General features: G+C 41.6%; 1 pseudogene; it reads left to right on the forward strand.

Annotated features, from left to right (window-relative positions):
• The first annotated feature begins 7415 nt into the window (after positions 1–7415).
• LOC100336827 (small ribosomal subunit protein uS2-like) lies at positions 7416–36577 on the forward strand (annotated as a pseudogene).
• The last annotated feature ends 35512 nt before the right edge of the window (positions 36578–72089 follow it).

Below are 72089 nucleotides of genomic sequence, written 5' to 3' on the forward strand. Positions count from 1 at the left end.
TTATTTCTTCAATCCATTTGGAATTTCTTTGGGTCTGTGGTATAAGGTGAGACTCTAATTTGATTTTCTTTTTCCAAATTAACGAATTTTTAGACAATGTTGGTTGAAAATTTTAATTTCTTCTCCATTGATTTGGAAGGTTTGTTTTCTTGCGTTTCTTTTTTTTTTTTTTGAAAAGGACATCCTTGCCAAATTTCTTCTAGGCGAATTTTCTGTTGTTGATCTGTCTGCTAACCCCATGTGGATAATGGAGAGAGAAAGAGAATGTGAAGACTAGGAAAACAGGAAAGAAAGAGCAAATGCTCCTGTGTGGAGAGCTATATGGTTCTTGGAGGCGTACTGTTTCCAAAAATGACTGTGACAGTCCTGTTGTTTTTCTTTCCCAATTTCCCCTACTGTCACACCTGTTAATGTGGGAAGAATTGGCTAATCAAACATGGGAAGTTATTTGCAAGCCCTCTGGAATAATCAACAAACAGCCCAGCCAAATTCCCTTCTTGTCCCACATGGCAGACTTTATAGACAGAGAATATTTCCGAGGGAAATATTCATTATTGTACAAAGTGGCCCTCATTTGTGCATAAACAAGACATTTATTAGAAATGTGTTTTAATCGTACATATATTTGCAGAGTACCTGTTTTAATTTTACCAATAAAATTTTATGTTTCAACAACTGTCAGTTGGCACAGTTTTTTATATAGTCTTAAAATGAAAGATTTAAATATGATACAGATATGAAATCGTATGAATGATTGAAAAGAAACTTTCCTAGTATCTCCCATAATAGTGATCCCTGAGAGAAAATTGCAATGAACATATGCTGCTGTTCAGGGAAAATTTTTTAAAGGCATGATTGTATTTTGGTGAGTTTGTTAAAATCATACATGAATGCATCCTTGAGGTTATCTCAAATTTAGATGTTCCATGGAAGTCAATGGGAGTCTTGCTTGGCAAAGATTACATTTTCAAAGATAATGATGGATATTTCGTACTCACACAAGTCAAGAATACTATGATTTTGCCAATAAAAGATTGTAGAATTTTGTATATTTCAAAATCTTATTGCCGCACCCTCATTCAGACTAGCTTCTAACACAGCTTTCTTTAGTCACTTCACACAAATATCGGTGCTGTTCCTTTTAAAAGACCGGCTGCATTCAGTGCCATGTCCCCATCACTTTGTAGGAGACAAAATTTCCTGAATGGGCTTGAGTTTTCTCTCTTGAGAGTTTTGGACTGAATGAGACCATCTGTGTAGATATGTTTAGCATTGATTTGGATGTTTTTAGAGTCTGTTTAATTGATAATCAAGTCTCAGGCCTGTTGATTAACAACTTTGTTTCTCTTTTAGGAACTGTGTTTCCCATGCTAAAAAGCAAAATTCCCAATGCCAAATCTCAGAACTCTTTGTAAATTGTATACTTAAAGTCACTTGTCCTATTTAGTTTGAGTCTTTGTGGTAAAATCAGATGCTGACTCCCCATGAGAACTGGAAATTTCAGATCTTAGATAAAATACTGGAGTGAATTCATGGTCCTGGACCAAGTGGGCTTCATGGTTATGAACCTGGAGATGAGTCAGTGTATAGGGCTGTTGAAATTTTATAAATATACCTCTCTTCTTTGTTTTGGGGCCCAGCCATGCTACCATGGTTGTTACCTCCATGTGGAATTTTCTTCTTACTCTCCTATTGTTTCAAGTAGGAACAGTGAAAACACTTTGGATTCTGCTGATTCTCAAATTATTTTTCATTTGGCATAAGGTGCTATATGTTTATGAAAACAAAGTCACTGTATTATAATTAATTAAAAATTGCTTGTTATAAGCACTTAATAAAAATGCCACAAAATGCATTATTTGGGTCAAAATTATTTAATGTATATTAATATATATCTTTTGGAGAAGAAAATGGCAACCCACTCCAGTATTCTTGCCTGGAGAATCCCATGGACAAAGGAGCCTGGTGGGCTACAGTCCATGGGGTAGCAAAGAGTTGGACACGACTGGATGACTAACACACACACAATATATATCTCTGCTCCTCAGTAACAATATTCATTTCTTTGTTTTTTCCTTGTGAGTCAGAATTGTCATAATTTCTGTAACCCCAGTACAATACTCAGGACATTTAAGTACTTGTTATTGGAGCAGGAAGGTGAATAAGAGGGCAGTTAAGAGGTAGGGCAAAGCACGATGATGAAGGGTCTCATCTTTGGGTGGAGAAGGGAAAAAGATGTGATCATTTGGGTGGGAAGATATTTTTCACTCTTAGGATATGTCATGGTTGACTTTGTTTTTAAAGCTGTCCGGTACATTTAAAAAGTCTCAAAGGGAGTCATCCATCTGATGACTGGGTTGATGGGAAGAGTTGCCACAAATCCAGACTCTTCAGGGGCCACTGTCATCAAAGACCCATGAGAGCTGGGGTCAAGGGGCACTGTTTTAGGAAACTCAAGGAGGCCGAGCACTACAGAAAGAAGCTTATTTTAGAACTGAGGCCTGACCTCAGTGACAGGAAGCTTTCTGAAATAATTATACAAGTGAATTTTGCAGAAGCGATATAAAGAACAAATTCCTATTAATATGGAACTTCAGCTATCTATATATATATTTTTCCTAAACGTCTTAGGCTTGTCATGTTAAGAAGAAACAGGATATGTCCCTAGTAAAAAAATGACTATGCCACATTTATTTATATATTAAACTAAATGCAAATCTGCTTTTTTTGTTAAAATAAGTACGTATCCTGGACTTGGATCAAGATGGTGGAGTAGGAGGACACAAAGCTCACCTCCCTCCACAAATGCACCAAAAATACCTCTACGTGAAGAACAATTCTCACTGAAACTAACTGAAGACGGGCAGAGGGCCTCCTGCACAACCGCGGCTGTGCAAAGATACACGTGTAATCAGTTAGGAAGGGACAAAGAGCAACTGGGTCAGGACCTGCGCCCCCAGGTGGGGACTGAGAGGAGAAGGGAGATGATACGGGTAGAGACCTTCCCTTGGGAGTGAGTGGTTTGAGGCACATATCAGGCATCCCAGTCTTGGGTCTGACACAGGGAAGACGAGCCCCCCTTGGCCGATAGGACTGACAGGAGGGCTGTGGGAAGCCTGAATTCTGCTGAGAGGATCCCACAAATGCTGGCTCACTCCTGCGGCAGAATGGAGATGGTGGACTGACCAGAAGGGTGGTTCACTGGTTTCCTACAGCCCCTCTGGTGTGTACCCCGGCCTGAACCAAGTGGACATTCTTAACTCTGACTCCTTGTCTCATGTCACAGTTCCACTCGGGAGTGAGGGCTGCCAGGGAAAGAGTGTGGATGTGAGCCACTATGGTGGCTCAAACCCTAAAGGGTGTCTGAGCAGAGAGGGGGCAACCGTTACTGAGGATTTCACAGATGGTGCATCAGAGGTGGATTGCCTCTCTGACTGTGGGCACTTTGCCACATCCAGTGCCCTGACCCTCACCAAATACCCACGCCAGCCCCACTTCCCTCTGGGAACGAGAGTAAGGGTGCTGGGAGGGGAAGAGCCCACACTTAAAGAGAACTGCGCCAGCTTGGACCCAACCCTCAGGGCTTCTATTCTAGCAATTTGACACCTGCCCCTGCCTTCAGTAGAGTGATGCTGGCCACTGAACACAGGAGATTAAAAGATGCTTGCTCCTTGGAAGAAAAACTATGACCAACCTAGATAGCATATTAAAAAGCAGAGACTTTACTTTGCCAACAAAGGTCCACATAGTCAAACCTATGGCTTTTCCAGTGGTCATGTATAGATGTGAAAGAAGTGAAAGCTGAGCACCGAAGAACTGATGCTTTTGAATTGTGGTGCTGGAGAAGACTCTTAAGAGTCCCTTGGACTGCAAGGAGATCCAACCAGTCCATCCTAAAGGAAATCAGTCCTGAATGTTCGTCAGAAGGACTGATGCTGAAGCTGAAACTCCAATCCTTTGGCCACCTGATGTGAAGAACTGACTCATTTGAAAAGACCCTGATCCTGGGAAAGATTGAAAGCAGGAGGAGAAGGAGGTGACAGAGGATGAGATGGTTGGATGGCATCACCGACTTGATGGACATGAGTTTGAGCAAGCTCCAGGAGTTGGTGATGGACAGGGAAGCCTGGCATGCTGCAGTCCATGGGGTCGCAAAGAGTCAGACACAACTGAGTGATTGAACTGGCCTGAACACAGAGGAAGCCCTGACTCACACCTGGCTCCAGCCCCTCTGTCTCCAGTTCCACCTGCTACTAAGGTAGGAGCACACCTGATGGAAGATACGACTTGTGTTCATGTAGATCCAGCCCTCCCACCAAAGCCACTGGGCACATGCAGACTGCATAGGGAGGCTCCCACACAAGGGCATACCTTAACAACCAGAGAGGTCTGTTTTCCCTTAATTTTATAGAGCCAGGGAAAGATAAGCAAAATGAGGAGACAGAAGAATTTGCCCCAGTTGAAAGGGCAAGAGAAAACTTCTGAATAAACAACTAGTGGAACAAAAGCCAACAAGTTACTATCTAAAGAACTCAAAGAATTAATAATAAGGATGCCAACCTAGTTAGGTCAAAGAACAGATGAACACAGTGAGAATATTAGCAAGGAACGAGGAAATATAAAAAAGAGCCAGTCAGAACTGAACAATGCAATAACTAAAATGAAGAATACACTAGAAGTGAACAGCAGATTAGGTGAAGCAGAAGAATGCATACATGATCTGGACGATAGAGTAATGGAAATCACCCAATCAAAACAGCAAAAAGAAAAAAAAGAAAATTTAAGGCTTCTCTAGGGTAATATTGTACATACCAACACTCATAGGGGTTCCAGAGGGAGAGGAGAGAGAGAGGAGGTGGAAAATGTATTTAATGAAATTATGACTGAAAAAATCCTAAACCTGAAGAAGGAGATAGAGATCCAGTTACAGAAAGTACAGAGAACCCCAAACAAGATGAACCCAAACAGACCCACTCCAAGACATATTAATTAACACAGCAAAAGTTAAAGATAGGATTCTAAAGGCAGCAGTAGAAAAACAGAGTCATATACAAGGGAACCCTTATAAAGCTATCAGCTGACTTATTTGCAGAAACCCTGAAGGCCAGAAGAGAGAGGTATGATATATTTTAAGTGCTGAAAAGGAAACACTGTCAACCTAGGATACTCTACCCAGCAAGGTTATCATTTAGAATAGAAGGAAAGAGAAAGAGCTTCTCAGGCAGGCAAAAACTAAAAGAGTTCATCAATGCTAAATAAATCCTAAAAGAAAAGTTAAAGGGTCTTCTGTAAGTGGAAAGGAAAGGAAAAATCATACCAGTAAAGGAAAAATATATAAATATATATAAACTGTTTTATAAATACATAAAAATATGTAAAGCCTGAAGATCAACTACTTAAAGAAGCTAGTATGCAGTTTAAAAGACAAAAAATTTATAAATCAAGTATAACTAAAATAATCTGTAAAAGGGTAAACATGAAGATGTGGAACGTGACATCAAAAACACAAATTATGTGGGAAGGGAGTAAAAATGTAGATCTTTTGGAATTTGGTTGAACTTAAAGGACTCCCTGTTTAAAACATAGATAAATTTACAGGTCAGCAAACAAACAATAGAGATCAATGAAACCAAGAGCTTTTTTCTTGGAAATATTTTTAAAAGTTGATAAGCCTTTAGCTAGGCTCTTAAGAGAAAAAAAAGAGAGACCCAAATAAACAAGAAATAAAAAAGAAGAAATTACAATTGATATCATAGAAAGACAATCATCAGAGAATACTGTTAACCATTTTATGCCAACAGATTGTGCAGCCCCAAAGAAATGGGAAAATGTCTGGGAAAAAGTAACCTTTTAAGACTGAATTAAGAAGAAGTGGGCAACCTGAACAGACTGATCACTAGTAGTGCACTTGTATCAGTAATTAAAAAAAAAAAAATCCTTGCAGACAAAAGTCCAAGACCAGACAGTTTCATAGGGGAATTTTACCAAAGATTTAAAGAAGTATATAGATGTATATAGATTTAAAGTATATAGTCAGATAGCATCTACTATCTGACCCATTATTGAAAAAAATGGCTAAAACCTATTCTTCTCAAACTATTCCAAATAATTGAAGAGGGGGGAAACATTTGTTTTAGGAGACTGCCGTCTCCCTGATACCAAAGCCAGACAAAGACTCTACAAAAACTACAGACCAATATCTCTGATGACTATAGATGCAAAAATTCCTCAACAAAATATTAGCAAATCAAACTCAACAATATATAGAAGGATCATACACCACAATCAAGAAGGATTTTTCTATTCCAATGATGCAAGGATGGTTCAGTATTCTCAAACCAACCCACCTAAGACAGCACATCAATAAATGGAAAGATAAAAATCATGTGATTGTCTCAAAAGACACAGAGAGAGCATTTAACACAATTAAATACTCATCTGTGACAAACCCACAGAGAAGGCAATGGCACCCCACTCCAGTACTCTTGCCTGGAAAATCCCATGGACGGAGGAGCCTGGTAGGCTGTAGTCCATGGGGTCGCTGAGGGTCGGACATGACTGAGCAACTTCACTTTCACTGTTCACTTTCATGCATTGGAGAAGGAAATGACAACCCACTCCAGTGTTCCTGCCTGGAGAATCCCAGGGACGGCGGAGCCTGGTGGACTGCCATCTGTGGGGTCACACAGAGTTGGACACGACTGAAGTGACTTAGCAACATGACAAACCCACAGCTAGTATCATAGGTAGTGGAGAAAAGCTAAAAGCTTTTTTTTTTTAATCTGGAACAAGACATGGATGCCACAACAGAACAGCATTGCATCGTTAACTTAGGGTCTACAGCTCAGACTTTTCCATCTCTACAGGACAGTGGTGTAACTGGCCAGGGCCATCAGAGGAAAAATCAGGACCTTGAGTGCAGTTTGGAGGAGGCTGTTAGCAGCTTACTGCTCAGACAGGGCTCTGGCATGGACCCACTCAAACAGCTAGCCCCTCTGTGTCAAGTCCTTGTGGGGTCCCAGCAGCCAATTTGAATGACTTTCATTTCTTTTTCTTGTCTAGGATTTGACAAAGACTTTTAATATTATCTTAAATGGGCATCCTTGGCACTTGGTTTGTTTGTATGGCCTATGAGTAAGAATGACTTTAGTAGTTTTAAATGCATGAAAAAAAATCTAAAGAAGAATATTGTATGACACGTGAAAGTGACATGAGACTAACATTTCAGGGTCTGTAGGTAAAGTCTCATCTATACACTTTTGGCCATGGCTACTTTCTACCCTGAGACAGCAGAACTGAGAGAAACCCTTTGGCCCAAAAAACCTGTAGCATCTACGATCTGACCCATTATTGAAAAAAATGGCTGATCCCTCACTTTCACCCAAAGATTCCTTGCCCTCTTGTTCTTGTTGAGCATGGCCAATGGGGAGCAGCTGCTGGAGGTCAGGGGCAGAAGAGGGTGGGCTTCGGGGCATTTACTCCCTGCCTGTCCGTCCTTGAATCTCTGTGGGCAGGCTGAACCAGCTTCTGAAGGTCACAGCTCCTGCCAGGTGGTCCTCAAAATGCAAAACCCTTTCCTCCTCCAAGAGCCACCATCTGCGACCCCCTATCATCCAGGCTTCACACCCTCCTGTCTCTTGGCCCAGGGACCATGCCATCCTGCAGTTTCCCACACTCTGCTTCTACCTGTGGAAGAAGCCCCTTTGGTAACTGATGCTTCAGCTGCCCAATTTGTTTTGTAGTATCTGTCTCCTGCTTGGACCCAAATGGATAAAACAAAGAAATCAATAGATGGTGAAAATAAAATTCTAAAAAGAAAACAGTCAGGTGATAACAGATTGGAGGAGAAGTTTGAATGCTAAGAAGAAAAGAGCAAGGACATGATGCAGGAAAATGCCTTTTTGTGAAGAAGATTAAGCTAGTGCAAACGTCCTGTGCACCAGTGTTTGCATTGCAGAAGAACCCCTGCCGGCTGACTGGCAGGGATTAAGGTGAGGTGTTTATATGTGGCCTTGTAGACACGTGGTAAGGGTTTCATTACAGATGCAATGGGAATGTTTAAACAAGGATGCTGTAATCTAATATGTGATTTAAAAAAAACCACTCTGGCCATTGTTTGAAGAGGGAGTAGTTTGGCAGTGGGTATTGCAGTGATGGGCAGGTCCTCAAAGAGAAAGCTGTGGCTGAGTGCTGTTCTGGTATCTTCCAGTAGAACTCTGAGGAAGTCACTGGACCCAGGTCTGGTTTGAAACCATGCTAGAGTTGGCAGGGGAGCCCACGATGATTGGAATTAGGTTTCATGAAACCTCTGGTGTATCAGCTAGATTTGACACCGAGAGCACATTGCATTTCTTTAGGAGATAATGTCTCATTTTATGCACTTTAAACTTTCTACAGTTTTAAAAGCTATAGTCTACCCTCTCTTCAGACAATCAAGGATAAAGCCTAGTTTGGGGGTATATTTTTCTATTGGGCTTCTGGGAGATTTGAACAGGGAAAATCAGGCATGAGCCTAAGCAGCTTGTGATTGCGCTGTGACTGGCTGATTGCTGTTGACTGTGTTCTCTCTACAGCTCTGGGTTGTTCCTTTGAGTTTCTTGGTCCAGGTACCATGGTTAACTTTCATGTTCTATTTGCAGTGTTTCAGCCACATTCTTTTACAGCCTACATTTTATAAAGGCTGATATTCATTTTCCCTGCCTCCACCTCCCCACCTCTAAACACACATACACACACACACACACACACACACACTCTCTCTCTCTCTCTCTCTCTCTCTCTCTCAAAGCAGTTGTAAAGTCAGATCCTTTCTCGCCTCTTATGATCTCATTCCCAGTGTCCTAGGAGATGTTTTTGGCTGCTCAGAAAATCTTGACAGAACTCTTCACCCACCTGCCTTTGTGTATTCTGGATTTTCTTTTCTCCCAGCTTCTGTGTTTCGTTTAGGTTTGCCTGTTTCCCACGATATATGTGGTTAAGTTCTTTTGGTAGGGGCTGTGCAGAGTTTAAGACAGAACCATAAACATATGTATGTGTCATTGATTTATTTAGCAAACATTTGCTGGCAGGCCCCGTGCAAGTGAGTGGAGAGTCTTTGTCTTCAAGGAACACATGGTGCCCTGGCATCTAAGCCAGTCTTTATAATTCAGTACGGCAAGTGAAATGGAAAGGTAACGCTATCACAGGAGTGAAGCACAGTGGTCGACAGCCCAGATGCTGGAGCCGGACAGCCTTGGTTCATATCCCAGGCACACTGCTAATTATCTTTGTATTTCTGGCCAAAATTACTTATACAGTCTGTATCTTATTTTCCTTATCAGGGAAAAGGAAATGGTGCAAGGGTTAAGAGAGTTAATATGTCCAAACAGCCATAAGAGTGCCAGGCATATAGTAAGTGATAACTATTGTATATTGTTATTAATGGGCTTCCCTGGTGGCTCAGATTGTAAAGAAGCTGCCTCCAATGCGAGAGACCTGGGTTCGATCCCTGGGTTGGGAAGATCCCCTGGAAAAGGGAATGGCTACCAGTTCCAGTATTCTTTTCTGGAGAATCCCATGGACAGAGGAGCCTGGAGGGTTACAGTCCATGGGGTTGCAAAGAGTTGGGCATGACTGACTAAGCGCACACATACATTGTTAATAATATTCCTCAGAATCCTCACAGGATTAAATTTTGAAAAGGAGGATAGAACTTACTTTGGGTTGGTGACCACTTGAAAACTGAAGGATTTTTCAAAGCAGTTAACAAGAAGCCAGTTTCTTGTTCATGAGATTATTTTCAGTAACTAAAAATACAGTATTGGACTCTCAAAGATATACTTGCAAAATATTTCTACCTTTGCATTTACACTTTTGAGTCAAACCATCCTTACCTGGCTTGCTATGTTGCATGAAGAAATGAACCTTTTCTGTTTTTTAATAGAGCCAGTTGCATTAATTGTAGGGAACACTTTTCATCATGCAAATTTGGACTCTGATGCCTATCGCTTTTAAAATTAGCTGTCTTCCTCTGAGCTTTCTAAGGAAATGGGTGACTGCAAAAAGTGGATCTGTTGGTTTTAATTCCCATTTTTCAGTGTTGTACCTTCCAAGGGTAATATACAGGTAGGGCCTTCAGACATGCCTGTGAGTATGAAGTCAAGAATTCATAGGCCTAGCTATCAGTGGCCTTCCCACCCACCAGTAATCTCAACCTTCTGGCATTCTTCTGAAATCATTTCACCTGCTAAGCGCTTGTTGGCACATCCTTCTCCTTGGCACCTTGAGGCACTGTTTTCTGAGATGCCCTTGAATCCTCATTAACTGGCACATAGTAACTGCTCAATCATTTTTGAATAAACAGATGAGTAAATGACTTTAGTGTCTGAGTCTGTCATGAAATACGTTTAACTCCTATTCACTTAAGCACTTACTTCTCTCTCTGACATAAATTGTACCAATGTTTTCTTAGGTCAGTCTCCCAAGGCAATAAAAATAAAAGCAAAAATAGACAAATGGGACCTAATCAAACTTATCTTTTGCATAGTAAAGAAAACGATAAACAAAATGAAAGGACAACCTACGGACTGGGAGAAAATGTTGCAAATGATACAACCAACCAGGGCTTAATCTCCAAAATGTACAAGCATTTCATACAACTCAGTAACAGAAAACCGAACAATCTAGTCAAAAAAGGGGCAGAAGTCCTAAATAGACATTTCTCCAAAGAAGACATATAAATGACCAATAAGCATATGAAAAGATGCTCAACATTGCTAATTATTAGAGAAATGCAAATCAAAACTCCAATGAAGTACAGCCTTACACTGGTCAGACTGGTCATCATTAAAAAGTCTACAAATCATAAATGTTGGGGAGGGTGTGGAGAAAAGGGAACCTTCTTACCCTGTTGGTGGGAATATAAATTGGTGCAGCCACTATGGAAAACAGTATTGAGGTTCCTCAAAAAACTACAAATAGAGTCACATATGATCCCGCAATCCCACTCCCAGACAAAACTGTAATTCAAAAAGATACACGTACCCCTATGTGCATAGCAGCACTATTTAGAACTGCCAAGACATGGAAACAACCTAAATGTCAATCAACAGATGAGTGGATAAAGAAGATGTTACAAACATGTATACCATGGAATACTACCCAGCCATGAAAAAGAACGAAAGAGTGCTATGTGAAGCGACATGAATGCAGCTAGAGATGATCGTACTAAGCGAAGTCAGAAAGAGAAAGACAGATACCATATGGTATCACATATGTGTGGAGCCTAAAATAAGACACAAAGTGAACATATCCACCACACAGAAGCAGACTCACAAACATAGAGAACAGACTTGTGATTGCCCAGGGGGAGGCGTATGGGGGAGGGATGGATCGGGAGTTTGGGATTAGCAGAGGCAAACTAGTATGTAGACGATGTATAAACAACAGGTCCTGCTGTATAGCACAGGGAACTATATTCCACACCCTGTGACTAAACCATGATGGGAACGAATATGTGCTTGTATAACTGAGTCACATCGCTGTACAGCAGAAAGAAACACATCTTGGTAAATCACTTCTACTTCAATACAATTAATACAAAAATTAAGAAGAACTGACATCTCTCTCTCCCTCCTTTTCCTGTATTTTATTTGCAGACAAGAAACTATAATGTTTTATCCCCAGGCGTGACTGCTGAAGACACGGGTGCAGGTTGAGGTTTGCACATTTTGTGTAGATCCGTCCAGACAAGAGGACAGCTTGGCTCTGAGATTCAGTCTGTATTCTGCTCACGGAGCCACGGCAGGGTGCTCTGTTTAATCAGAGGCGGGGCTGCCCTTTCTGGCCACTCCCAGTGTCTGCAGGGCTTTTCTCTCCCGTGCATGAACCCCAGCGGCCCCCTCCCCCCGCCAAGAGGTTCCTGTTCCTCACTTTCCTGCTCAGGGGCCACTTGTAGGTGGGATGCTTTATGTAATTTGTGAACGGGCACCACATAGTCTGCTCGTGGCCATAGTAGTAAATTCAGGATTTCATCACCCTGTCTCATGACTACCAACAGCTGAAGCAGTGTAAAAAGAACAAATGAATTCCTTGTTTCATTAAGCCTGTTGTCCCAAATCACGATCCGTCGTAGTACAAATAGCAGCTTCCTCTTGTCACCTGCCCCCAGTGCCGTCTACATTTCAGAGCGGTTAGCTGTTATTTTCAAGTGGCTTCATAATCATATAGATAACTCATGACAGTCCTTTCCTCTCTACCAGAATATTAACTGTAAAGCATCTCCTACTAATTATGAATTTATTAGTTCCTACTGTACGTAGGTGAGCTGGAAGAAATTGAAAAGTAAAGGCCTCACATAATCCTTAATTGCCAACCAAGATCTTCCAGTTCCTGAGCCATGGAATCTGTTTTGAGAACTACTGATTACAAAACATGAAGAGTTTGTCTTTTTTCCCTGTATCTCCGGTTTGGCTCTAGTGACCAGTGTCTGGGCTGGAGAGCAGGAGGATGAACATCGGCCAGGCCCTTGGTCAGCTCCTGCCTCCCCAGGGCCCACCCAGCCTGTGGCCTAGAGCTTCACGCAACTACCCTTACTTCTCTCGTGGCTGGTGGTAGGATTTCAAAGCCACTTTTAAATCCCTTAACACAAGAAGGAAGCTGGTACAATAAAGGATGTGGTGGAGATGAGGACAGGTGGACACTCGCTCCTAAAAGAAGCAGTAGCCAGCCCGCCTGTGGGGTGCTGCTGCTGCTGCTAAGTTGCTCAGTCGTGTCCAACTCTGTGCGACCCCATAGATGGCAGCCCACCAGACTCCTCCGTCCCTGGGATTCTCCAGGCAAGAACACTGGAGTGGGTTGCCGTTTCCTTCTCCAATACCTGTGGGGTGTTTCTGGATATTTCAGTATTTTCAGAGGAAACTGGAACAGCTAGTTTTTGTTGTGAAATTCAATGAATTTTTAAATGTTGTCTTGTGAAGGTGAAAGTGTTAGTCGCTCAGTCGTGTCTGACTCTTTGCAACCCCATGGTCTGTAGCCTACCAGGCTCCTCTGCCCTAGGAATTCCCCAGGCAAGAATGCTGGAGTGGGTAGCCAGGCCCTCCTCCAGGGGATCTTCCTGACCCAGGAATCGAACTCTTGTCTCCTGCATCGCAGGCAAATTCTTTACTGTCTGAGCCACCAGGGAAGCTCCTAAATGTTGCCTTGAATTCCTTTAAAGAAATATAGGACAAATTTGACAATGGGATCCAGCTCCTGCTGAGAGTTCCAAACCTCTGGATTACTGGAGGGTGTGCAGGCAAAGACCCGGATCATTGTATTTTACGATAAGTCCCACCAGGCCCTCCGCATACGCTCTGTTGGGTGAGTGCAGTCATAGTCTTGGGAGACTGGGAGTCATAAGGCTAAGGGTTGTTGGAGGGGACTCTCCCATGAGAAAAGGTGTGATGAGAAAGGACCAGGGATACTTGCTCATAGAACAGAATCCCGGAATCTCTTCCAGGAGCTGGCCCCAGGCTGTGCTGTGTATCACCCCAAACTGCAGAGCAGTGAAGAGGTAACCGGACCCACCCCATAAGGACGAGGGACCCAGTGTAAGAGGCAGGGTTCTCCAGGGAGACAGGGGCAAGGATGTATAGATATATATGTGCATGTGTATGTGTGTGTATACTGAATATTTATGTAACATTTATAAGTACATACATTTGTGCATATAGGAAAGACTACACATACACGTGTATAAATACAGAGATATATGATTTATTTTAAGGAATTGGGTCATGAGTTGTGGGGCTGGTAAATGTGAAATCCGTAGAGCAGGCCTGCAGGTTGTAAATTCAGGCAGGATTTCTGTGTTACAGTTTTGAGGCAGAACTTATGTCTAGAGAGTCCCCATTTCTACTCCTAAGTCCTTCAACTGATTGGATGAGGTCCATCCACATCATGGGGCTTCCCTGGTGGGTCAGACGGTAAAGAATCCACCTACAATGCAAAAGACCCAAGTTCGATCCCTGGGTTGGGAAGATCCTCTGGAGAAGGGAATGGCAACCCACTCCAGTATTCTTGCCTGGAGAATTCCTTGGACAAAGGAAGCTGGTGGGCTACAGTTCATGGGGTCGCAAAAAGTCGGACACAACTGGGTGACTAACACACACATCATCGAGGATAATATCCTCTAAGTTCACCACATCTACTTAATACCTCTCCAGCAGCACCAAAATAGAGTTTGATTCAATGACTGAGTACAGCAGCCCAGACAAGTTGACGTATAAAACTGATCATCACACTCAGGTTTCCTGGTGTTGGGAGACTGGGGAGCATGAGGGTAGGTGGATATTTCCAGAATTATGGTCCGTAAGCATGGAGCACAGGCCACACACGCTTCATACGTGGTGTTTTTTTTTTTTTTTCTTTTTTTTTAATTTTATTTTTAAACTTTACATAATTGTATTAGTTTTGCCAAATATCAAAATGAATCCGCCACAGGTATACAATGCTGTGTGTTGTGCTCAGTCACTCAGTCGTGTCCCACTCTTTTGTGATCCCATGGACTATAGCCCACAACACTCCTCTGTCCATTGAATTTTCCAGGCAAGAATACTGGAGTGGGTTGCCATTTCCAGAGGATCTTCCTGACCCAGGAATCGAACTTGCGTCTCTTGCGTCTCCTGTTTTGGCAGGAGGATTCTTTACCACTGCACCACGTGAAAAGCCTTTGACTGCAGTAGGTCACATCTAATCCCAGCCAAAGGAGGAGCAGTCTTGCAGGGAATAAAGTTAAAGCTTCAAATCTGCTCACATGCAAGGGTCCTGTCCTTCCAACATTCTATATACCTCCTTCTGTGTTCGTAACACTGAATTCTTGTTCTTGGTTGTCACTTACTATATGAGCTCCAGATTCCTCAATACCTGACTTGCTTCAGTTGGCTCTACTACTATTTCTGCGTGCCCTCCAGCCGGCCTCTCTGTCTTTCTGAGCCTCAGTTGCTCCATTTGTAAGTTGAACAAAGGAATCCTAACCTTCTTCTGGAATCCTTCTCAAGGATAAGAGGCTGTGCAATTGTGAACATATATAAAATTGAAATGCTTTCTCCTAGTTTCTGCTCCTCAAAAATGTTCTAATATTAGTATTTATTAGCTAGAAACGTAGCACCAACTTCCTGTACTCGATAAAACAGGTCATTTAAAGTGTGAGAATGTACAATTCCCCATCTCCAAGGAGCATAAAGAGCTATTTTCATTTCAAACAGCTAGCTTTCCAAATGCCTCATATCTGAAATGCAGGGAACGTCATCTAGCCATGTCTGTGGTACTCAGAGCCCCTCACTGGGCGTTGCGGGGACTGGCCTGGGCTGAGGGTCTCACAGCCTGCTTCTCAGCCTGCTCCTTATGGCAGCAGTGAGGCGTGTGTCAGCATTCCATTTTTCCAGGTGAGGGAACCGAAGCACAGAGAGGTTAGGTTTCACTTACTCCAGGTCACATAAGCAGCAGAGTTGAGATTCAAACTCTCTGGGGTACTGCTCTGTTAGCTGGAGTCTGAAGGCAGAGAGGAAGCCTGGAGCCTTAAGGAGAGTATTTGCTGATGGCAGCAGGCAACTTACCAGGGAGATTCAGGTCCCGAGTCTTCCCTGCTGAGAAGATGAAATCCTCTTCTGCCTCTCAGGGAGCCACCTCAGGGCCACTCTGGATGATTGTGTAGGGAGGGTGTGTACTGCCCAAGGCTCTTGATCCTCAGCAAGGGAAGGCTGTTGTCTACAGAGGCCCAGAGAGGAGCCTTGTTTCCCCACTCACAGGTCATCCTGTAGGGCTGGGGCCCTGGCCAGCCTGCATGGAATTCTTCCCATACTTTGTACATGTCCCTCCCTCACATCATTTAACATGCTCATCCCTGGTCCTTTCTGCACATTTGAGTCTTGCTGATTTCATGGGCCGTCTGCTTGGTGCAAATCCTTCCAACCTTCGGGCTCACTCTGCAGCTACACTTTGTTTATTCTTTCATCTACACACATGTATGAATTGTTTACTAGGCACCCAGAACTGTGCTAGGAGTTAGGGATATGGGTAAATTCAGAGGTGAGTGAGAAAGAGGCCTCTCCATAGGAAGTTCAAATTCGTGGAGGGACATGAGTATCAGAAAATGGTCATGGTGATAATAAATTTGTATTGCTTGTTCATTATGGACTGGGCATGATTTAAGTGCTTGACTTTCATTAATTCATTTGAACCTTCCAGTGATCCTGGAAATGTTGATATGACCATGTCCCCATTATTTATTAGATTGAACCATGTGAGGTTGCTGTAATGATTGCTGTAGGTCAGGATAGCCCTAAACCAGCTGTTTAATAAGGTTCAGTCTAAGAGACATGTGGTAACACACCAAACGCGCTCCACAGTCAGTGATGGAGCCAAGGTCTGGACCAGGAGCCCACACGCCTTGCCTAGTGACGAGCTGCCTGGACGTTCCAGCTCAGAGGAGAGGCTCTGTGTGGAGCATGGGGATGGCTCCACTAAGGTACCCCTGTGCTGGAAACAGCGTCTGACATTTTGAATGAACCTACGTTCCAGGCATAAGGGCAGAACCTCTGTATCTGCACACCTGATCCGGGGCTGTGCTCTCAGGACAGACTCCATAAAAAATGTTTGCTTGAGGAGTGCTTTTACTGCCGGTGTGTCTAAGTTTCCTGAGAGAGGAACGTATGGAAAAGAGGAGCACAGGGTGTGACGAAACTCCCTTGAAGAGCAGGAATAGAGACGCAGACACAGAGAACAGGTTTGAGGATATGGGGGTGGTGGAGGGGAGGGTGGGGTGAGTTGGGAGAGTAGCACTCACACATACACACTCCCGCGTGTAAACTGGAAGCTAGGGGGAAGCGGCTGCCAGCACGGGGGCTCAGCTGAGTGCTCTGCGATGACCTGGTGGGGTGGGATGGGGGCAGTGAGAGGGGGCTTCTCCCGGGGGAGGGCATATATGCATACATACAGCTGATTCACATCGTTGTGCGGCCAAAACGGACACAACATTGTCAATCAGTTATGCTCCAGTTAAAAGCTAAGCCAGCCTCTGTGACCACCTGGAGCGAGGGCGTTGGGAGGGAGGTGGAGGGGGGTTTCAGGACGCAAGAATGCCTGTGGCTGGTTCATGGTGACGCATGGCAGAGGCCATCACAATATTGTAACATAGTTATCCTCAGGTTAAAATAAATTACATTTATTACTTTATTAGTTACATTTATAAATAAATAAAATAAACCCCCCAATTAAATAAATTTTTAAAATAAATGAAAAGATAATAAATTGGAAAAAGTCAAATAAACTTAAAAAAAAGAAGAGTACAGGGTGGAAAATAAAAATTCAGGCTTTAGAAAGAATGAGAGAAAAAAATTTGAGAAGTAACCCAAATAGCTAAAAGTTTCTCTGAATCAATAGTAATGAATAATAACTGATGATAAATGTTATAATAATCTAAACTGAAAGGTTTTGATAGGTGAGGATTAGATGTTTAGAGTATAAAAATCAAGGGAATGTGATTTGTGAAGGAATACAATTTTTTAGCATCTTGAAAGATGCCCCTGAATGATGTAAAGGTCTGAAGGCAAAAGTCTCAGAAGGTGCTTAGGGTCTGAAGAGTATATTAGAGCCAAAAAAATTATCTTAAAAAAAAAAAAGAGAGAGATGAATACAGATTAGAGCAAGAGAATCAAGATTTAAATATATTTCCATGGAATAATTTTGGGGCAGTAACCCCTTTATTCACACTTGGTGGCTGTTTTCACCAAACAGAACACTCTTACATGCATATAATGGAGAATCCATTGGTGATATATAGGTACGCTCATTCTAACATAACCTACATCTGCTAATTATGCACTGGTTTGTCTTGGTAACGGGATTTTATACTTCTGCCTTCTAGCCTAGTCCTACTTTTCTTGCCAGCTGTGGAAACACAAAGGAATGACTGAAACTTCCTGTAAAATTTATGAGATGGTCTTATTTTTATGATAAAAGACTTACCCTTCAACACACCCTCTGGTAAATTTTACATTTTCCTCAAATTAGGTTAAATCACAGCAGAAAACTAAAAAGCATGTTGTTATTCTCTTTAAATTCGATTCTAAGCAAGTTCACTGAGGTTTATGAAGTCCCCAGTGATGGTCTATATTATCCAGACTTTGAAATATCCCATGTGTGGTCAAAATGCGGCCAAGTATGTGGTTCTCAAATGCAGGTGGGGTGGGTTGCCCTTCCCCTTACACACTTCTGGTTGTCACAGCCGCAGGAGTGGAGGCAGCTGGTGGAATCTAGTAGGTAGGGCCTGGGATGCTTGTAAACGTCATGTGATGGACAGGAACATTGCCCACAACAATTAGTTAGCCAGCCCAAATGCCACAGTGCCAGGGTGGAGAAGCCCATCTGTCCTGTGCAGTTCACTTCAGTTCAGTCCCTCAGTCATGTCTGACTCTTTGCGACCCCATGTATACACCGCAGCACGCCAGGCCCCCTTGTCCATCACCAACTGCTGGAGTTCACACAAACTCATGTCCATCAAGTCAGTGATGCCATCCAGCCATCTCATCCTCTGTTGTCCCCTTCTCTTCCTGCCCCCAATCCCTCCCAGCATCAGGGTCTTTTCCAATGAGTCATCTCTTTGCATGAGGTGGCCAGAGTATTAGAGTTTCACCTTTAGCATCAGTCTTTCCAATGAACACCCAGGACTGATCTCTTTTAGGATGGACTGGTTGGATCTCCTTGCAGTCCAAGGGACTCTCAAGAGTCTGCTCCAACACCACAGTTCAAAAGCATCAATTCTTCGGTGCTCAGCTTTCTTCATAGTCCAACTCTCACATCCATACATGACCACAGGAAAAACCATAGCCTTGACTAGATGAACCTTTATTGGCAAAGTAATATCTCTGCTTTTTAATATGCTATCTAGGTTAGTCATAACTTTCCTTCCAAGGAGTAAGCGTCTTTTAATTTCATGGCTGCAATCACCATCTGCAGTGATTTTGGAGCCCCCAAAAATAAAGTCTGACACTGTTTCCACTGTTTCCCTATCTATTTCCCATGAAGTGATGGGACCGGATGCCATGATCTTCGTTTTCTGAATGTTGAGCTTTAAGCCAACTTTTTCACTCTCCACTTTCACTTTCATCAAGAGGCTTTTTAGTTCTTCACTTTCTGCCATAAGGGTGGGTCATCTGCATATCTGAGGTTATTGATATTTCTCCCGGCAATCTTGATTCCAGCTTGTGCTTCCTCCAACCCAGTGTTTCTCATGATGTACTCTGCATATAAGTTAAGTAAGCAGGGTGACAATACACAGCCTTGACGGACTCCTTTTCCTATTTGGAACCAGTCTGTTGTTCCCTGTCCAGTTCTAACTGTTGCTTCCTGACCTGCATATAGGTTTCTCAAGAGGCAGGTCAGGTGGTCTGGTATTCCCATCTCTTGAAGAATTTTCCACAGTTTATTGTGATCCACATAGTCAAAGGCTTTGGCATAGTCAATAAAGCAAAAGTAGATGTTTTTGTGGAACTCTCTTGCTTTTCTGATGATCCAGTGGGTGTTGGCACAATGATCTCTGATTCCTCTGCCTTTTCTAAAACCAGCTTGAACATCTGGAAGTTCACAGTTCACGTACTGCTGAAACCTGGCTTGGAGTATTTTGAGCATTACTTTACTAGCATGTGAGATGAGTGCAATTGTGCGGGAGTTTAAGCATTCTTTGGCATTGACTTTCTTTGGAATTATAATGAAAACTGACCTTTTCTAGTCCTGTGGCCACTGCTGAGTTTTCCAAATTTGATGGCATATTAAGTGCAGCACTTTCACAGCATCATCTTTCAGGATTTGAAATAGCTCAACTGGAATTCCATCACCTCCACTAGCTTTGTTCGTAGTGATGCTTCCTAAGGCCCACTTGACTTCACATTCCAGGATGTCTGGCTCCAGGTGAGTGATCACACCATCATGACTATCTGGGTCATGAAGATCTTTTTTGTACAGTTCTTCTGTGTATTCTTGCCACCTCTTCTTAATATCTTCTGCTTCTGTTAGGTCCATACCATTTCTGTCCTTTATCGAGCCCATCTTTGCATGAAATGTTCGCTTGGTATCTGTAATTTTCTTGAAGAGATCTCTAGTCTTTCCTATTCTGTTGTTTTCCTCTATGTCTGTCGTAGACCATTGCAAAAGAAAGTGCTCTGATGGGCGATGTAAATATATGAGGACTTCAGCATTGAATGGAGGGAGGAATATGTAGAAAAAGGTTAACTTACTTACGCAAGCTGAAACTCTCTTGCTTTTTCCACGCGTGCATGTGTACTCAGTGACTCAGTCGTGTCTCCTTGCGACCCCACGAACTGTGGTCGGTGAGGCTCCTCTGTCCGTGCGATTCTCCAGGCAAGAATACTGGAGAGGGTTGCCCTGTCCTCCTCCAGGGGACTTTTCCAACCCAGGGGTCAAACCCGCATCTCCTGCTTGACAGGAAGATTTTTTACCACTGGGCCACCTGGGAAGCTGATAATTGTACATCAGCATGCAAAAAAAAGATCACTTCCTTTTTATAAACTAAAAAATATAACTCACTTGTTTGAAATCATGTTAGACTTTTGGCCCCATTTTTTGATCTCAAGAGTTTCACCTCTATTCTTGGAATGCTATTCTTAGAACTCATGAACAAGAGATGAACCGGGACTAGGAAGTTTTAAAGTATACATATATTTTTGCTGAGTAAATGTCTTACCCTTTAGATCTTCATAAAATTCCTAGGAGCCTTTCTGAACAATCCAGTCTGTTTTCTGGACAAGAGGCCTTTGGGAGCAGTTTCCACCTTTTGTTTAAACCTCTCTCTCCATTTTTTTTCAGACGGCACTCTCTAGCCTCTAAGAACACACTTTCTTACATGTCTGCTCTGGCTTGAGTGCCTTGTTTTCTGTGCGCAGAGAGACATGCCTACTGGAAGCATCTTTTTCTTCTCCCAATAGGTGAGGCTTATAAGCTGCAGGGTTCTTAGTCATGGTGTGTGAGTGTTGAACTTCACCATGACGGCCGTGCTTTGCTTTCTGAATGGTGATCAAGGACTGGACATGCCCTTGTTTGGGCCCCTACCACTAGGTTTCTAGCTGAAGTTCTCCCAAGGCCTGCAGCCGGATGCACGAGTGCAAAGGACACGACCACTGCCCTGCGTCTGGTGCCTGCCTCTGGTGGCCTTGTCCTTCACCGTCTTGTCTGTGCTGAGCATGTTTGGACAAGTGAGGTGGCCCTGGTCAATAGGAGAAGGTGTGGGAACATCGACCAAGCCATCCTTCCTGCTGGCTTTTGGAAACTTGAATCTGGGATGACCATCGCACCCTCTTTCTTTACATTTAATTTTTTATTAGAGCATAACTGATTTACAGTGCTGTGTTAGTCTCAGATATACACCCAAATGAGTCAGTTATATGTATAGATCTATCTATTCTTTTTCAGATTCTTTTGCCCATTAAAACTTCTGCCTGTTAAAAACTGAAGCTCGTTTGATGCATGTCTATGCATAGATGGATGTGGATTTTTTTTTTTACCAGAATAAGCAGCATAGTGTTATTCAGCTTATTTTACTTAAAATATAGTAATCATTAATTCATATCCTTGTGTAGTTTGGGTGACATTTATTTTGAAACAACAGATTCTTTATTAATGTCAATTTTTTAAGCTCTAGCATTGGGTAGGTTCTATTGTAATGAAACCTAATACAGTAGGTTGATTTCATTAATTACTCCAAATCTTCACCTTTGCCTGCAACTACACAATCTTCATGCAACTTTCTACTAGTCACCGTATCTATACCTAGACTCCTTGTGAAAATTCAGCTTTATAGAGTTGTCATTTATATACAGTAAAAGTCACCCATTTAAAAATGAATAGGCCGTTACAGAGTACAGTGTTCCCTGTATGCTGCAGTTCAATTCAGCTCAGTTGCTCAGTTGTGTCTGACTCTGCGACTCCATGGACTGCAGCATGCCAGGCTTCCCTGTCCATCACCAACTCCTGGAGCTTGCAAAAACTCACATCCATTGACTTGGTGATGCCATCCAACAGTCTCATCCTCTGTCGTCTCCTTCTCCTCCTGCTTTCAATCTTTCCCAGCATCAGGGTCTTTTCAAATGAGTCAGTTCTTCTCATCAGGTGGCCAAAGTATTAGAGTTTCAGCTTCAGCATCAGTCCTTCCAATGAATATTCAGGACTGATTTACTTTAGGATGGACTGGTTTGATCTCCTTGCAGTCCAAGGGACTCTCAAGAGTCTTCTCCAACACCACAGTTCAAAAGCATCAATTCTTTGGTGCTCAGCTTTCTTTATAGTCCAGTTTCACATCCATTCATGACTACTGGAAAAACCATAGCCTTGACTGGATGGACCTTTGTTAGCAAAGTAATGTTTCTGCTTTTTAATATGCTGTCTAGGTTGGTCATAACTTTTCTTTCAAGAGGCAAGTTTCTTTTAATTTCATGGCTGCAATTACCATCTGCAGGGAATTTGGAGCCCAAAATAAGTCTGTCACTGTTTCCATTGTTTCCCCATCTATTTCCCATGAAGTGATGGGACCAGATGCCATGATCTTCGTTTTCTGAATGTTGAGCTTTAAGCCAGCTTTTTGACTCTCCTCTTTCACTTTCATCAAGAGGCTCTTTAGTTCTTCTTCACTTTCTGCCATAAGGATGGTGTCATCTACATATCTAAGATTACTGATATTTCTCCCAGCAATCTTGATTCCAGCTTGTGCTTCATCCAGCTCAGCATTTCTCATGATATACTCTGCATATAAGTTAAATATATGGGGCAATATACAGCCTCGACGAATATACAGGATGACAATATACAGCCTTGACGTACTCCTTTCTTGTTGATTATCTCTAGTGGTGTGTATAGTTTAATCCCAACTCACTAATTTGTCCCTCCCTCTGCTTTCCCCTTTGGTAGCCATAAATTTGTTTCTGTGAGTCTATTTCCTTTGTCTAAATAATTCACTTGTATTATTTTGTTAGATTCCACATGTAAATGATACATGATGTTTGTCTTTCTGGCTCACTTACTTTGTGTAGTATAATCATCTCTAGCTGCATCCATGTTGCTGCAAATGGCATTGTTTCATTCTTTTTTATGTTTAGGCAATATTCCATTGTACATATGTACCACGTCTTCTTTACCTGTTTGTCTGGTGGTGTACATTCAGGTTGCTTCCCACTCCCTTTTTGATAGATACCGGTAATGGTCTTTCTTTGCTGGCAACATGATCTAGCTGTTATTCTGTGTTTGTGTGTTTTCCGATGATTCCCTCCTGGTTTACCAAGAATCTCCAAGCGCTCGGTCCTCATTGCAACCTGATTTTTGCCCCTGTATCAGTTGTGTCACTTGGAGGAAGCCTTTTCATTGACACTTGACCAGATTCTAGCGTGCCTCTTGAGCTTGCGACAGATCTCCTACTGGGACAGTTCCTAAACACTTCAAATGTATTATTTCTTTAGCATTTAGGAGGAATATGTGTTTATTCTAGATAAATATTGGACAATACTTAGGTAATATAAAGGTTGGAAATTGCTTATAATTTTACACTACTGCCTGTTAAAAATTTAGGCACATTGTTTTATGCATGTCTGTGCATAGATGGATGTGGTGGTGTTTTTTTTTTTTTTTACCAGAATAAAGAGCATAGTATTATTCAGTTTATTTTACTTAAAGTATAGTAATAATTAATTCATATCCTTATGTAGTTTGGGTGACATTTAATTTGAAGCAACAGATTATTTATTAATGGCAAATTTTTAAGCTCTGGCAGTGGGTAGGTTCTATTATAATCAAACCTAATACAGTAGGTTGATTTCATTAATTACTCCCATTCTTCACCTTTGCTTGCATCTACAAAATCTTCCATGCAACTTTCCACTTGCCACTCTAATGGGAAGCCCTATCTATACCTAGACTCCTTTTGAAAAATCAGCTTTATAGAGTTATCATTTACATACAATGAAATTCACTCGTTTAAAAATGTATAGTCTTATCTGTGTGTTTAATGTACACAGTTGTATAACTCCCACCACAATCAAGATACAGAACTTTCCCATCACTGAAATATACTCCGCCCCTTTGCAGTCAGGTTTCTTTGCATTGGGTGACATTTTTAATGGCTGCTTACTGTTAACACATAGCTGGCACACATACATACGTTCCTTTACAGTTGCTTTTTCCTGTGTTTACACCTGTCTCATCTACCGTTTTGATAGGCCCTTAGATGTATGTGCACACCTCTGGTGGCTTATCTCAGAGGATAAAATCTTAGACATGGAAATGATTAGTAAAAGGCCTTTTGATACGTGTTGCCAACAACCTCCAAAACATGTTTGCCACTTACTTCATTTTCTTATTCTGAATTGCCTGACACTTCTAACCTTCATCTTTCTTTTTCTCCCCCAATCTTCCTTTCAATGAGGTTTCTTTAAACTCTCAGTATTAAGGGTGTTATGTTAGAGAAGTAGCAACTATAACAATTTGAAAAGTATTTTAATTGGGAATGATTGCTGAATTTTATCAGTTGCCTTTGGGGTATCTGTCTGTGTTATCATATCATTTCTATCACTTGGTTTATCCACCTGAGGGATCATGTTCGTGAGTCATCCTTGCCTTCCTTGCCCTTTGGGTTTCCAAGGCTTCTCCTCCTTTGGGAGGGTATAGGCCTCCTATGAGTGAGAAGGGAGGTGCAGCGATGCTCTAGGCGTGGGGACTTACGGAAGAGGGCCCACGCACTGCATCCTTGCTCAGCTGGCTGTTCTCAAAGCTCATTGTCCCCAAGTTCATTGATGGCAGCTGGAGTGTGTTTCCTAATAAGGATCTATGGCCTGAATGCTGTGGATAGAAGGAGGATGACTTCATTCCAAGAGGCATTTCCTATCTTTCTTGGGACTTTCTTACTCACTTTCTCACTGGAGCCTTATACTTGAGAGATGCTGGTGACACATTTTAGCACTTTCTCAAATTCTAGTTACGCTGCGCCACTTTCTCAGGAAGCTAGGTTAATGACCAATTTTGCTATCTTCTTTTAGCTCCAAGGAGATCATTTATGGGACTGGGACTTACCTGTAGTTCATATGGTAAAGAATCTGCCTGCGAGGCAGGAGATCAGGATTCGATCCCTGGATTGGGACGTTCCTCTGGAGACGGGCATGGCAACCCACTCCAGTATTCTTGCCTAGAGAATTCCGTGGACGGAAAAGCCTGGAGGGCTACAGTCTGTGGGGTTGCACAGAGTCAGATACAACTAACATACATGCCTTCAGGTTTATGCTGGAAACGTGGGACCAGAGCCTGGTGTTGGTGTTATTATGATAATGATGATGTATCATTCATTGTTGATTTGATTTTGCTGCTTTTCTTTTTGTTGTTGTTGTTATTCATTTATTTTTTATTGAAGTGTAATTGATTTACTTTATTTTTTAATATAAATTTATTTTAATTGGAGGTTAATTACTTTACAATATTGTATTGGTTTACTTTAAAGTAATGCTCAAAATTCTCCAAGACAGGTTTCAGCAATACGTGAACTGTGAACTTCCAGATGTTCAAGCTGGTTTTAGAAAAGGCAGAGGAACCAGAGATCAAATTGCCAACATCCGCTGGATCATGGAAAAAGCAAGAGAGTTCCAGAAAAACATCTATTTCTGCTTTATTGACTATGCCAAAGCCTTTGACTGTGTGGATCACAATAAACTGTCGAAAATTCTGAAAGTGATGAGAATACCAGACCACCTGACCTGCCCCTTGAGAAACCTATATGCAGGTCAGGAAGCAACAGTTAGAACTGGACATGGAACAATAGACTGGTTCCAAATAGGAAAAGGAGTACATCAAGGCTGTATATTGTCATTCTGCTTATTTAACTTATATGCAGAGTACATCATGAGAAACACTGGGTTGGAGGAAGCACAAGCTGGAATCAAGATTGCTGGGAGAAATATCAATAACCTAGATATGCAGATGACCCACCCTTATGGCAGAAAGTGAGGAGGAACTAAAAAGCCTCTTGATGAAAGTGAAAGAGGAGAGTGAAAAAGTTGGCTTAAAGCTCAACATTCAGAAAACGAAGATCATGGCATCTGGTCCCATCACTTCATGGCAAATAGATGGGGAAACAGTGGAAACAGTGTCAGACTTTATTTTTGGGGGCTCCAAAATCATTGCAGATGGTGATTGCAGCCATGAAATTAAAAGACACTTACTCCTTGGAAGGAAAGTTATGACTAACCTAGATAGCATATTAAAAAGCAGAGATATTACTTTGCCAATAAAGGTCCATCTAGTCAAGGCTATGGTTTTTCCAGTGGTCATGTATGGATGTGAGAGTTGGACTGTGAAGAAAGCTGAGCGCTGAAGAATTGATGCTTTTGAACCGTGGTGTTGGAGAAGACTCTTGAGAGTCCCTTGGACTGCAAGGAGATCCAACCAGTCCATTCTAAAGGAAACCAGTCCTGGGTGTTTGTTGGAAGGACTGATGCTAAAGCTGAAACTCAAATACTTTGGCTACCTCATGCGAAGAGTTGACTCATTGGAAAAGACCCTGATGCTGGGAGGGATTGAAGACAGGAGGAGAAGGGAACGACAGAGGATGAGATGGCTGGATGGCATCACCGACTTGATGCACATGAGTTTGGATGAACTCCAGGAGTTGGTGATGGACAGGGAGACCTGCTGTGTTGCGATTCATGGGGTGGCAAAGAGCTGGACACGACTGATTGACTGAACTGAACCGAATTGATTTACAGTGTTGTATTAATTGATTTTATTCATTTTCATCACTGATTAGGAGAATGATTTTATAAGCCTATATGTATGTGTGGGACAGCCCAGTACACTTGGATAAAGTTATAAAGAAAAAAAAAAATACTGTGTTTCTTGTGCAGTCTCAAACATGTATGGGATAGTGCAAAAGCCTTTAAAACTCTTTCTGTTGTGAGTTTTTAGAATTCACTGATATGGAGATAAAATTGTAATATATTTGAATGGGGGCTTCCCAGGTGGCACAGCGGTTAAAAATCCACCTTCCAATGCAGAAGACACAAGAGATGTGGGTTTGATCCCTGGGGTTGGGGAGATTCTCCTAGAGTAGCAAATGGCAACCCACTGTAGTATTCTTGTCTGAAAAATTCCATGCACAGAAGAGCCTGGGGGGCCACATTCCATGGGGTCACCGAGCTGGACACAACTGAGCGACTGAGCACACACACCATATATCTGAATAGAGCCATTAGTACATGACGATGAATGTGCTATCATGCTAATCCATACTGGCACTATCTGAAACGGTTTAATTTCAGTTCAATTTAAAAATGATGATTTCGATTATTTCAATCACTATCTGAGGCTGGATATAATTTTGTGAAAACTAGATTTAAATATTACATGATTTGCCTTCTTAAAAGTATAAAAAGAATAAAATTGATGACAGGATTTAGAACTTTCTGTAAACTAGTCTGTGTGCAGTTCTGAATTTTAATCTGAGTTCATAGTAGAAATTTGGTGTCCATGGTTGGCATATGCCCAGAGATTTCAGTAGTTCCAGGCATCTTCATAAATCTATGAAAATGTACATGGGAAATCTTGTGAGTGCATGCAGTGAACTTTTAGACACGTGTTCCTTTGTGGTGAAAAAAAATATCATTTGAAACCTATGTTTAAACAGTTAAACACAGGAAGCAAAAACCACTGTGATGTAATGAAAAGCAAATCTGAGTGTTTGGAACATCTTCAGCACATCCCAGGCGGTAGAAGCTATCAAACAAGGCGTGATCTGAGGACAGTCTCTGTGGATGTGGGGGAAATAGCTGAATGTGACAGTGAACACAGGTTTCAACAGTCAGCTTCACTAAAGCCCGTTATTTGCCGTAGTCCTCAGGGAGTTTGATCACACTTCTGATAATGCTTGTGACTCTGTGTTTCAGAACTGCTCTAAAGGTGAGAAACCATTCACAAAGTACTCATTTTAACCCACAAGCTTTAAGTGGTGTCATAATGGATAGATCGCCTCATTCAGAAAAATACTGAGAAGTGTATATTTTGATTGAAGTATAAGCAGCAACTGTTTCAAGTTTCTTAAGGTGGTAATCTCACATAATGTCATCCTCCCCAGTGTGATAGTGTGGGAGCTGAAGTTTGAACACCTCCTTTTCTACCTTCAGTGAATATATTGCTGTAAAGAGGTGTATAAATTACAGTGAAAATTGGTTGAATCGGTTTAGATCTATTAGAGGATCTCACCATGTGAAAGAATCCATTTGGGAAAGACTTTATGGACTGACACGTCATCTCCTAATTTATAATGTTTCTGTGTGGATTTCTCAAACTTGTTTAAAATGTGCATTTGTGGTTAACCACTCTGACATCTCTGCATATAAGTTAAATAAGCAGGGTGACAAATACAGCCTTGATGGATTCCTTTTCCTATTTGGAACCAATCTGTTATTCCATGTCCAGTTCTAAGTGTTGCTTCCTGACCTGCATATAGGTTTCTCAAGAGGCAGGTCAGGTGGTCTGGTATTCCCATCTCTTTCAGAATTTTCCACAGTTTCCACACAGTCAAAGGCTTTGGCATAGTCAATAAAGCAGAAATGCTTATTTAACTTATATGCGGATTACATCATGAGAAACGCTGGGCTGGAGGAAGCACAAGCTGGAATCAAGATTGCCGGGAGAAATATCAATAACCTCAGCTATGCAGATGACACCACCGTTATGGCAGAAAGTGAAGAGGAACTCAAAAGCCTCTTGATGAAAGTGAAAGAGGAGAGTGAAAAAGTTGGCTTAAAGCTCAACATTCAGAAAACGAAGATCATGGCATCTGGTCCCATCACTTCATGGGAAATAGATAGGGAAACAGTGGAAACAGTGGTTGACTTTATTTTTGGTGGCTCCAAAATCATTGCAGATGGTGATTGCAGCCATGAAATTAAAAGACGCTTACTCCTTGGAAGGAAAGTTATCACCAACCTAGATAGCATATTGAAAAGCAGAGACATTACTTTGCCAACAAAGGATTGTCTAGTCAAGGCTATGGTTTTTCCAGTGGTCATGTATGGATGTGAGAGTTGGACTGTGAAGAAAGCTGAGCACCGAAGAATTGATGCTTTTGAACTGTGGTGTTGGAGAAGACTCTTGAGAGTCCCTTGGACTGCAAGGAGATCCAACCAGTCCTGGGATTTCTTTGGAAGGAATGATGCTAAAGCTGAAACTCCAGTACTTTGGCCACCTCATGCAAAGAGTTGACTCATTGGAAAAGACTCTGATGCTGGGAGGGATTGGGGGCAGGAGGAGAAGGGGATGACAGAGGATGAGATGGCTGGATGGCATCACTGACTCGATGGATGTGAGTCTGAGTGAACTCCGGGAGTTGGTGATGGACATGGAGGCCTGGCGTGCTGCGGTTCATGGGATCGCAAAGAGTCGGACATGACTGAGTGACTGAACTGAACTGAACTGAACTCTGACATCGTGACGTGACTTACCCTTGTAAAGTGAAAGCGAAACTGAACATGAAGTTAGCAGTTTAGGAGAGGGAACAGATTCCTCCCTATGTATTTTATTTTTGTCTGATTTTTTATTTTTTCAAGGTTACATGTAACTTTAAAGTCACTCAGTTGTGCAGAACTCATCGTTCAAACAGTAGCCCTCTCCACTCCATTCCCGGACCCCAGAGCAGCTGCGTCCAGCTTTTGGAGCTCTTTCTTCTGTTTTACCTCTATATTTCCAAAAATCAAGTTTGTACTCCCATTTCTTTTTTTAAATGCCACTGAGGTGGAGTTGATTTTCAACATTGTGCTTATATCAAACAGAACCGAAGTGACTTAGCATCCATGCACACACGCATATATATATCAGATCATGCCTTCTTTTCAAAATATCCTTTTCTGTTATGGCTTATCACAGGATGTTGAATATAGTTCCCTATGCTATACAGTAGGACCTTGTTGTTTATCCATCCTATACATAACAGTTTGCATCTGCTAATCCCAAACTCCCAGTCCTGCCCTTCCCCACTCTGCTCCCCACTGGCAACCACAACTCTCCTCTCTGTGTCTGTGTGTCTATTTCTGTGCATTGATGGGTTTGTTTGTGTCATATTCTAGATTCTACATGTAAGTGATATCATATGGTATTTGTCTTTCTCTAACTTACTTCGTTTAATATGATCATGTCTAGGTCTGTGTATGTTGCTGCAAATGGCATTATTTCATTCTTTTTATGGCTGAATAGTATTCCTTTGTGTGTGTGTGTGTGTGTGTGTGTGTGTATACCACATCTTTATCCATTCATCTTTCGGTGTACACTCCCATCTCTTGATGTAGTTTTTAGTTTGGGGTATTATCTACTGAGGGATTCCCTGGTGGGCCAGTGGCTAAGATTCTGAGCTCCCAATGCAGGGGGCCTGGGTTCGATCCCTGGTCAGGGAACTAGATCCCACATGCTGCAGCTAAGACCCAGCGCAACCAAATAAATATATATTTGCGCTTCCCTGGTGGCTTAGACCGTAAAGAATCTGCCTGCAATGCAGGAGACCCAAGTTTGATCTCTGAGGTGGAAAGATCTTCTGGAGAAGGAAATGACAACCCACTCCAGTATTCATGCCTGGAGAATCCGCGGACAGAGGAGCCTAGAGGGCTACCATCCATAGGGTCACAAAGAGCTGGACATGACTGAGTGACTAACACCTTCACTTTCATTATCTATATTGATGTTCTCCTTTGGAAAATAAGGATTTAGCTCTTTCCTTCACCCCAAGTCAGACACTTCTCCTACTACAGGTGTGTCATGATGTTTCTGAGAGCCAGCATTTAGCCCTATAATATTTGATTATGTAAGTGTGATAGGATATTAAATTCTATTTCACCCAAGTTGCTAGGTAGCAAAAGACAGAAAATTCTACGTCAGCTGTAAGACTGAAATGAGTGTCTGCAGACCAGCTGTGCAGGGCAGTGAAGAATAAAATGTTTCCAGGGGATGCTGCAGTGAGAAAGTAAAGATCCAGTTAAATGGGAGGATAAAGCCCAAGTTTGGTGGGGTCTGGACTTCCCTGTGGCTCAGATGGTATAAAATCTGCCCTCAATGTGGGAGATCTGGGTTCAATCCCTGGCTCAGAAAAATCCCCTGGAGAAGTGAATGGCAACCCATTTCAGTATTCTTGCCTGGAAAATCCCATGGACAGAGGAGCCTGGTGGCCTACAGTCCATGGGGTTATAAGGAGTTGGACACCACTGGCCGACTTTCACTTTGATGGGGTTAAGACTGCATAGGTGTGTTCTGTGAATATTTGGGGCTCCAAGAGGTGGGCAGGCCTGGAGCTCTTGTTACTCCTGCCAAGAAGATGCCCTTGGGTGTGTGAGATAGGGTGAAAGCATAAAGGATTTGATGGAGGGAGCCTGGGTGATCTGGTTGTTTTTTGGATTTCAGCCATTTCCTTGTTCTCTACCTACCAACATCTTTCATTCATAACCATTGTCCCCCATCCTGAGTCATTTGGGAGCTCATGATACAATCCTCTTGGAGAAGGTTTCCTCACTGCTGAAACATTTCCTCTGGTCTGCTCATTTCGGTTCTTCTCCCGCTTTCAAAATTTAATTGTTGTTCTTCTCTTCTTTTGTTTTGTTTGCCTTAAATCTTTTTCTCCTGTTATGATTTGTGGGATTTTGAGCCAGAGTGGTGATTAGAAAACCTATGTGTTCTATAGGCAGTATTAGCTAGAATCTCAAAATTTATTCAAACATAAAGGTGTGTGAAGGCAGTCCATTGTGTGAGAAGGCAAATATGTAATTACTTAACTCTTTTGAGAAAACAGAAATATTTGAACATTTGTACTTTTCTCTTTTGTTCTGTCCTTGACCTTGAGCTGGCTGTTTCGTCCTTCCCGAAGGTTGGAGGGAAGCTGAATGATTGTATCCTGAGTGGGCAGCCACGCTCTTCAGTGAAGACAGTGCCATCCTAAACAGTGGTCACCATGAAGTAATATCACATGTTATTCTGGTACAAATTCAGCTATACAAATTCAACAGAAGTAGAACTTACAAAAGATGTCCCTTTGCCCCATGGGGTTCCATGTATGCCCTCCTTCAAAGATTTTTTAAAACACAAAACAAAATGAAACCTAAAAGAATCAATTCTTGGCTTTTGTGCTTTCAAGGAAATAAGTGCAAGACATTTATAGATGAATTAAGAGATTCTTCAAGGGTCATTTTGTCTGGGCTTAATTTTTGTTTTAAAATATCATCTTAGGCCTTATTTGTCTACTGTAATCATCTTAGTTTACTGCTCAGAACCAAAAGTTTGAATGTTTCCTTGTCCTGAGGCTGTATGGTATTATGAAAGAAGTTGAGTCTTGTAATTCATACAACCTTGGGTTCAAGTTCTAGTTATACCCTAGTGGACAGATGATACAGATTTCCTGAATCTTTGATTTACTTGCCTCTGAAGAAAGCTGAGCCCTGAAGAATTGATGCTTTTGAACTGTGGTGTTGGAGAAGACGCTTGAGAGTCCCTTGGACTGCAAGGAGATCCAACCAGTCCATCCTAAAGGAGATCAACCCTGGGTGTTCTTTGGAAGGAATGATGCTAAAACTGAAACTCCAGTACTTTGGCCACCTCACGCGAAGAGCTGACTCATTGGAAAAGACTCTGATGCTGGGAGGGATTGGGGTCAGGAGGAAAAGGGGACGACAGAGGATGAGATGGCTGGATGGCATCACCGACTTGATGGATGTGAGTCTTGAGTGAACTCCTGGAGATGGTGATGGACAGGGAGGCCTGGTGTGCTGCAATTCATGGGGTGGCAAAGAGCTGGGTGCGACTGAGCGACTGAACTGAACTGAACTGAGGGCATCGTTGGTGGCTCAGATGGTAAAGAATCCACCTGCAATGTGGGAGACCTGGGTTTGATCCCTGGGTTGGAAAGATCCCCTGGAGGAGGCCAAGGCAACCCACTCCAGTATTCTTGCCTGGAGAATCCCCATGGACAGAGGAGCCTGGCGGGCTACAGTCCATGGGGTCACAAAGAGTTGAAAACGACTGAGTGACTAAGCACAGCACAGCATAGCACAGGTTGATTACAGTTGGATCTTCCTGACTCAGGGATTGAACCCAGGTTTCCCACATTGCAAGCAGATTCTTTACCATCTGGGCCACCAGGGAAGCCTCTGATTACAGTTATAAGCTGCTTAAGCACTGTGAAGTGCTACAAAAATAGTAGATTCTTAAAAGATTAATTTGTTGGACCTATAGCTGAAAGGTCACTTATTATTTTTCATGGATCATGTATCTCATTATTTTCAGGATTTTGATGTAGGCCCAAGAATATTAGTTCATATTTGTTACTTCATATCATTCTAAATTTTTATAGGTGTTGATTTGTTTAATTCTCAGAAACACTCTGAGTTAGTTACAGTTTATCATCCTTATTTGTTTCAATGAACAACTTTTAAAATAGTCATTATTTATTTATTTGGCAGGACTGGGTAGGTCTTAGTTGCAGCATACAGGATTTTTTTTTTTTAGTTGCAACATGCAAATTCTTGGTTGCAGCACATGGAATCTAATTTCCCAACCAGGGATCAAACCCAGGTCCCTTGCATTGGGAGCATGGAGTCTTAGCCACCGGTCCACCAGGGAAGTCCATGTCATTCTTACTTTAGAGATAAGTAAAATGAAGTCCAGAGAGGTTATATAACTTACCCAAGGTCACTACACTGCTAAGATTAGAGGTAGAATTTGAATGCAAAATAATCATAGCATTTCCCAGGGTGATTTAAGGGAAAAGATGAGCTCTACCTTTTTCTTATGGAAAACTGTGGAAAATTTGTACTTCTCATATTAGCTTAATGGAAAACTTATAAGAAAGTTCTTCTGGGAAGAATTTGAAATACATAGCTTGCATTCTGGGTTTATAAATTAAGGAAAACTAACTCAAATCTAGTTTAGTCAAAGGAGGGATTTATGGGAACTCAAAGAGTGGCTCAGACAGTAAAGAATCTGCCTGCAATGCAGGAGATCTGGGTTTGTTCCTTGGGTCGGGAAGATTCCCTGGAGAAGGGAATGACAACCCACTTCAGTATTCCTGCCTGGAGAATCCCATGGACAGAGGAACCTGGCAGACTACAGTCCATGGGGTCCCAAAAAGTTGGATACGACTGAGTGACTATCGCTTTCACTTTCGAAGCATGGTTAGCCCAGCAAACTGTAGGAAGGGCAGCAGTGCAGCTGCTCAGGAGCTGCTGGCACCAGGGAACCGGGGCCCACCAAAACTGACCTCCATGCTTCCTTTATATGCACACTGACAGTTCTGTTTCTGTCTGTAGACAGTAATCCTGTTCAGTGCAAAAATCAATGCTGTTGGAGACCCAGGTTTAACATTTGTAAGCCTTTAGGCATGTGAGAGGACTGGTTTTTCTTTCTAGGTTCAGTTTAAAAAATCCCAGGAAGGAATTTGAAGAGTTAACAGGAGCCTGAGGGTCAAGGCATGAAGAACGTAGCTTTTCCTGAGGCATCCTTATAGACTTGGTGTTATGCAGGCAGGTGAGTGAGTTAGGCATGCTTTTGGCTGCAGGGGACATAGCAATATAAACTAATGGAGGCTCAGCACTTATTCACTGTTACAGCACAAATCTGGACTTAGGGTTGAACCTTTATTTCAAAGACAGCATTAGTGGCCTTCTGTCTTCTCATTCTGTCTTTCCTATATGGGCTTTTCATGTTCTTGCTTGTTTTCTCTCCTTCATAAGATTGCTGCCGACAAGGTCCAAGGTTCATGTACGTATTCAAGACAAGAAGAGAAGTGTTTGCGTTGTTAGCGGAGTTGCTTCTTCTCCTATCTCTTTCACCTCCTTGGTTAAATTTATTCCTAAACATTTTATTCTTTTTGATATTATTGTAAATGGGATCACTTTCTTAATTTCTTTCTCAGATAGCTTGTTTTCAGTGTATAGAAACACAACTGATTTCTATATGTTGTATTTGCATCCTGCAACTTGACTGAGTTTATTAGTTTTAACCAATATTTAGTGGTGTCTTCAGGGTTTTCTATATATGAGATCATGTATTCGATAGCCAAGACACAATTGTACTTCTTCCTTTCTGAAATGAATACCTTTTTATTTATTTTTCTTGCCTAATTGTTCTGTCTAGGACTTTCTCTACCATATTGAATAGAAACAAAGAGAGCAGGTACCCTGAGATCAAGTTTTGATCTTAAAGGAAAAGCTTTGAGCTTTTCACCATTGAGTATGACATTAGATGTGGGCCTATTATTACATTTCTTTTATTAAGTTGTGGTACAATCCCTTTTTATCTAATTAATTGAGAATTTTTACTACAAAATGATGCTCAATTTTGCCAAATACTTTCTCTGCAGTGATTGTGATTATGTGATTTTTATCCTTCACTTTGTTAATGTATCAACATTTATTCATTTGTATATGTTGAACCATCCTTGCATTCCAGGGATAAATCCCATTTGATTATGATATGTGATCTTTTGATGTGCTGCTGAAAAGACATTATTAATTAGCTAAAGTAATAGTCACTCCCACCTTTCCATGCTACCCAGACAGGGGTCCATACACAGTTATTCTGGATTCTCCCTTGTAACTTAAAGGGGAGGAGTCCTTGATGTCCTGCAAATGAAGGAACAGGATGTCCTCAAATTCCCTGCAACAGGAACCCACTTATATGGCACCTACCTTGACTCCCAAATGGAACAGTACATCTACAAGAGGAAGCATGGTGGCATCTCCATCATGAATCTGAAGAGAACCTGGGAGGAACTTCTGTTAGCAGCTTGTGCCATTTTTGCCAATGAAAATCCAGCTGGTGACCGTGTCATATCCTCCAGGATGCTGCTGCTACTGGAGCTACTCCTTTTGCTGGCTGCTTCATCCCTGGAACCTTCACTACCCAGATTCAGACAGCCTACCAGGAGCCAAGACTTCTGGTAGTTACTGATCCCAGGGCTGCCCACCAGCCTCTCACAGAAACCTCCCTGTTAGCCTGCCTACCTACTACTGTGTAACTCCGACTTTCCTCGGCACTCCCTGGACATTGCCATCCCATGCAACAACAAGGGAACGCCCTTAGGGGGGCTGATGTGGGTGGATGCTTGCCTGGGAAGTTCTGCACATGTGTGGCACCATGTCTCATGAACACCCACGGGAGGTCATGCCTGATCTCTGCTTCTACAGAGATCCTGAAGAGACTGAAAGGGAAGAGCAGGCGGCAGCTGAGAAGGCAGTGACCGATGAGGAATTTCAGGGTTAATGCACCGCTCCAGCTCTGAGGTGTACTCAAACGGAGGTAGCAGATTGGTCTTTAGGCATGCAGCGCTCTCTGTGCCTGAAGAAAGCAATGTTGAAAGGAAAAAAATGAGAAGACACAAAGAAAGAAAAAGCTATCACATACTCATAGTTTGGAAGAATTAATATTGTTAAAATGTCCATACTACCCAGAGTGATTTGCAGATTCAACTCAACCTCTATCAAAATTCTAATTGCATTTTTCACAGAAATAGGAAAATGGTCTTAAGATTTATACAGAACCACAAAAATACCCCACATAGCTAAAGCAATCTTGATTAAGAACAAAGCTGGATGTATCATATGTCCTGATTTCAAAATGTATTAGAGGTCTGTAGTAATCAAGATAGTATGGTATTGTCACAAAAACAGACAGACAGATCAGTGAAACAGAATCAAGACCCCAGATATATACCCCTGCAAATACAGTCAACTGACTTTGAACAAAATTATCAGGAGTACACAATATGAAAAGTAATAATCTCTTCAATAAGTAGTGTTGGAAAGCTGAATATCCACAGGTAAAAATATAAAATTGGACCTTCATCTCACCCGATACACAAAAGTCAACTCAAAATGGATTAAAAGACTTAAAATGTAGGCTCTGAATCTATAAAACTCTTGGAAGAAAACATTGGGGAATATCTCCTTGACATTGGTCTTGGCAGTGATTTGTTTGGATGTAACACCCAAAACACAGACAACAGAAGCAAAAATAAACAAGTGGGACTACATGAAATGGAAGTGTTTCTACATGGCAAAAGAATCAGTCAGGATGAAAAGGCGACCTATGGAATGGGAGAAAATGTTTGAAACCACGTATCTGATAAAATGTTAATATTACTCTTACACCTAAATAGCAAAAACAAACAAACAAAACCCGAAACCCAATTAAAAAACAGGCAAAGGATCTGTTTAGACTTTTCCCAAAGAAGAGACACAGTTGGCTAACAGATACAACCAAAGGTGCTCAACATCATTAATCATCAAGGAAATACAAATCACACCTTTTAGGATGGCATTTATCAAAAAGACTAGAAATAACAAGCCTTGGCAAGGATAGAAAAAAGAATCCCTTTTGCAGTGTTGATGAGAATGTGAATTGGTACAGCCAGTGTGAATTGGTTACCAATGAGAAACAGTATGGAGGTTCTGCAAAAAAAAATTTTTTTAAAGAACTACCATACAATCCAGCAATTCTACTTCTGGGTCTATATCCAGAGGAAATAAAATCACTACCTCAAAGAAATGTCTGCTCTCACATGTCCATCGCAGCACTATTGACAATAGCCAAGATATGGAAACAGTCTAAGTGTCAGTCGATGGATGAATATATAAAGGCAATATGGTGTGATACACACACACACACACACACACACACACACACACACACAATGGGATATTGTAGTCTGAGAAGAAATTTGTTCCATTAATGACAACATGGATGAACCTGGAGAACATTATACCCAGTGAAATAAGCCAGACAGAGAAAGACAAATATTGCATGATCTTATAAGTAAAGTTTTACCGAAAAAAGAGAAGAAAGGCCAAACTCACAGTAACAGAGAGTAGAATGGTGGTTCCTAGAGGCTGGGGCACAGGGGGAAATGGTAGACTTTTTGTTGTAAAGGAGAAAGAAAGTGGAATGGGGGTTGCCAGTGGCTGGGTGGAGGGGGGTGAGAGTTATTGCTGAATGGGAACAAAATTTCAGTTTTGCAAGATGAAAGGAATCTGGAGATGCATGGTTGTGGTGTTTGCACAATAGTATGAATGTACTTAATATCACTGACATGTACACTTAAAAATGACTAGGAGGGCCCATTGTAAGCCCCAAAAAGAAAAAGGAAAAAAAAAAAAAAAAAAGGAGAAGAGGTGGGTAAACTTGTCCACTAGCCTGAGAAGAAGGGCATTAGGCAGAAGTTCCCATAGATGCATAATGTGACCATAGATATAATCAGCCTAATATAGAAAAAGTCCTGGGCCTAGACCTGAACAGCTGGGAACTGGCCTCAGGGAGCTGCCGAGCCCGCTGCTCTTGTCTGCTTCCCCAGAGGATTCGAGCCTGTCTGCCGTCAGCTTCCATACCTGTGACCTCTCCGGTTCTTTTGTTCTTTCTTCTGCAAAGATGCAAGAAATTGTAACCTCATGGCAAGGCCCATTTCAATCTGCCAAGTTCATGGTGCCATCCTGTCCCCTTAAATTCATACCACGTCTGATCACACAACCATGAGTTACGTCATGTAACTACTGGAGACAACTTACATTTTGTTGTTTTGCCCTAAAATTTTGCTTTTGACACCAAGGTCTGATGACTCTAATCAGACTGTAGCTTTCTGAAATTGAACAACGCTTCCTCTATTACTTTGTAAAGATGTAATAGAAAGCAGAGCACATAATTGGTACTCAATTAACTTATATTGGTTAATTCATCTTTATAAGACTATGTAATTAAAACCCTTTTTTATCCATGAAGAATAATTTTAATCTCTGGCATGCTTCGACAGTGCTTTAGAAGAGAGACCAGGGGAAGAATTCCTTTAACGTACAGCTGTCTTGCCAGCTCACTTGTTTTACGACTTCTATTTAAATGACATCTTCGTCCTCGAAAACTCTCCTGGTTCATTATTGCACAGGTGATGATAAAGACCATTTTCTCCATTCCACGCTTCTTACAGGTTTGTATTATAGACCAAACAGTGCTGTGCTTTCCTCTGTGCTATTTTGGTCCTGCCTGTTTTTGAAGAATTGTCAGTAATGCCCTGGGTTGTCGAATTTTCCTTTCTGTGGAGTCAAGTGACTATTATGCATGGGCAGAGAGGGAAAGAAAAGAATTTAATGTAAGCACTGCAGCTTTTCAAAAGAAGTCAGGTTCTGCTGCTCGGTGTGAAAGGTGAGACGCAGCGAACAGTGGGACCGGCTATGGACTCTGTATTTGCTTAGTATTTGATGAATGAAAATGCTGTTTGTACGTGAAGATGATAGAATTTGAAATGGTCCTTTTCTAGCTTCATAATTTTCTTGAGAGTGTGGCTGCATTTTTCAGTATCACTTTTTTTTCTTTTCATCTTTGATGTCCGGCTGGTATTTTGAGACAGGAGTGTGACTATGGAATTGGATTTGAAGGGCAGCACTAAATCATTCTCGCTTGGTACTTAACCTTCATCCTAAACAGAATAGATTTCATGGGAGAAATCAGGTTGGGAAGATATAATTTAATTCTGCCACGGGTCAAGCAGAAAGGTTAAGTCCCTTTAAGTTCCTCATTGTATGATACTGCCTGGTGAGCTTTCTGAGAAGGCAGTTTTTAGCCCTTGAATCCTTTTGTCCCTGCCCCATGGTTTTTATTTAATTACTTTAATATACAAACACATTGAAAGTAAGTTTTTCTTCCTAGCGTTTCTTTCTGCATCTTTTAGGAAATGGTCAATTTTTCTGTTTTGTGAGTTAACTTGAAAAATGGTATCAATTCTCTGTTGGCATGCTGGGAGCAACTACTTAACGTTTCAAAACGTAAGGCTGTGATGTCATCATTCAAAACCGTTATTGGAAATGGGATTTGTTTGTTTTCCTCTCCCTCTGCATCTCAAAACAAGATGACAAGCAGGGACTATTCAGAATTTTCTTCTCTCTCACTCTTCCTAGGGGTTCACATAACCTCCTTTTGACTGTCCCACCCAGGAGATCCCAGCGTCTCCTCTCTGCCAGCATGTCCCTTCAGGAAGTCTCTGTTGTCTGGCACTCAGATCTGCCGTGTCCACAACACACTGCTAGTGTTTTTTTTTGTTTTTGTTTTTTTTTTTGAAGGAGAAATCTCATCTCTGATGGGTGGACTTAGTAGCTGTTAATGAGAATACTAACCTCCTCAAACTCTTGCTTTGAATAGTTTCTTTGTAGACGTAGTCCTCACTGCATACTCTTCTCATTTCTTTAATTGATGAGTATTATTTTAACCTTTTCTCTGGGCATCATAGCCATATCTTGTACCTTTGCCTTCTGTTGTGTCCCATCTCTGGACATGTTCATGAGAGAGAGCTCTGAACTACACACCACCTTCTAAGGAGATTTGGGTGTACTGATCTGATCCCTGAGCAGTACCTTTCAGCATGGTGCTGACCCATTACAGATGTCCAGATGCTGGGCTTTGACTTGGTGATCACTCCACAAGTTCCGATTTGATGTGTTACCACTCATTTTCCACCCACCCTACTCTGTCTGGTTCAAAGTGGTTTTTAGTTAACATTTCTCCATCTTTTACATATTGGTTTGGAATGTTCTAATAACTACTCCCTTCAAATGTGACCTCATTTACTTGGTGGGTAATCTTATAAAAATATTTATTTATTTGGCTACAATAGTTCTTAGTTACTGCCCGTGGGATCTGCAGCATGCAAACTCTTAGCTGCTGCATGTGGGATCTAGCTCCTTGACCAGGGGTCCAACCTGGCTCCCTGCACTGGGAGCCTGGAGTCGTAGCCCCTGGGCTACCAGGGAAGTCTTGGTGGGTAGACTTCTTTTGGGGATGATAATGGTCATGGCACCTTCCTTTAAAACTGCAGATTCTGTATCAAGTTCCTTAGTGAATATAAAGATTCACATTTTGGGGGGCTTAAGAGCGAGATTTTATTAATTTTCCGGAAGGCCTGGGGTCACAAAAAGCCAGTAAGACTTGATCTGATTCTGGTATACAGTTTTCTTATAACGAAATAATGATGAAATAGGCATCTCTAAAGCATTTCTGGGCATGCGACTATAGATAAAGATTTAAAAAGGGCCAGTGAGGCAGATATGAAAGGCACAGTTCTCTAGTCAGGGTTTCACCATAGATCTCCTGACCCAGATACAACTCAGAGGCTCATACAAGCCAGCAGTCTCAACGTTCCACAGACTAACTCAGGTTTTGAGGGCAGGTACCTGATTCTCTGCTCTCTCCTGTGGCACCTGGCACAATGCTGTGTCCCTGGGACACATTCTCAAAAATATGTCAAAGGAAATGATGAGTTCCAAGATAGGGTGAGCAGTAAATGAAGTGCAGTATGGCTCTTACTGAGCACAGGAGGCAACATGGTCCACGACACTGAGGTGGGAGGTAGACAGGCTCCAGGCTGAGCAGTTGCAGCTGGTTGACCTCCTGCTGATGCTTCGAGATGGGATACTGACAGGAGCTCTGGGACGAGACTGCGTGTGTTCTTGTGGATGTCCCAGCCAGACACGTACAGAGAAGGCCCTCAGCCCAGGGCAAGGGCAAAAGGAGGGAGAAGAGGCCAGCTGGAATCCATGTTGGTTGAGAGATGCACACCCATAGAGATGACTGGCTAGGGGAAAAAAAAAAACAAAACAAAACAGAAAATTGCCCCTATATAAACAACCTAAGTTGTCCTTACAGTGCTAAAGTCGCTCCAAGTTGGTCCATATGATTTTTCACAGGTTCTATGCTTCTAGTAAATGATTTTATCTCTTTCACAATCTTGGTGTCTTTGCTAAATTCTTTCTTCAAAGAACACAAGAACTGAGGGCCATCCTCCAGCTTTTCAGCACCAGAATCATCGTGGCTTGGACTGAAAGCCAGATGGAGTCCATTCTGACCCTCGCTCCACTTGCAGCACTACTCTGGCCCCCTCCCCACCTGTGGGCCCTGAGCCCTCCCTGTGGTTTCTCTAAGGATGATAGTCTGGTTTGCAAAACTTGAACATCACGTACTAACTTCAGGCTGGAGCAGGCTGCTGTCCCATGGCTGTAGGCCACACAGTGTCTTAAATCCATCTTGAAGAAGCAAGCGTTTCCAACTGGTACAGCTATTGCTCCTCCCATCTCCATGCTCTTACCTTGCATCACCATGACAACACACATCCCTTATGAGGCCGTTGGTGCCGTTGTCAGGGTGGCCCTTAACTACATACTGTGGATATAGATGATTTTACTACTTTTGTCTTATAACCTTACTACCAGCTCTACTACTTTTACTTTTGAGATTTGCCTCAAAAATGAGATTCGCTTTTACCAATGAGAATTTGTCTTTCATAATTTTCTTATTTTAGTTGTGGTCTTTTCTTTTTCACTTAGAGAAATCCGTTTAACATTTCTTGTAGAGCTGGCTTAGTTCTGCTGAACTCTTAGCTTTTGCTTATCTATAAATTTCTTTATCTGTCCTTCAAATCTGAATGGTAGCCTTACTGGGTATTCTTCTTTTAGTTTATTTTTCCTCTCATCATTTTAAATATATTGTGACATTTCCTTCTGGCCTGCAAAATTTCTGCCAAAGCAACCTGATGATCTTACAGGAGTGCCCTTGTATGTAACTTGTTGCTTTTCACTTGCTGCTTTTCATATTCTCTTCATCTTTCATTGTGGCCGTTTTAATTATAGTGTGTCTTCATGTGTATCTCTTTTGGTTGATCTTGTTTGGGACTCTCTATGCTTCCTCTATGCTTTCTATACCAGATCACCTTACCTGCCTCCTGAGAAATCTGTATGCAGGTCAAGAAGCAACAGTTAGAACCAGACATGGAACAACAGACTGGTTCCAAATAGGGAAAGGAGTACATCAAGGCTGTATACCGTCACCCTGCTTATTTAACATATGCAGAGTACATCATGTGAAATGATGGGCTGGATGAAGCACAAGCTGGAATCAAGATTGCTGGGAGAAATATCAGTAACCTCAGATATGCAGATGACGTCACCCTTATGGTAGAGAGTGAAGAGGAACTAAAGAGCCTCTTGATGAAAGTGAAAGAGGAGAGTCAAAAAGTTGGCTTAAAACTTAACATTCATAAAATAAAGATCACGCCATCCGGTCCCATCACTTCATGGCAAATAAATGAGGAAACAATGGAAACAGTGAGAGACTTTATTTTTGGGGGCTCCAAAATCACTGCAGATGTTGACTGTAGCCATGAAATTAGAAAATGCTTGCTCTTTGGAAAAAAAGCTATGATAAACCTAGATAGTATATTAAAAAGCAGAGACATTACTTTGCCAACAAAGGTCTGTCTAATCAAAGCTATGGTTTTTCCAATAGTCATGTATGGATGTGAGAGTTGGACCATAAAGAAAGCTGAGCACTGAAGAATTGATGCTTTTGAACTGCAGTGTTGGAGAAGACTCTTGAAGAGTCCCTTGGACTGCAAGGAGATCCAACCAGTCCATCCTAAAGAAAATCAGTCCTGAATTCATTGGAAGGACTGATGCTGAAGCTGAAACTCCAATACTTTGGCCACCTGATGCGAAGAGCTGACTCATTTGAAAAGACCCTGATGCTGGGAAAGATTGAAGGCAGGAGGAGAAGGGGATGACAGAGGATGAGATGGTTGGATGGCATCACTGACTCAATGGATATGAGTCTGAGCAAGCTCCGGGAGTTGGTGATGGACAGGGAAGCCTGAGGTGCTGCAGTCCAGGGGGTCACAGAGTCAGACACGACAGCGACTGAACTGATGCTGATGCTGATGCTTCCTGGACCTGGATGTCTATTTCATTTTCTGAGTTAGGGAAGTTTTCAGCTACTATTGCTTCAAATACATTCTCTGCCCTTTCCTTTCATTTTCTTCTGGGACCCCTCTTATACAAAATGTTAGTATGGTTGATGTTGTCTCAGAGATCTATTCAACTGTCCTAATTAAAGAAAAAAAAAATTCAATTTAGTTTGGTTAATTTCCATTAGTTTCGTTCTAGTTTGCAGATCCATTCTTCTATTTTATCCAATCTATTGTTGTTTTCTTCTAGTGAATTTTTTATTTCAATTTTATTTCTTCAGATCTCTTTGGTTCTTCTTTATATTTTATAACCCTTTGTTAAACTTTTGACTGTGTTCATTCATTTTTCTTCCCAAGTTCTTAGAGCATCTCTACAATCTTTACCTTAAATTCTTTATTGGGTAGATTGCTTATCTCCCTTTCACTTAGTTCTTCCTCTGGGGTTTTATCTTGTTTCTTGATTTAGGAGATATTCCTTGGTCACCTCGTTTTGCCTAATTCTTTGTGTTTAGGTTAGTCACGTTTCCCAATCTTGGAGAAGTAGCCTCAGGTAGGATACATTTTGTGGGGATCCAGCAGCAAATGCCCCTCTTGTCATCAGAGTGACGTGATAGAGGGTGACATCTGTGGGGGCTGCACGGGTCCTTCTCTGATGGTGGGCAGCTACTGTGAACGTGTGGTGGGTGGTGCTTGTCCTTGACTGGTTGGCTGGGAGGTCCTGCCTCCTGTTTTTGTTGCGGAAACTCTTTTCTGCTGGTCTTCAGGTAAGTCCCAACAATAGTTGCTCTGTAGGTAGGTGTGGTTTTGGTGCCCGAGGGAGGAGGTGAGCTCTGGGACTCCTGCTCCTCTATTTTGGCCACTTCTCCTGCATCCCTGATACTGCATTTTCTATTTTAGTCATTCTTCCTGTTGGTTGAGATGGGAGAAGGCTGGTGCAGATCCCACATGTGAGGGTGTAAGGAAAAGACCCCAGAGAGACTGAGACATGTGTGGCATGGAGTTGGTGTGAATACACATTTAAGAATTGATCCCATCATAACATACCCTCACTACCATCTGTAAAACAGATAATCAACAAGCACCTCCTGTATAGCACAGGGAACCCTACTCAACATTCTACAGTAATCTAAATGGGAAAAGAATCTGAAAAAAGAAAAGATATATGTATATGTATAACTGAATCACTTCTCTGCACACCTGAAACTAACACAACATTGTAAATCAACTGTACTATAACATAAAGCAAAAATTTAATTAAAAAAATAAAGTAGCAATAAGGGCTCTGCAAAAGAAAGAGTGAATTCCATTAAACGCTGAAGAGGCACGAGAAAGCTGCACCAAGTGCATCTACTGACTTCAGTAGAAATTCCAAATGAGAGGGCCTAGGGCCTCTGCAATAAGCACAGCACAACACAAACGACAAAAGCAGAGGAAAGGCGGCCAGGGAAGCCCAGGGTAGGGGAGAGTGGTGCCTCGCGCCTGCACCGCATGGCCAGGGGCGAGGCGGAGGCTGCTTGTGGTCTCCGCAAGGCATCTGTGGAACCAGAGCCATCACCTCACACCCTTTCATGTCGCCCACTTTTGTGGGAAGTCCGTTTCCGAGAGGAGGCTGTTTTGCTCTGTTGAAAAATCAGCCTCCAGGCAACTCATCTGGGAATTTTGAGGAGAAAGGCAAAGCTTTCAGGGAGACATTTTGAAATCCTTTGAGCTGCATATAATTAGTGTGAACTTTCCATGTATATTGACTGTACATTAAGAGCACTCTAAGCAGGAAAGACCTCAAAGACTCAAGTCCATTACAAGAACAAACATCAATTAAAAGTGATATATTTTCCCAGAGAAAAGAACCAGGAGATGCAAAGATGCCAGAGTTGGGACTTTTTTCCCTGTTCATTTGTGGGGAAAAAAAAATGCTTTTGGTTGAGACCTATTGAAAACTGTTCAGCATAGCATATTTTTGACATTCATGAATGTTCAGAATAGCAATTGAAAATGTTTGGGGTGGTGCCTCAGGTCCTACACCCACTCTTGTCATGGATTCTTCATTTTTATTTTTAGTAACAGGGCTGGAACTTTTTCTGTGAAGTGGGGGAAGAATATGTAAAAGTCAGGAGCCAGGGTGTAGCCAGGGTACCCCTGCTTGTATGGTTTTCTTTGGTATTCTTCTACTGGGAGGGTGTATTTATAGACACGTGGGATTGCTTTAGTGAAAAACCTCAGTTTGTGATTCAAGTCAATGTACCAAAAGGAAATGACTTCCCCCTACGTTTGCACATGTTTGTTTTCTTCCTGTTTGCACTTGATTTTTACAGCCACACATTTTGCATTGGTGGCATTTGGTAGCAAGGCATTGTACAAAGGACATAGCACTGAGAGCTATCAGACCATGACAACTTAATAACCTCTCGGTAGTGTGTCCAGCTTGTATCTACTCAGATTCGTATGCAGCATAAATTCATATGTAACTTAGAAAATAAAAATAAGGAACAGCACCATTATACAGCAGACCACTAATTTCAGGCTTCATTTACACACAAGTAATGCTCTACTGTTAAATAAACATTAAAGAGCCTTCTATTATACACAGTTGTAGTTTAAAAACATTGGTCATGTAAAAACCCAGGCAGTTAATATATTTGTGTTAAATTACATCACTTAATAAAAAGGAGTGTGTGATAAAAGTCAGAATACATTGTTGCCTAGTATGGCATTTTGTTACCTCTTTAAAATGTCCTGTAGTATTTTGAGATCCTGTATAATGTTTCATGGACATAGTTGCTAAACAGCATGACATTTAAAGCATGTTTGAATCCCTGAAGCCTGCATAGTCCCTCTTACTTTGGTTTCTGTTTTACAATCAGAAATCTGAAGAATAGTGAATGCTAATAACAATAAGCTGCCCTTCTTGGAGATGTACCATTTGCCAGAGTGAGCTGGGGATTTTGTGTGTAGTATCTCTGCTTCTCTCGGCAATATCATTCCCACTGTACAGGTTAGAAGACTGAGGCAGAGAATTTCAGTGACTTAGTGTACAACTCATAGTGATCGAGAAGGGGCTCATAGTGGAGAGCACCTCTAAGCAAACTGTGCTGGTGACATGACTGATTATTTGAGACCTGGGAGGCTCCTCTTGCAGTTGGATAGCTAATTTCCTAAAGATCTACAAAGAGCCATCAAAACCACAAATTGAGGAAGGGGTGTCAATTTGTAAACAGTGATTGAAAAGGGGCTCAAATACAGGCCCATCTGTCTCTAAATTTAAGGCCCCTTCTACTCAACCAGTTACATGAGAATCTGGAGTGGGGCCCAGCTATTAATATTCTTTAGAAGATCTTAGAGGTTCTAACATTGGAGCTCTGCACTTAAACCATTTTGTCTTTCTTTCTTGAGAACAAGTAAAGAAACCAACTTTGATGCTTTGTTTATTTGAGGATGCAGAGATGCAGACTGGGAAGAGAAAAAGTCATCATTTCACATTAGCTTCAGCTTTCCATTTAAAGTTGCTTTGTTCCTTGTAAGGAGAAGGGTTATATTGCATATGCAGATATGTCTGTCTGTATTTGTGTGTACATGGGATGGTTTCCATGCAATGCATAATCTCTGTGTCTTTAAGGATAGAAAGTTGTAGACTGGCAGATACATTAATGGAATATTTATATGGAAACATATGTGTAAATATTTAGCAAAGCTATGTCCAGTGATAAAAAAGGGCCAAGGAAAAAGAATCAAAGATTATGCATATAGGACATACCACTGACATGATTCACATGTGCTAGTCTGAAATCACTTGGAGTTTGTTATTTTAAAGACTTAAAAAAAATAAGAGTAGTTCAAAAGGGAGGGGATATATGTATACCTATGGCTGATTCATGTTGAGGTTTTACAGAAAACAACAAAGTTCTGTAAAGCAATTATCCTTCAATAAAACAATAAATTAATTTTTAAAAACTGGATGAAGATATCACAAGAAAAAAATACCTTATAGGCCAATATCTTTTGTGAATAGAAAAGTAAAAATCTTCAAAAAAAATACTAGCAAATTGAATCTAGCAATATACAAAAAAAAAAAAAAAAAGGAATATAACACTGTAGCTAAGTAGCATCCCAGTGGGGAAGCGAAGTAGCATCCCTTCTCCAGGCGATCTTCCCAACCCAGGGATCGAACCCAGGTCTCCTGCATTGCAGGGAGATTCTTTACCAGTTGAGCCACAAGGGAAGCCCAAGAATACTGGAGTGGGTAGCCTATCCCTTCTCCAGGGGATCTTCCTGACCCAGGAATTGAACTGGGGTCTCCTGCATTGCAGGAGGATTCTTTACCAACTGAGCTATCATGGAAGCAACCCCAGTGGTGCAAGATTCGTTAAATATGTGAAAGCCAATTAAAGTAATGCTCAAAATTCTCCAAGCCAGGCTTCAGCAATACATGAACCGTGAACTTCCTGATGTTCAAGCTGGTTTTAGAAAATCAGAGGAACCAGAAATCAAATTGCCAACATCCTCTGGATCATAGAAAAAGCAAGAGAGTTCCAGAAAAACATCTATTTCTGCTTTATTGACTATGCCAAAGCCTTTGACTGTGTGGATCACAATAAACTGTGGGAAATTCTGAAAGAGATGGGAATACCAGACCACCTGACCTGCCTCTTGAGAAACCTATATACAGGTCAGGAAGCAACAGTTAGAACTGGACAGGGAACAACAGACTGGTTCCAAATAGGAAAAGGAGTACGTCAAGGCTGTATATTGTCACTCTGCTTATTTAACTTATATGCAGAGTACATCATGAGAAACGCTGGACTGGAAGAAACACAAGCTGGAATCAAGATTGCCGGGAGAAATATCAATAACCTCAGATATGCAGACGACAGCAGAAAGTGAAGAGGAACTAAAAAGCCTCTTGATGAAGGTGAAAGAGGAGAGTGAAAAAGTTGGCTTAAAGCTCAACATTCAGAAAACGAAGATCATGGCATCCGGTCCCATCACTTCATGGGAAATAGATAGGGAAACAGTGGAAACAGTGGTTGACTTTATTTTTTGGGGCTCCAAAATCACTGCAGATGGTGACTGCAGCCATGAAATTAAAAGACGCTTACTCCTTGGAAGGAAAGTTATGACCAACCTAGATAGCATATTCAAAAGCAGAGACATTACTTTGCCAACAAAGGTTCGTCTAGTCAAGCCTATGGTTTTTCCAGTGGTCATGTATGGATGTGAGAGTTGGACTGTGAAGAAGGCTGAGCGCCGAAGAATTGATGCTTTTGAACTGTGGTGCTGGAGAAGACTCTTGAGAGTCCCTTGGACTGCAAGGAGATCCAACCAGTCCATTCTGAAGGAGATCAGCCCTGGGATTTCTTTGGAAGGAATGATGCTAAAGCTGAAACTCCAGTACTTTGGCCATCTCATTGGAAAAGACTCTGATGCTGGGAGGGATTGGGGGCAGGAGGAGAAGGGAATGACAGATAATGAGATGGCTGGCTGGCATCACTGACTCGATGGACATGAGTCTGAGTGAACTCCGGGAGTTGGTGATGGACAGGGAGGCCTGGCGGGCTGCAATTCATGGGGTCGCAAAGAGTCGGACATGACTGACCGACTGAACTGACTGAAATAATGTGATACACTATATCAATAGAATAAAGAACAAAAAACATATGATTACATCAATAGGGGCAGAAAAAGCATTTGACAAAGTTCAAAAGGTATTCATGATATGAAAAAAAAAACCTGATATGAAAAAAAACAACAACAACAACAACCCTACTGTTAATTGGGAATAGAAGAGGGATTTTCAGCTTGAGCAATATGGTGGAAAAACGTAATCTCTGTAATTACATTAAGTGTAAATGAACCATGCCCTCTAAATAAAAGATAGAAATTATCAGACTAGGGAGAAAAGAAGAAGGATAAAGCTGTGTATAATCTTTAAGGGATGTGTTTGAAATATAAAACCATAGATAAATTGAAATAAATTGTGAAAGAACTACAAAAAAATAAAAGTCATTGTACTTGACAGTTAAATGTTTAATTTCTAGCTATCTGAGCAGAGATGGTAAAGGCTATTTTGGAGGGAAATGGGTAAATGGTAGTGATTAAGAAGGAGTTCTTTTCTCATCTTCCATTTTGCTATTTGAAGTTCAGATCAAATCTTATTTGATTTGAATAAGAAACTGGCCTCTCTCAACTGCGTTCAAGATCATCTATGGAGCTGATTCCCCATCTGGAATGTGTCTCTTCTCTCTGATCCATGTGGTTTTCATAGTAATGGAAAGTCCTTTCCCATTTTTCTCTGATGCCCAGCAGGGGAACCCTCCAAATAATGTTGCTCGTATCCTTGCTTAATATCCAGTGTGGCTCCATTTCAGAGCCTGTCTACAGATCCCTTCCTCATTTATGGTTTTGATGGTTCTCTTCAGATCTTTGGGAAATTAGCCATCCTACTGCTAGAGGAACCTTCTAAGTCTATACAGTCAGTCACGCCACCGTCACAGTTTGCTTCAGTTCCGTTCAGTTCAATCGCTCAGTTGTGTCTGACTCTTTGCGAACCCCATGGACTGCAGCACGCCAGGCCTCCCTGTCCATCACCAGCTCCCAGAGTTTATTCAAACTCATGTCCATTGAATTGGTGATGCCATCTAACCTTCTCATCTGCTGTTGTCCCCTTCTCCTCCGCCTTCAATCTTTCTCAGCATCAGGGTCTTTTCAAATGAGTCAGCTCTTGGCATCAGGTGGCCAAAGTATTGGAGTTTCAGCTTCAGTGTCAGTCCTTCTGATTAATATTCAGAACTGATTTCCTTTAGGATTGACTGGTTGGATCTCCTTGCAGTCCAAGGGACTCTCAACCGTCTTCTCCAATACTGCAGTTCAAAAGCATCAATTCTTCAGTGCTCAGCTTTCTTCACAGTCCAATTCTCACATCCATACATGACCACTGGAAAAAACATAACCTTGACGAGATGGACCTTTGTTGACAAAGTAATGTCTCTGCTTTTTATTATGCTGTCTAGGTTGGTCATGACTTGCCTTCCAAGGACTAAGCGTCTTTTAATTTCATGGCTGCAATCACCATCTGCAGGGATTTTGGAGCCCCTCCAAAATAAAGTCTGACACTGTTTCCACTGTTTCCCCATCTATTTCCCATGAAGTGGTGGGACCAGATGCCATGATCTTAGTTTTCTGAATATTGAGCTTTAAGCCATCTTGTCACTCTCCTCTTTCACTTTCATCAAGAGACTCTTTAGTTCCTCTTCACTTTCTGCCATAAGGGTGGTGTCATCTGCATATCTGAGGCTATTGATGTTTCTCCCAGCAGTCTTAATTCCAGCTTGTGCTTCATCCAGCCCAGCGTTTTTCATGGTATACTCTGCATATAAGTTAAATAAGCAGGCTGACAATATACAGCCTTGATGAACTCCTTTTCCTATTTGGAACCAGTCTGTTATTCCATGTCCAGTTCTAAGTGTTGCTTCCTGACCTGCATACAGATTTCTCAAGGGGCAGATCAGGTGGTCTGGTATTCCCATCTCTTGAAGTATTTTCCTCAGTTTTTTTGTGATCCACAGATTCAAAGAGTAAACATTGACATTTTAGGAATCAGAGAACTAAAATGGACTGGAATGGGTGAATTTAACTCAGATGACCATTATATCTACTACCGTGGGCAAGAATCCCTTAGAAGAAATGGAGTAGCCATAATAGTTAACAAAAGAGTCTGAAATGCAGTACTTGGATGCAATATCAAAAACAACAGAATGATCTGTGTTCATTTCTAAGGAAAAGCATTCAATATCACAGTATTCCAAGTCTATGCCATGATTGGTAATGCTGAAGAAGCTGAAGTTGAACAGTTCTATGAAGACTTACAAGACCTTCTAGAACTAACACCCAAAAGAGATGTCTTTTCATTACAGGGGACTGGAACACAAAAGTAGGAAGTTAAGAAACACCTGGAGTAACAGGCAAATTTGACCTTGGAGTACAGAATGAAGCAGGGCAAAGGCTAATAGAGTTTTGACAAGAGAATGCACTGGTCATAGCAAACACCCTCTTCTAACAACACAAGAGAAGACTCTACACTTGGACATCACCAGATGGTCAACACTGAAACCAGATTGATTATATTCTTTGCAGCCAAAGATGGAGAAGCTCTATACAGTCAGAAAAAACAAGACTGGGAGCTGACTGTGGCTCAGATCATGAATTCCTTATTGTCAAATTCAGACTTAAATTGAAGAACATAGGGAAAACCATGAGACCAGTCAGGTATGACCTAAATGAAATCCCTTATGATTATACAGTGGAAGTGAGAAATAGATTTAAGGAATAAGATATGATAGACAGGTGCCTGATGAACTATGAATGGAGGTTTGTGACATTATACAGGAGACAGGGATCAAGACCGTCCCCAAGAAAAAGAAATGCAAAAAAGCAAAATGGCTGTCTGAGGAAGCCTTCCAAATAGCTGTGAAAATAAGAAAAGCAAAAAGCAAAGGAGAAAAGGAAAAATATACCCATTTGAATGCAGAGTTCCAAAGAATAGCAAGGAGAGATAGGAAAGCCTTCCTCAGTGATCAGTGCAAAGAAATAGAGGAAAACAATAGAATGGGAAAGACTAGAGATCTCTTCAAGAAAATTAGAGATACCAAGGGAACATTTCATGCAAAGATGGGCTCAATAAAGGACAGAAATGGTATGGGCCTAACAGAAGCAGAAGATATTAAGAAGAGGTGGCAAGAATACACAGAACTGTACAAAAAAGATCTTCATGACTCAGATAATCACAATGGTGTGATCACTCACCTAGAGCCAGACATCCTGGAATGGGAAGTCAAGTGGGCCTTAGGAAGCATCGCTATGGACAAAGCTAGTGGAGGTGATGGAATTCCAGTTGAGCTATTTCAAATCTAAAAGATGATGCTGTGAAAGTGCTGCAGTCAGTAAGCCAGCAAATTTGGAAAACTCAGCAGTGGCCACAGGACTGGAAAAGGTCCATTTTCAGTTCGGTCCCAAAGGAAGGCAATGCCAAAGAATGCTCAAACTACCACACAATTGCACTCATCTCACACTCTAGTAAAGTAATGCTCAAAATTCTCCAAGCCAGGCTTCAACAATACGTGAACCATGAACTTCCAGATGTACAAGCTGGTTTTAGAAAAGGCAGATAAACCAGAGATCAAATTCCCAACATCCACTGGATCATCAAAAACTCAAGAGAGTTCCAGAAAAACACCTATTTCTGCCGTATTGACTATGCCAAAGCCTTTGAGTGTGAGGATCACAGTTTGCTTAGTGGTGCATAACTGTAGTACAGTGTTAATCTATTTAGAGTTTAAGGTAGGCTGGTCCTGCAAGTTTCGAGGTAAGGCTAATAGAATTTAACATGATCATTATCTCTGTTTTCATCATTTTCATCAACTGTTGCTTGTAAGAAGATTCTAAAACTTGTAGTTGTTTTATTGCATATTCGTTTTTCTCCAATGAGAAAGGGTTAGTGTAATAGTTAATTTGATCTTACAAAGAGTTTCTAAAACTAGGCACAGACACAGATTTGAGTGGATGAACAGGATTTGTTCTCTGTCCCAGACCACTGTAGACTTTACAAAAGTATAAATATGTAATCATTAGCAGAGCTGGAGTTAGAGACCTGGTAATCAGAGAGGTGTTAGCCTGATGAGTTACAAGCCAATTCAGAGTTGGGACCACTTGTTGAACCAGGACATTCTTTGATTCTCTTAATTTCAGGCTGAATGGAAATTTCAGGGCAATGAACAATTTCACATGGTCCTTTATTCACAGCTCAGGATAATACAAAGTATTTGTGTAATCCTCCAAATTCTTTCAGCTTTCTTCTGTAGGTGGGTCTTTTCAATAATTCCAAGGAACCTTTTATAATTTTATGTTTGGTGTCAGAGTTATGGGCTCTTGGAAATAATTTTAACCATAATCCAATTGTGAGTTTGACCCATGATGTCCTCGAATGATTTTTTTTTTTTTTTTATTCTGGCAGGGATATTTCTTCTCTAAACTATTTAGGAAGAAATAAAGATAAAGCATGAGGGATTCTTATACAAAGAATTTCCAGCAGAGTATTTGCAAATATTATTTCTTCTTAAAGCAAGCATGCTGATATATTGAACAAAAGGCACCATGACCTTTGGCCTTCCCTGCTTAGAATATTCGCTATAACATTACTTCCCTGTGGTCCCATAGGAAAGAAAAAGCAATAGAAGAATAACGCTAATGGTTGTTTCCACGTCTTGGCTATCATAAGTAGTGCTGCAGTGAACACTGGGTTGCATGTATCTTTTGCAATTATGATTTTCTCCAGATCCATGCCCAGTGGTGGGATTGCTGGGTCCTATGGTAGTTCTATATATTTAGTTTTTTAAAAGAATCTCTATGCCGTTCTGAGAGTGGCTGTATCAATTTACGTTCTCACCAACAGTGTAGGAGGGTTCCCTTTTCTCCCTCCCCTCTCTAGCATGTATTGTTTGTAGACTTTAGGATGACGGCCATTCTGACCATGTGAGGTAATACCTTGCTGTAGTTTTGATTTGCATCTCCTGATAATTAGTGATGTTGGGCATCTTTTCATGTGTTTGTTGGTCATCTGTATGTCTTCTTTGGAGAAATGTCTAGTTAGGTCTTCTACCCATTTTTTGGTTGGGGCTGTTTGTATGCACAAAGATTAATCCCTTGTTGGAGATTAATTCTTTGTTGGTTGCATCATTAGCAAATATTTTCTTCCATTCTGAGGGTTGTCTTTTTGTTTTGCTTATTGTTTCCTTTGGTGTAGAAAAGCTTTTAAGTTTAATTAGATCCTATTTGTTTATTTTTGTTTTTATTTTTATTACTCTAGTAGGTGGATCAGAAAAGATCTTGCTATGATTTATATCAAGGAGAGTTTTGCCTATGTTTTCCTCCAAGAGTTTGATAGTGTCCAGCCTTACGTTTCAGTCTTTAATCCATTTTGCATTTATTTTTGTCTATGGTATTAGAGAGTATTCTAATTCCATTCTTTTACATGTGGCTGTCCAATTTTCCTAGCACCCAGTATAATATCACTTATATGTGGAATCTAGAAAAATGGTACAGATGAACTTATTAGCACATAAGAAATAGAGTCACAGGCGTAGGGAACAAATTTTTATGTGGTTACTGAGAAGGGAAGGGTGGTGATGGGCCAAATTGGGAGATTGGGGTTGACATATATACATCACCATGTATAAAACAGATGATTAATGAGAACCTACTGTTTAGCACAGGGAACTCTATTCAATAATTTGTGGTGACCTAAATGGAAAGTAAATCTAAAAAAAAGTGGCTATGTATATACGTATTCACTTTACTGTAAAACAGAAAGTGACATTATAAAATAACTATACTCCAGTACAAATTTCCTAAAAATATAGTGCTAATGAAGTTTCAGGCCCCACGGGCACCAGAGGACAGGGCTATTTGCAGATGAGCCTGGAGGACGTGAAGGAAAGGTAGTGTGATGGGAGGAAGATGGATCGATCAGAACAGGTAGAAGCAGAAGCTACGGTCAGAGTCTGACAGACCTACTGGGGACCATTTTATGCTTCGAGTCTATTTGACCCCCTTTTGCGGTGTCTTACATTCTCTCAGAAGCACAGACAAGAAAGCTCATGTGAAACAGAACTTAAGTAAGAAGCCAGGTTCATCTTTGAGGTCCCTGTGTCTGCTTTCCATTGGCTTCCTGCGTGCTCTCCACTCGGCCCACTTGATTCCCTTTATATTCTGGGCACGTACAGATGTGTATTTTTGTAATGGGCCTGTTCTATCTATATTTGAGTTTTCAGGAGGGCATGCCATTTGGAAAAAGTTTTCCTTAGTAATAGCAAAGGGAAAAATGACTTTGTGTTTCAAGTAGGAGACTTGTTTCAATGACATTTAAAAGATGGATGTTCACCATTGGGCATCTTTCCAGGTTGAGAATCTGGCGTATCTCGAGAAGATGAATGGATTGAAGAGGCTGGTTCATACATTATCTTTGTTTTGCTTCTGGCCAGCAAGGGAGAAATGTTACGATGGCCAGTAGGCTGTCCTGTGCTTGTTTTTAGGTTTGTGTAAAGTAGCCAGTATGCAGAACACTAAACGTTGCCTGTGGTCTTTTAGCTCCTGGAGGAAACTAAAAATAGAAGACAGGGAATGAACAAAACATAGCACAACCCGGCATTTTCTAGCCTTTCCCCCTCATTCTACATCCGAGATCTTTTTTCTGATACCTCAAGACATAAAGATTCCTAGTGTCCTGTTTCTTGCTGGTGGATGGGGTTCTCTGGGGACTAGACAGCATGCTTCCACTCAGAGGCTCTCTGAAGTGGGAGCTTAGAGACTGGAAGATAGACTGATTTGCAAGAGGCAATTCTCTCATGAGGACAGGACTCTGAATTATGATCATTCTTTTCTGATCAGATGAAAGGGTAGGGGACTTCGAGCTAGTCTGTCTTTTGCTTTTGGAAGTTGTGGAAGAAATGAGTTGCTGACAAGTTGGAACCACAGTGACAAGAAGGTGATCATTTGGCTATTGTGCTTGAAAAACAATTTAAAGTTTGGGAAAGTACTTTAGAAGCAGATAAAAGTGTTAGGACCATTTTAAACATTCATTTCATCTCCTTGCCTTAGGCATACTGTAAATACAAATCAGGGAGAGAATATGTAACAGAATGGAATCTTGGAAAATAACAGTGAAATCAGCTCGGACTGGCTCAGACAACAGAGGGGATGTACCAGTCATGTAACTCTCCAAGGCCAAAGGTAGAGTGGCCTTCAGGTGACACTTGGTCTGGAAGCTGTGGTGTCATTAGGACCTTGACTTTGCTGCATATGACTATCCTGGGCCGCACATCTACCCTGGTGTTTCCATGCCCTTTGGCCTGGCCTGAGCAAATGGTTGCAGTGGCTCCAGGTACCCTGTCCGCTCCTGGCCCTGTTCAGAGAGGGCAACTGTGCCCTTGTTTCTTCATTCCTGGATCAGCTTCATTCCCGGATCAGCCCAAGATTCATTCTGATCATCTTTGACTAGACCTGATGTGAAGAGCTGACTCATTTGAAAAGACCCTGATGCTGGGAAAGATTGAAGGCAGGAGGAGAAGGGGACAACAAAAGATGAGATGGCTGGATGGCATCACTGACTCGATGGACATGAGTTTGGGTAAACTCCGGGAGTTGGTGATGGACAGGGAAGCCTGGCATGCTGCAGTCCATGGGGTTCGCAAAGAGTCAGACACGACTGAGCGACTGAACTGAACTGAACTGAACCACAGTCTTAAAACCAGCCATTTCTCTGAGAAGCAGTGGCTCCTTTTAGTGGAGGATGGTGTTAGAAACTAGTGTCAAGGGGCTGGATGTGGTCTTTGCTACTGGGGTCTCATTTCTTTTCTTTTTCTATTGGAGTATAATTGCTTTACAGTGTTGTCTGAGTTTCTGCTGTACAGTGAAGTGACTCAGCTGTAACTATGCATATGTCCCAGCTGGCAGAGCAGGGATGTATGTTTGTATACAAACCTGAGCATACATAAATATTTCTGTGTGTAACTATTTGTATCTGAATTAAACAGAAGTTCACGCTGATGTCTCCAACTGTAATTCCTTCATACGTGGATCATTTTTGCTTCTCTTGGTAACTAACCTCCTACTTCAACAGTTAGAAACCTGGTCCCACCCTCTGCCATTCATTTGCTTAATTTTTCAATATCAGTAAACATTTATAGTGCTATCAAAATTGTTAACCTGTACCCTATGGGAAAAATCTCTGTCGACTAGAGTGTAGTGCTTAGGTACAGCGTAGTCTTTAGTCTTACAGTTCCTAGCTCTTGCCAAGGAGACTTAGATTAGCACTGCCTTTTCCCACCTGCAGTGAGACTGTTTCGAACATTTGTAATACAGGTGGATTGCTTTATCACTTTTAGCAGGCCATCTTGGGATCTCCCAACCCCCTAAATAGTCTGTTAACAATTTCTATGCGTTAAAGGAACATTATGTGCTGTAAAGTTGCATGGGTTTTGACAAAGGCATAGTGACATGTATCTACTACTACATTCCTGTACAGAGTAGATTTACCAGGATAAAAATTCCTTCATGCTTTTCCTACTCAATATGACCTTTCCATCACCCTGGGAACCACATATCTCTTTACTGTTGCCATACTTTTGACTTTTCAAGAATGTCATATAACTTCAGTCAGTATGTAGCCTTCTCAGATTGGCTTTTGTTCTTTCATTAGTAATACACATTTATCTATGCCTTGATATATATCATTCTATATCTCTATATATTCACATATAGATCTATATATATATTTCCATCTATGCCTTGAGAGTTTTTTCTATTGTTTTATAATATGTCACTGTGTGGATACACCACAGTTTATTCATTCACCTATTAAAAGACATCTTGGTTGCTTCTAGTTCTCTCCAACTCTGAATAAAGATGCTACAGACATTTTTGTGCAGGTGTTTGCACTTACGGATATAATTTTCAAATCAGGTGAATACCTAGGGGCACAGTTGGTGAATTATATAATAAGGCTATATTTAACTTTGTAATGAAATGAAGCAGGGCAAAGGCTAGCAGAGTTTTGCGAAGAGAATGCACTGGTCCTAGCAAACACCCTTTTCCAACAACACAAGAGACGATTCTACACATGGACATCACCTAATGTTCAATACTGAAATCAGATTGATTACATTCTATGCAGCCAAAGATGGAGAAGCTCAATACAGTTGACAAAAACAAGACCTGAAGCTGACTGTGACTCAGATCATCAGCTTCTTATTGCAAAATTTAGGCTTAAACTAAAGAAAGTGGGGAAAACCACTAGGCCATCCGTATGACCTAAATCAAATCCCTTATCATTATGCAGTGGAGGTGATGAATAGATTCAAGGGATTAGATCTGGTAGACAAAGTGTCTGAAGAACTATGGACAGAGGTTTGTGACATTGTACAACAGGCAGTGACCAAAACCACCACAAAGAAAAAGAAATGCAAGAAGGCAAAGTGATTGTCTGAGGAGGCTGTACAAATAGCTGAGGGAAGAACACACTTGAAAAGCACAGGAGAAAGGAAATAATATATATACCTGACTGAATGCAGAATTTCAGAGAATAGTAAGGAGAGATAAGAAGGCCTTCTTCAATGAACCATGCAAAGAAATAGAGGAAAACAATGGAATTGTCTAGGGAAAGACTAAAGATCTCCTCAAGAAAATCGGAGACATCAAAGGAATACGTCATGCAAGGACAGGCATGCTAAAGGGCAGAAATGGTATGGACCTAAGAGAGGCAGAAGCGATTTAGAAGAGGTGGCCAGAATTCACAGAAGAACTGTAATAAAAAGGTCTTAATGACCAGGGTGACCACAATGATGTGGTCACTCACCTACAGCCAGACATCCTGGAGTGTGAAGTCAAGTGGGCTTTAGAAAACATTACTACCAACAAAGCTAGTGGCGGTGATGGAATTCCAGCTGAGCTATTTCAGATCCTAAAAGACAATGCTGTTAAAGTGCTGCACTCAATATGTCAGCAAATTTGGAAAACTCAGCAGGGGCTACAAGACTGGAAAAAGTCAGCTTTCATCCTAATCCCAAAGAAGGGCCATGCCAAAGAATGTTCAAACTGCTGGGCAGTTGTGCGATCTCCCATACTAGTAAGGCTATGCTCAAAATCCTCCAAGCTAGGCTTCAGCAGTACTTGAGAATTTCCAGATGAATAACTTGGGTTTAGAAAAGGCAGAGGAACCAGAGATCAATTTGCCAACATTTGACATTTGTTGGATCATAGAGAAAGCAAGTGAATTCCAGTAAAACATCTGCTTCTGCTTCATTGACTGTGTGAAAGTCTTTGACTGTGTGGATCACAACAAACTGGAAAATTTTTAAAGAGATGGGAGTACCAGACCACCTTACCTGCCTCCTGAGAAACCTGTGTGCAGGTCAAGAAGTACCAGTTAGAACCTTACGTGGAACAAATGACTGGTTCAAAACTGTAAAAGGAGTACAAGGCTGAATATTGTCACCCTGCTTATTTAACTTATATGCAGAGTACATCATGTGAAATGCCAGCTTGGATGAGTTACAAGCTGCAATCAAGATTGCTGGGCAAAATATCAACAACCTCATGTAGGCAGATGATACCACTCTAATGGCAGAAAATGAAGAGGACTAAAGAGCCTATTGATGAGGGTAAAGGAGGAGAGTGGAAAAGCTGGCTTAAAGCTCAACATCCCCAAAACCAAGATCATGCCATCCGTTTCCATTACTTCCTGGCAAATAGAAGGGAAAAAAGTGGAAGCAGTGGCAGATATTCTCATCTTAGGCTCCAGAATCACTGCAGATGGTAACTGCAGCCATGAAATTAGAAGACGCTTGCTTCTTGGAAGGAAAGCTATGACAAACCAAGACAGGGTATTAAAAAGGAAAGAAATCACTTTGCCAACAAAGGTCCATGTAGTCAAAGCTATAGCTTTTCCAGTAGTCATGTACGGATGTGAGAGTTGTACCAAGGAAAGGCTGAGTGTCAAAGAATTGATGCTTCCGAACTGTGGTGCTGGAGAAGACTCCTGAGAGTCCCTTGGACAGCGAAGACATCAAGCCAGTCAACCCTAAGGGAAATCAACCCTGAATACTCATTGGAAGGACTGAGGCTGAAGCTGAAGCTCCAGTACTTTGGCAACCTGATTCAAAGAGCTGACTCATTGGCGAAGACCCTGATGCTGGGAAAGATTGAAGGCAAACAGAGAAGGAGGCGGCAGAGGGTGAGATGGTTGGATAGCATCACCGACTCAATGGAAATGAACTTCGTTTGGCAAACACCAACGGGGAGAGTGAGCAACAGGGAGACCTGGCATGCTGCAGTCCACGGGGTTGCAGAGTCAGATTTGACTGAACTGATCAACAGCACTAAATTTGTAAAGAACTGACAAATTGTCAAACTGAGGTTTGACCGAAAACAACAAAATTCTATACAGCAATTATCCTTCAATTGAAAAATAAATTAATTTTTTAAAAAGAGATAGAGAAATTGGAGAACATAAACTAGATGAAATGGGAGCACTGAATATGAAAAAAAAAAAGTACAGACAATCTGTCTTCCAAAGTGGCTGTACCATTTTGCACCCCATCCGCAATGAGAAGAGTTCCTGTTACTCAGCACCCTCACAAGCTATTACTAGTAACAGTTTTCTGGGTTGTAGTTATTCTAATAGAGATGCAATTGTATCTCAGTTTTTTTTAAATTTGTGATTCCTTAATGATGTATGATGTGGAACAACACACTTGCCAACTCCATGTGTTCTTTGGTGAGGTGTCTGTTTAAACTTTTTGCCCACTTGTTAAAGTGGGTTGTTTATTTTTAATTGTTGAATTTTAAGAGTTCTTCACATATTTTACATAAAAGACCTTTTCTCTGATATGTATTTTACAAACAATCTTTCAGTATATAGCTTGTCTTTTCATTCTACCAGCAGCATCTTTGGCAGATAAATTTTTAGTTTTAATAAAGTTAAACCTAGCATTTTTTTCTTTCTTGGATCATGCTTTTAACCTCTCTTCTAAAAGTTTTATAATTTTGCATTTTACACGTAGGTCTAGGATCCATTTTGACTTTATTTTTGGAAAGGTGTAGGTATGTGTCTGTGTGTCTGGGATTTTTTTTTTTTTTTTTCCTCACACGGATATCCAGTATTGCAGAGTCATTTGTTGAAAAGACCACTCTTGCTCCGTGTAATTGCCTTTGGCCTTTTGCAAAAGCTCAGTGACCGTATTGCTGTGGCTCTGTTTCAGGACCCTCTGTTCTTCATGGAACTGCGTCTATACTTTGCTCCCACGCTGTCTCCATTACTATCGCTTTGTAGTAAACCTTGAAACTGGGTGAAGTGTGAGAGTTTTACAGGGATAATATCACTCTTAAAATTGTATTTTAAGTAAATTTTTAGTGACACATAGTATGAATATAGAAACATGCTCAAGTGATACTGTACAGCCTTGTAAATTTTTATAAAGTGAATACATTCAGGTTTAGCAGCACCCAAACCAAATCAGCAGCATCCTTTGAGCTTTCTTAGTGCTCCTTCCAATGACTAACCCTCTGCCCAAGGATGGTCATTATTTTGACTTAACAGCATTTGTTAGTTTAGCCTATTTCTCTAGGTGATTTAAGTGGAGTCATATAACAGGTACTGTTTGGCGTCTGGCGTCTTTTCTCAGTATTCTGTTTGTGAGATGCATTCATCTCTTTGTATGTTGTTGTTATTACTTGTGCTTATTACTGTATAGTTTTTCATCATATGAACACTGCAATTTATGTATCCATTTTCCTGTGGCTGGAAATCTGTATTATTGAATATTTTCAGGTTTTTGTTATTACACGTAGAAACACTATGCAGCTTTCCAATGCATCGTTCAGAGCCCACGTGTACACACTTCTGTTGGGTGAATTCCTGAGAGTGAGGCTGCTGCGGCGCAAGACGTATGTGTGCTCAGCACTAACAGATGTTGACAGTCAGTTTCCAAAAATGGCGCTGTCAGTTTGTATTCCACGCGCGATGCGCTGGGGCTCTTGTTCATGCTGTACACACTGTAATCCACAAAACAGCTCTCTGACACGGTTACTATTTTATTTTTCATTTAGATTTGAATAAATCTGAGTGTTAGACAAGATAAACGACCTGACAAAGATCCTGTACCACTGATTTACTCCCGAGGCAGTCTGGCCCTAGAACTCATATGCTTATTAAATTTTTTTGTTTGTTTTTATTGTCTCTTTTATTGTGGTGGACATTGGTTTATAACATTATATAAGTTTCACATGTACAACTTTATATTTCTAATTCTGTATACACTGTAGAGTGCTCACCACCAAAAATTTCGTTTCCAACTGTAACCATAGAGTTGCCCCCTCAGCCCATTTCACCCTGCCCCCAGGCTCCTTCCCGTCATAACCGCTGCTCTGTTCTTGATATTTACATGTTTGTTTTTATTTGACTTGTTAGTTCCTTTCTTGTGCTTTTCTTTGGTTTCTAGATTTCATGCGTGACTGAAATCATACAATGTTCATCTTTCTCTGTCTGACATTTCATTTAGCATGACGCCCTCCCATTCCACCCATGGTGTTGCAAATGGCAAGGTTTCATGTTTATTATGGCTGTGTAGTATTCTACTGCGTGTGTGTGTGTGTGTGTGTGTGTATACACCACATCTTTTCTGTCCATTGGTGGGCACTTAGGTTGCTTCCACATCTTGTGTGTGTGTGTGTGTGTGTGTGTGTGTGTGCGTGAGCTCATGCCTATTTGTGCCCAACTCTTTGTGACCCCATGGGCTGCAGCCCACCAGGTTCCTCTGTCCATGAAATTTTCCAGGCAAGAATACGAGAGCAGGTTGCTATTTCCTACTCGAGCGGATCTTCCTGACCCAGGGGTTGAACCTGTGACTCCAGTATTTCCTGCATTAGCAGGTGGATTCTTTACTGCTAGTGCCGCCTGGGAAGCCCAGCTGGCTCTTGTGAATAATGTTGCTGTGAACATAGGGGTATGTATGTCTTTTTGAATCAGTATTGTAGTATTCTTCAGATAAATACCCAGAAGCGGAATAGCTGGAACATATGGCATTTCTGCTTTTCATTTATTGAGAAATCTTCACAGTCTTTTTGAAGCTGGCTGCACCAATTTACGTTACCACCAACAGTGCACAAGGGCGCCCTTTTCTCCACGTCCTCTCTAACAGGTATTTCTTGCCTTTATGCTAATTGCCATTCCAACAGGCATGGTGGTATCTTATTTTGGTTTTGATTTGCATTTTCTTGATGATTAGTGATACTGAGCATCTTTTCCTGTGACTGTTGGCCATTGTATGTCTTTGGGAAAACATCTGCTCAGTTTCTGTGCCTATTTTTTAAATTGGGTTATTGTCATCATCGTGTTGTATGGGTTCTTTGTGTATTTTGAATATGATCCTTTTATCAAGTATATGATTTGAAAATATAGTCTCCCACTCAGGAGGTTGTCTTTTTGTTTGGTTGACTTTTTTTGCTTTGCGGAAGGTTTTTACTTTGATATAGTCCAACTCATTTATTTCTGCTCTTGTTTCCCTTGCCTGAGAAGGTCCAGAAAGGTATTGCTTAGACCAGTGTCAAAGAATGTACTGCCTCTGTTTTCTTTTAGGAATTTTATGGTTTCAGGTCTCGAACGTAAGACTTTACATTCAAGCCTTTAGTCCACGTTGAGTTGGTTTTTGGTGTATGGTGTAAGCCAGTGGTCTGGTCTCATTTTTTGCATGTGGGTGTCCAGTGTTCTGAACACCATTTATTAAAGAAACTATCATTTCTCCGTCATCTGTTCTTTGCTCTTTTGCTGTAAATTAATTGTCCATATACGTGTGGGTTTATTTCTGGGTTCTAGTTGTCTTCCATTGATCCGTGTGTCTTTCTACCAATTCCATGCTGTTTTGATTACTTTATAGTTTTGTAATGTATTTTGAAATCAGGGGAGGTGAAACCTTCAGCTTTGTTATTCTTTGTCAAGATTGCTTTGGATATTCAGGGTCTTTTTGAGTTCCATATAAATTTTAGAATTTTCTGTTCTGATTCTGTGGAAAAGATCCTTTATACTTTGATAGGGATTGCATTGAATCTGTAGATTCCTTTAGGCAACATGGACGTTCTAACAATGTTAATTCTTCCAATCCATGAGCACAGAGTATCTTTCCACTTATTTGTGTTTTCTTCACTTGTTTCAACATCTTATAGTTTTCCGTGTTCAGGTCTCTTACCCCCTTGGTTACATTTATTCTTAGATTTTGTGTGTGTGTGATTATAAATGGGATTGTTCATTTCTCTTTCTGTTAGCTCATTGTGAGCCTATAGAAATGCAACAGAATTTTGTATGTTGATTTAGTATCCTGTAAATTTATTGTATTCGTTTATCATTTCTAGTAGTTTTTTGTTGGTCTTTAGTGTTTTATATTCATAAAATTTATAAAATTATGTTATTTACAAACAGGGACAGATTTACTTCTTCCTTTCCAATTTCTATGCCTTTTATTTCTTTTTACTGCCTAATTGCTGAACTCGTACATTGTTACTGGATTAGCTTATTTTATTGAAGTATAGCAGCTCAGTGGTAAAGAGACCGCCTGCCAATGCAGGAGATGTGGGTTTGATCTGGGTTGGGAAGATCCCCTGGGGAAGAAGGAAATGGCAACCCACTCCAGTATTCTTGCCTGGGAAATCCCACGGACAGATGAGCCTGTTGGGTTACAGTCCTTGGGGTCGCAGAGTCAGATATGACTTAGCGGCTAAACTACAACAGTAGTTGGTTTACAATATTGTGTTAGTTTCAGTGTACAGTAAAGGGATTCAGTTATATAAATATATATGACACACATATGTACATTCTTTTCAATGTTCTTTCCCATTATGTTTTACCACAGAGTATTGACTCTAGTTCCCTGTGCTGTACAGTAAGAGCTTTCTGTTTAATCTGTCCTATATATAATAATTTGCGTCTGCTAACCCCAAACTCCCAATCCCTCCCTCCCTGCCCCTATTTCCCTCTGGCAACCACAAATCTGTTCTCTATGTCTGTGCAGAGCTTGGATACTTTTAACCATTGTCCTTTCTCCTCTTCAAGGTTAAGGATGTCATCATATTCAAATGGTCTTCCACTTTGAAACTTTCAAAGTTTATTAGATAAAGCTTAATGCCTGCCCAATTTATGCCAACTTCTTCTGTGACCAACGGGTGGCCCTAATACTAGTTTAAAACTTTGGGCTTTTGAAAAAATAAACTTGTATACAGCTTCTCGGGCTTCCCTGGTGGCTCAGATGGTAAAGAACGTGCCCGCCGTGCAGGAGACCTGGGTTCAATCCCTAGGTTGGGAAGATCCCCTGGAGAAGGGTATGGCTACCCACTCCAGTATTCTTGCCTGGAGAATTCTGTGGATAAGGAGCCTGGCGGGTTACAGTCCATGGGGTCACAGAGTCAGACTCAACTGAGCAGACATGGCAGCTTTTTAGAACTAACCCCTTTATGTTGATCTAAGCTGGTCTGGGAGCTAGACATCTTTCTCTTCCGCCTCACCTGGTTGGACACCCCCTAATCCCGTCCATCCTACTCAGAAATGATTCCCAAATACGCATCCCCTTCTGTTCTCACCTTCCTCTGTGTTCTTTCCCATCTCTTTTGTAGCCTAATCTCTAATCACTGGGGGTGATTTATGTATCTACCTTGCCCTGCTGTGTTCTGAACTCCTCAGGGCAGGGACTGGGTCATTATTATCCTGTGTCCTGGAGTCTGACTTAGTGCCTGGCCCTGAGAAGGTGCTTCTGGTTTTTTAGTTTGTTTGTTTGGAAGTATTGGATGATATTAAACAAGGAAGTAAGGATAGATGGTAATGCGTATTGTAGGGGGTTAGTTTTTGAGCCAGTTGACCTACAAAGGTAAGATTGAGATGTAGTAAAACATTTTATTGAGGCCTATTACCAAGTCTATGTTAAAGGTTATAGTAAAACCTATATTAAGATAGATGTGAATAAAGGATTAATAAGTATATATATATTCTAAAACTTTTTATGTTATATTTGAGTACAGCTGATTCATAATGTTATGATGGTTTCATGTGGATAGCAAAGGGACTCAGCCATACATATACATGTATCCATTCTCCCCCAAAATCCCCTAAATTAGAAAGGTGCTTGTGTTTGAGAAGTGAATGAAGCTTTCCTGGCAGAAACCAGGCAGGTCAAAATGACCACGCTTTCCTGTGGTCACATCAGCTCAAAGGACCTCTGATCTGCCCAGTCTGCTCTGAAAGGCGGGGCATTGTGCCCTTACCTGTGGGAGAACAGGGCTATTCTTACAGATCTCTGGCCCAAAGTGTGGCCCGTTGGTGCTTTCTAGTATTCTTGTTCTGTAAGATAGGAGATGATCCAAGCTACAAGGTCACTTCCCTTTTCTAGCTTAGTTACCATAGAAATTTTGGTAGCAGACTGAAGGCATGACTGAAGGCATATCAGTTTACCCTGGCTCAAGTTGAATTGTTGATGGTTGATCATTAAAGATTGGGAATGGGGTAGGTCAGCGTGACATCAGGCAGAGACAACGTGGACGATGTGAAATACTGCGGACAAGGAGAAATAGATTGCTGTGGGCTAGGGGTTTGGTTTTAATCACATCATGTTATATACTTAGAAGAAAAACATTAAATATAGTAACATTTAAAAAATGCCATTTTCCCCTGACCTGGTCTTCCTCCCTCCGTATGGTTATGACTTTTCAAGGTTAATATTGATACTCTCTGTCCCCTGGTAGGTCACTGGTTTTGCTTAGGAGCCAGACGGGTGGACTGCCTCTCTGGATTCCCACTTCCTGTATCTGGGATTTGGGGTTGAGGTTAGTAACTTAACTACTCAGAGACTCAGATTTCTCATCTGTAAAGTGGATGTAATAATTAAAGTACCTTCCTCTGATGGTTGTAATGGGGTATAAATGAGTTCATACATGTAAAAGCCTTAGAACAGTGGCGGCCCATATTAAGTGTGCTTGGTAAATATAGACTTTTTTTTTTAAATCACACTAGATGTAGCTATTTTATAATGCTGTTTAGAACATGGAAAGCCTTTCTACGGTAACTATGAAGAAATTAACTTCTCTTTTTGTTTCATGCTGTGGTAGCTTTTATCACTAAGGTGAAAAATGGCTAAATATAAATGAACTTATATCTAAAATATTTTTTCTACCAATCTTACGAGATACTTTCTGTGCTGTTTCTGTAATAGACTCCTATACTCTTGATGGGTCATATGACTTCTGTTGTTTGTTTTGTATCTTAAAGTTTACAAGTTATTTTAATGTAAAGTCTCATTTGAATCCGAAATTCTTGCAAGATCCACAGGACCTGGTTTATATTCATCCCTACATTATTTATGAGATGAGAAAGCCATGTCTTAAGAGGGTTTCCAAGATCTCGAGGCTACTAAAAGCCAGAGCTGGGACCACATCCTCCTTGTTAAGTTCCTTGAATTTGTGGACATTTGGTAAACTGCAACTGGACACATATGTGTCAATTAATGAAATGTGTGTAGATAAAGTAACTTCTACCTAAGCACAGCAATTAGGCATTAAAATTCACATCCCAGGACATCACACTTGAAATAAGGGTAGGCAATAGAAAGTCCAAATGAGTCTATGAAAGCTTATAAAATTTTATGTTCAGTAAAATACCATCAAACAGCACCATACACTTGGGTGATATTAGTGAGCATTTACATATTTTTAATGTGTAGCCAGGTCATGCCTCTGTTCTCAATAGTTGTGACAAGTAGCTTGTTTGTTTATTTTTGCAGATATTGTTCATAACCCAAGATTTGTTTTTTCCTGTATGTGCTTCACCATCTAAATGTTCAGTGCCTTTTTGGTTTGTGACTCAGAATTATTGATTTCTGCCTTTCTGGGGCCCACATCTGTCAGCCCCCTTAGACACCTTTTTGATTTCTTCCTTTGTTCAGGCACGGCCAAAATTCAGTAGAAGGTTCCATTTTACTTCCCCCTCTCTTCCTATAAGAACTCCTTTCCTTTTTTGTTATTTTTTTTGCTTCCTATTATCATCCCCAAGCCCTGGGACATCTTTATTAATTTACCTTTGAAAGACTGACTTAGCATATTTTAGAACTAAAACCTTCTCTGTTTCAGAATAAAAGTCTGAGTGGTATGATTTTGTGTAAGATTTCCTTCAATTCAGTTAAACAAATAGGCATCCAGTTTCTATCTACGCTCTCGTAGGTCCTCAGGAAAATTCCCATTGAGGGTCTGGACCTTCATGATTCACCTAGATTGATTCTGATTCCGTTCCCATCTCATGGGAAGCCTAGGGAAGGAATAAAGTGTAGCTACTGCTTCTTGTTCTTAGTTGAGGTCCCCTCAAGATTTCCGTGTTTCCCTTCTTCACCCAAAGCTGCACACCTGTACTGCCACAAGTCTTTTGAGAGAGCTGTGCTTTCATATGAAAAGCACTTTCTAGTTCTTTAGCTATATTCTTGTAAGAATGTTAGGGAGAAATCTGTCCTGTCGAATTTTCAATTGGTTGAAGTCAAGTTGTAGTTTCAACTGTCCTGGGCCCATGAGTTCTGACCAATGGAAAGTGATGAAACGTCAGAACCTCTTTCCCCCTCCTCTAAGATCTAGTGTGGCTTGAACTCAGGCCCTGTTCTCCAGCTGCAGCGAGTGTGGAGAGCTCCCAGATCTCATTCTCTATGCTAACTGCTTGCTGCCCAGGGTCGGGATCCATCCCAGCATCCAGTGACTTACCTTCTAGAGCCCAAGTGCCTGGAACCCTTTCCTCAATTCAGGACAGTCTCTAAGAGGCATTCAAGCCTCCACCTCCCCTGGGTATCAGAGGCACATCAGGGGTCAGCCCCTCCCTCTGTCTCATCTTGTTCCTTCCCATCCCTCTAGGCAGGATCCCGAGAGCACCCTAGTAAGCATCTTAGAGTCTGTTTCCCAGGGAACCCAACCTCAAATAGTCTGCTCATCTGTGCAGTGGGCTGGCTGAAAATTGAGGCAAAATTCCTTAGTACTCATCCACATTACCAACAAGCCATACTGGCCCAGGGCTGTGCTGAATCTTAAAATCCCACATCTGGCAGTGAGCTGAGGCTATGCTCACGACCGCAGGGTTGCTTAGCCTGGACCCACATAAGGAGTCCTGGCAGGATGCGGTTCTTTCACTGATACCTCGTAGTGAAAATTCCTTTTTGTTATGCTTAAAGAAAATTAAGACTGTTTTGGCCCACAGAAAACCTAAATTGGCAGTCCTTAAACACTGTCCTCAGTGTTGGGAGGTAAGGATATAGCAGTGAGCATGCAAAGTACAAGTAGGTCCTGAAGGCAGAGGAAGAGCCCAGACGCGCTGTGGGTGGGGTGGCCGCACTGTCCTGTGGGACACACAGAGAGGAGAGGCTGTAGAGATGCCTGGAGAAGGCAATGGCAGCCCACTCCAGTGTTCTTGCCTGGAAAATCCCAGGGATGGCAGAGCCGGGTGGGCTGCTGTCAATGGGGTCGCACAGAGTCGGACACGACTGAAGCAACTTAGCAGCAGCAGCAGCAACCCTGTCAATGCTGAGACCCAGGGCTTAGACTGGCAAAGGAACCATCGTAAAAGGCAGCGTGGGAACTTGCAGGGAAGGCAGAGGTCTCATGAAGGGGCTTGGAGAAGAGAGGGGGCCCTGGTGGGTTTGTGTAAATGTCTCTGGTTCTGACCAGAGCACAGGCTGTGATGGGGGTGAGGTGAGAGCAAGTGCCAGGAAGGTAAAGCAGGTTGGAGAAACTGACCTGTGTCCTCAGAGAACTGGAGGGCATCAGTGGGCTTTAGGGAGGGAGTCATGTGACTGCATTTGCTTACTTTGTGGGTTGAATATCTGTAAATTGAATGATGAGTATTTATCACGTAGATTGGGCTTCCCAGGTGGGGCTAGTGGTAAAGAACCTGCCTGCCAATGCAGGAGACATAAAGATGCAGGTTTGATCCCTGGGTTGGAAAGATCCCTTGGAGGAGGGCATGGCAACCCTCTCCAGTATTCTTGCCTGGAGAATCCCACGGACAGAGGAACCTGGTGGGCTACAGTCCATGGGGTCGTAAAGAGTCAGACATGACTGAAGTGACTTAGCGTGTATGCACGCTTCATGTAGATTAGCATAGTTATTAACTGATTAAGAGAGGAAGTCTGTGCCTCCGAAGTCATCAGAACCAGGGGTTATTCTCCTCCAGTGTGCCCTGGCTGTGGGAGGCCTGGCTTTAAGGACACAAGTGGATTACGAGGATTCCAGGTTGGGGAGTGGAGACCATGGCAGCTGAAGCGGGTGTGTGTGTGTTCACTGCATCTTTGCGCGTCTCTCTCTCTGTTCTAACTCTGTATGTCCGTTTCTTTACATGATCTCTCACTGTTTCTTTGTGTCTCTGGGCAAAGCTGGTACCGAAAGCCTGTGTATCAAAGAGGTTCCCCTGAAGCCACATTCCCTCAGCCCCCTCAGAGCCGTAGCGCAGCCCATCTGGGTCACCTGAGACTCCTGGAGTGACAGAGGTGAGTGGTTGTGAGCTCCCCATCTTCATGGGAAGTTGTTTCCCATCACAGATTATTCTAGGGACTGAATAGAAAGCATCCTTTGTTGTTGTTGTTATTTTATTCATGTCTAAGTTTCCTTAATTAAAAAGTAATTATATTTTCCCCTAACTAAATATTTGATCTTAAACCCAGCTGAGGTGCTGACATCAATCCTGAACAGGAAGGTTTCCCCAAACTGAAATCTGTGTGGCTGCCCCAATCCAAACCCCTCACTCACTGAGTCACTGTTTTTCTGCAGAAACTCATTCCCTTCCAGATTGCTAAATTGTGGGGGAGGAAGTGAAGGCAGCTATTGATCTGTTAAGAACAAATGAGAGAAAATGACCAGAACAAATAAACTTTAAAGAACGAAATCAAAGAAATCATTTGTCCCCAGCAAAACTCCCACTCTCTCAGCTTTATTTGAGAAAATAATAAAAGAAAAGAACATTGACTGATGGTAAGGTTTGGGGTTTGTTTTTGGATGAAGATATTACTGGAGCTACTGCTTCTTTCCTGACGTTTGCTGTGTGTTTGTTCCATCTCCATTCTATCTGGAGTGAGACGTTGCTTTACTGGGCAGTTTGGCGTGCCTGATTAATGTTGCTAAGGAGGGGGCCTCTCCTGGTCACTCTGCCCCTCTCCTGCGCTTGAAAGTGTCTCTAATCCCTCTAATGATTTTGTTCACAGCCTGTGAGCATGTCTGCACTGATAGGAGGATTCTGGCTGAGGACATGGAATACAGTCCATGGACTAGATTAGCTGGAACGTTTGAGAGCTATTTGAACAGACTGACTCTTAGCTGGGAGATTCTACCACGTGCTATTTCATAGTCATTAAATGAAATTTATGTTACATTTTTGTATAAATGAGCAGCACCCAGCATAATGAGTCTTTGGAAGGGGTGTCCGGGAAGAAGAGACCTGGGAGAGGCCCCAGTGTCGGGTGCTGTGGCTGGTGGACCTCAGACGAGCCCGGAGCCCCAGCATCCTCGGCAAAGGTTACATTTGGCGGCCACAGGTGTTCTCGCCACAATGTAACATTCTGCATGCAGGCATTTGGGGCCTCCTTTCAAAAAATTCTCTCTCTTGAACAGTTCCGTTTCCCTTCTAAACTTACCATTAAAGAAGAAAGCACATGCTTTCTTGGTGCTTCTTGGGCTGCCGTCTTTGGGG

The sequence above is a fragment of the Bos taurus genome, chromosome 22 (genome assembly GCF_002263795.3).
Source record: "Bos taurus isolate L1 Dominette 01449 registration number 42190680 breed Hereford chromosome 22, ARS-UCD2.0, whole genome shotgun sequence".
NCBI classification, from domain to species: Eukaryota; Metazoa; Chordata; class Mammalia; order Artiodactyla; family Bovidae; genus Bos; species Bos taurus.